Source organism: Suncus etruscus, chromosome 15, assembly GCF_024139225.1.
Source record: "Suncus etruscus isolate mSunEtr1 chromosome 15, mSunEtr1.pri.cur, whole genome shotgun sequence".
Taxonomy (NCBI): Eukaryota; Metazoa; Chordata; class Mammalia; order Eulipotyphla; family Soricidae; genus Suncus; species Suncus etruscus.
In genome coordinates this window covers 74,720,550-74,777,757 of record NC_064862.1, presented here as the reverse complement: position 1 = coordinate 74,777,757, position 57,208 = coordinate 74,720,550, and the positions used below count along the sequence as shown (strand labels likewise).

The 57,208-nt window shown below is 45.9% G+C and overlaps 3 protein-coding genes and 2 pseudogenes across 3 annotated transcripts in view; all 5 read right to left on the bottom strand.

Annotated features, from left to right (window-relative positions):
• The window catches only part of NAT16 (N-acetyltransferase 16 (putative)), an 18,895-nt gene extending 15,897 nt beyond the window's left edge, over window positions 1–2,998 (bottom strand). Inside the window, 1 exon segment of the mRNA XM_049788171.1 lies at window positions 2,984–2,998. Coding sequence (XP_049644128.1) covers window positions 2,984–2,998 — 15 coding nt within the window.
• A 1,989-nt stretch (window positions 2,999–4,987) lies between these two features.
• LOC126029944 (2-acylglycerol O-acyltransferase 3-like) lies at window positions 4,988–8,482 on the bottom strand. The gene is made up of 7 exons (XM_049788170.1): window positions 8,377–8,482; window positions 8,143–8,250; window positions 7,840–7,910; window positions 7,160–7,364; window positions 6,913–7,087; window positions 5,216–5,418; window positions 4,988–5,142 (listed from the first exon to the last, which is right to left on the bottom strand). The coding sequence occupies exons 1-7, from the start codon at window positions 8,480–8,482 to the stop codon at window positions 4,988–4,990; spliced, it is 1,023 nt and encodes a 340-aa protein (XP_049644127.1).
• A 12,678-nt stretch (window positions 8,483–21,160) lies between these two features.
• LOC126029942 (2-acylglycerol O-acyltransferase 3-like) lies at window positions 21,161–24,709 on the bottom strand (annotated as a pseudogene).
• A 10,397-nt stretch (window positions 24,710–35,106) lies between these two features.
• LOC126029941 (2-acylglycerol O-acyltransferase 3-like) lies at window positions 35,107–38,449 on the bottom strand. The gene is made up of 7 exons (XM_049788169.1): window positions 38,344–38,449; window positions 37,931–38,038; window positions 37,638–37,708; window positions 37,040–37,244; window positions 36,792–36,966; window positions 35,339–35,541; window positions 35,107–35,261 (listed from the first exon to the last, which is right to left on the bottom strand). Exons 1-7 carry the CDS (start codon window positions 38,447–38,449, stop codon window positions 35,107–35,109), a joined length of 1,023 nt encoding a protein of 340 aa, XP_049644126.1.
• A 1,281-nt stretch (window positions 38,450–39,730) lies between these two features.
• On the bottom strand, window positions 39,731–56,657 carry LOC126029940 (2-acylglycerol O-acyltransferase 3-like; annotated as a pseudogene).
• Window positions 56,658–57,208: the final 551 nt, after the last annotated feature.

Genomic DNA, 57,208 nt, shown 5'->3' with positions numbered 1-57,208 from the left:
GGCTGGGATCGGGGACCCTTTTGTAAGCCAGCACAAACTTACGTTTGTGGCCTGTTAAAGATGGTCCAAAGACCCAACCCAACCCAACTCCTGTCTCAATTCTTTCTCCAGATTTGAGGACCAACTGATTGTTTTCTCTTCACTGTTATGCCAGTGCCTGGACAGGAGTATTTGCAGAGCCAGGCACTGAACCCTGATTCTTAGATATGTAAACCAAATAAATCCCAATTCTTAGATACGTAAACCATGTGCTCTTCCCCTCAACTATATCCTTGGTCCTAAATTGTTGTATTTTAATTTTTTCCTTTTTTCCTTTTATTTTTTATTTTGAATTACGAGAACAAAAGATGCAAAGAAAGAGAACAAGGTAAAGTTACAGTGGAAGGACAATCACCCATAACATAATTCTCAGCAGACGTCCCCTTGCTGATATCTTAACTTTGAACTTTCAGCCAAAGAACGTTAAGATAAATAAAACAGAATCCATGTACAATTACTTTGTCCCTCAAGTCCCCAGATTGTAACACATTATAATATTTCTTAACAGCACACAAGGCAATCTAAAGCCATAAAACTTATGTAACTCCTTAAACATTAGAGGCATAGTATTTTTTACATTTCTATGTACATGCATATTAGCTTAAGTTAACCTCAAATATTAAGTGTTTTTTTTTTTTTTAGGATTAGAGTCAAAGGAGCACAGGAAAAACGGTGTTAGAGTGGCAATTGTTGTTTGCATAGGCCCACCAAAATATGAGAGGCATGGAAAGGAATAATCTTGGCCTAAATACAAAGAGATCCTACCCCTGAAGTTTCCTGGCATAAGACCAACTCTAGGCTTCAAGCAAGTTATCCTCCAATCCAAGACATTGTCCGTAGTGCCAAAACACTTTTCACACAGTCTCTGTTGTTGGTATCATGTTTCTGTATTAAAGATCCTGGAATCTGCATATCCTACATTGATGTCATGATGTGGAGTGTCTTCTCGTTTCACCTCACCATGAAAGGGCAATGCAGGAAGCCCTGTCCTGTAAGCAGGTCGTTGTTGTTAAGTCTTCTCAGAGTTAAGGGAAGTCTCTTTTGAGCAGGTCGATGTCTGAGCAGTGGTACGGTCTTCCGTGGTAGAGGATTGCTTCCAGGTGATGTTATAGACAAACCTCACAATTAAGGGGCAATACAGCAAGCCCTGTCCAGTAAGCAGGTCATTGTTCTTGTTAAGTCTTCTCAGTGTTAAGGGAAGTCTCTTTTGAGTAGATCGATGTCAGAGCAGCTGTAGGGTCTTCCCTGGTAGAGGAATGCCTCCAGGTGATGTTATATACAACCTTGGATGTTTTGTAGATGTCTTCTCTAGATCAGGGGTGAATGGAGAATGCCCATTCTTCTGAGGCCTGTGCCAGGTCTTTATGTCAATGTTCAGGGTGTAAGGTCCCATTGCACTACAAGATTTGTGTGTTCCCATCTCTATTAGATAAGAAATTATTGGTATGTATAGTATTTTCCCATTTTAGTGTGCCTAAGCAAACAAGAAATAAAGCCACGTGGCGCTATCAGAGTATATGGGGGCGTAAGAACATTTCCAACAATACCCATGACTTGGTTCAAACATAAGCATTAAACTGAGGGATTCTTTCACATCAAATTCCATATTGAGCAGTTCACAAAGAGAAGATAAAAAAATGGGGGAAGGGATCGTCACTGTATAAGAAAATATTCAGCAAAAGTTATAGCCGTCAAAGAAAACACCCACAAAATGTTGAAAAGATATGTGTCCTTTTTATGCCTTTTAAAATAGTTGGGTGGGTGTTAACTCCAAGGCACAACTTTGGTCTGTGACTTAGGACTCTACAGTACTTAAGTTAGAAAGGGTAAATGAGGAATAAAGATGATAGGAGTTAAGGAAGTTAAAGAGAAATATGATCTTTTGAAGGGGTATGCAAAAGGGCAGAGTACAAAATGGACATTCTGCATACATAAAAACATAATTCAATGATAGTGAGTACTATTAATGTTTCTTTTGAAAATATAGACTATAAAGAGATTACCAGTGACTTCAAGAATCTGGGAGGCCAGAAGTTCAGAGCCCCACCCAGACACTCCCTAAGGAGCTTAATGGATAATGGGGGAAAGCCTAGAGTACCTTCAAGCTCCACCAAGGGGCCCAACTCACCGGCTTGCCCAGGCATGTGGCCCGGGGAAGCCCTGGAGATCTGGAGCAAGGCTGTAGAGGGGTGCTGGGGTTACCCAAGTCTCACCCCCCCCCCCCCGGCCTGGTTAAGAAGGCCTCCTGCATGGCGGGGGCCTGCTGAACCCCATACTGCTCGTATTTTAATTTTTTAATGAATTACTTAAAAAAATATGCTTGAGGCACATCCTGTGGTGCTCAGGGCTTACTCCTGGTTCTGTGTCAGGGATCTTTCCTGGGGCTCAGGAGATATATGGGGTACAGGTATCTAACTTGGGACAGTTGCATGTAAGGCAAGCATCATGCCCACTGTGCTATCTCTGCAGCTGGAGATAAATTTAAAGTAACACAGGAGTGTTAGAAACATGGGAAAACATTGGAGAGTGCTGAGGGATGTTCAGGTGGCCACTCATGTGTGTGACATATAGTCCTGTGGTTTGAGCCTGCACTGGGCATTAGAAGCTTCCCCCATGCCATGCCTGTGTGTGTGAAGCCTGGATGAGTTGGTTTTCCCTGAGGATAAAGAGGGATCAAGTTCCTCCAGAGAGAAGGGAACACTCAGAGCTGGAAACACTCAGAAAACTGGTATGAACCAGCACCCACCTCCAGCCCCTGGGTCCAGAACCCCCCCCCCCCCCCCCGACACAAAAGTTTATGCGGACCATGAATGGAGCCTGCCCACTGGTGGCAACATGGGGGATGGCTGGGAGGGAAGTCGCCTAGCTAGGCTAAGTTATTGACATGGGTTCCTACAGCACATGGGGTTCAGGGAGAGTTCTCAAAGGTTCTTTACTATGGCACCATCATGAGGGCCATGGTTGTCTCTGCTGGCTCTAGGCTGCCACACAGCCTCAGAGGTTACAAAGCAATGCTTTCTTTTTTTTTTTTTGGGGGGGGGGGTGACACATGTGGTGATGATCAGGGGTTACTCCTGGCTCTGCACTCAGAAATCGCTCCTGGCTTGGGGGACCATATGGGATCAAACTGCGTTCCTTCCTAGGCTAGCGCACTCAAGGCAGATAGATGCCTTATGGCTTGCGCCACAGCTCTGGCCCTGTTACAAAGCAATGTGATAGTGACTCTGTGTGTGTGTTTGAGTGTATGTGACTGTGAGTGTATGTAAATGTGTGATTGATGAGAGTTTGAGTTTGTAGTGTGAGTATATGAGTGTGTGTCACTGTGAGTGTGTGACCTGTGTGTTTATGAGGATGACGATTAGTGTGCATGTAGGTGAATATGAGCGCGTGACAGTAGAAAAGTGTGCTTGTGTTATGGCTGTATGCCTGTGTGTATATGACTATGTGTGTATGTGGATATAAATGATGGTGTGAGGGTATGAATGCGTGTATATGTGTGATAACTTGTGATTGTTGATGTGTGTCAGACTGTATGTGTGGTTGGTTGTATATTGTGTCTGTGAGTTCATATGTGTATTGTGTGAGTGCATGATGAGTGTGAGCGTGAACATGTGTACATGAATCTGTGTGATTGTGTATGTGTGTGTATGTGAATTTTCAATCTCAGACAGAGGGCTGAGAGCACTGAGGGCTAAGGGCTCCTGTAGCCTTCTGAAAGGCTCTTCTGGGCTCAGTCTGCTTCATGCCCATTCCTCATGTCTCCCAACAAGGCAGGGGCAGTAGTGATGGGAGTGGTGCCTACAGCCCCAAGCATTGCTGGGATGATCTCTAAAAAATTCACCTTTGTGACGGAGGTGGCCCAACAGGACATAGACCAGGCCACACTAGAAACAGCCCTCCCCCCAAAAGAGAACCTGACCTGGGATCTAGTTCTGGCATCAGAAGTGTCTCCAGGCCTGAATGCCCAAATAGGGGGCATTGCCTGGGCTAGAGCCTGTGTATTTCTCTCTCTCTTTCTTTTTTTTTTTGTGGTTTTTGGGTCACACCCGGCAGTGCTCAGGGGTTACTCCTGGCTCCATGCTCAGAAATTGCTCCTGGCAGGCACAGGGGACCATATGGGACGCTGGGATTCGAACCGATGACCTCTTGCATGAAAGGCAAATGCTTTACCTCCATGCTATCTCTCCAGCCCACTCTTTTTCTTTCTTTCTTTCTTTCTTTCTTTCTTTCTTTCTTTTCTCTTCTCTTTTCTTTCTTCTTTTTCTTTCTTTCTTTTCTTTCTTTTCTTTCTTTTCTTTTCTTTCTTCTTTCTTTCTTTTCTTTCTTTCTTTTCTTTCTTTCTTTTTTCTTTCTTTCTCTTTCTTCTTCTTTCTTTCTTTCTTTCTTTCTTTCTTTCTTTCTTTCGTCTTTCTTTCTTCTTTCTTTCTTTCTTTCTTTCTTTCTTTTCTTTCTTTCTTTCTTTCTTTCTTTCTTTCTTTCTTTCTTTCTTTCTTTCTTTCTTTCCTTTTTTCTTTCTTTTTGTTTGTTTTTGGTTTTTGGGCCACACCCGGCGTTGCTCAGGGGTTACTCCTGGCTGTCTGCTCAGAAATAGCTCCTGGCAGGCACGGGGGACCATATGGGACACCAGGGTTTGAACCAACCATCTTTGGTTCTGGATCGGCTGCTTGCTTTTCTTTCTCCACTTGGTGGTTTATTTCTGGCTTCTGTGCTCAGGGATCACTCTGGCAGTCTTAGAGGACTCTATGGGAAGATGGTTATTGACCCCAATCTGACATGTGCAAGGCCATGTGCAAGGCATCCCTTCTGCACCATCACTTCAGTCCTTAGAGCAAGAATTCTTGGCCCTTCTTGTTCTCCCAGCTTTATTAGGAGAAAATAGAAGATGGGGGTTTCCAAGCATGGGGAGGCCAGGAAGCTAGGGGAGTGGGAGGGTGTGTGAAGAGGGTTCCTAGACTAAGGTGAGCTGCACAGAGGCAGGCACCCCATAGTTGATCTTGTGCTCCTCGAACAGCTGCTGCAGCTCGCGCATGTAGAGCTGGTGGTAGTGGTTTACCTGGTCCTCGGAGGGCTGGTGCACCTGGGGCACCGGGATGGGGCGGCCCACTGCGGGAGACAGAGCTGTGGGCATGCACAGTGAGGTAACACACCCTGTCCCTAGGGAGCCAATGGGACTTACCCACAGTGGTGATGGGCTTGGGCAGGGGCAGCAACCCCCAGAAATTTGGGGAAAAGGGGCTGTGCCCCCAGTAGATGTTTGGGGGGAATCCTACAATCTTCTTGAAGGTGACCTGCACTGCATACTGCCAGGTCCCCACCTTGAAGCTCTTGACCTTGAAGATGTCGTTCTCCCCAAATGAGTACACTGGCACCAGGGAGGCCCTGTGGGGAGATACAGGGTACCCCCATGATGGGCGTCCAGAGGCTGCAATCCCAAGGCTGGCAAATTCCAGCTGCAAAGAAGGTTCTGGAAGAAAGTGCCTGATGCTGGGTTTCCCGGAAGCCCCAAGTGGCCTCTTCCTAGTTCTGCAGTGACTGCTTGACATCAGCTGATGTCACTGGTCAGTGTGTGATCTGCGTTGACTGGTCAATGCGTTGACATCACTGGTCACTGAGTGACATCACTGCAGTGCCGGACAGGCTCCACTGAATTTGTGTAAAGGATACCCAGGCTTTCACTTTCCTCTGAACCCTCAGCCCAGAGAAGCTCATGAGTCACCAGCCCAGGCATAATTGATGGGTGGAAGCCCCCAATACGGAGTGTTCTGGAATGGCCAGGAGGGCTCAGCCAACAGGGATCCACCACCTTACATGGGTGGGGTTCTAGAAGAGTAGGAAGGAGCCCCGAAACCTGGTGCTGTGTCTGTGACCCTGCAGCCCTCTCTGAAGGCCTAAGTTCCATTGAGCAGGTAAAGAAACACGCCACAGACTTTTAAGGGTGTTTAAGGGGGGAAGGGTTCCCAATGTTTTTTTCTTTTAGGTTGCACCAGGAAGTTCTCAGGGGTTCCTGCTGGCTCTGCACTCAGAAATTACTCCTGGCGGGGCCGGGCGGTGGCGCTAAAGGTAAGGTGCCTGCCTTGCCTGCGCTAGCCTTGGACGGACCTCGGTTCGATCCCCCGGTGTCCCATATGGTCCCCCAAGCCAGGAGCAACTTCTGAGCGCATAGCCAGGAGTAACTCCTGAGCGTTACTGGGTGTGGCCCAAAAACCAAAAAAAAAAAAAAAAAAAAAAAAAAAAGAAATTACTCCTGGCAGACTCATAGGATCCTATTTGATGCTGGGAATCAAATTCAGGTCAGCAGTATCAAGGCAAACTCCCTAACCAATGTGCTATTGCTCCAGCCACGATATTACCTAAGTTTATTTTATTTTATTTTTTTTGCTTTTGTTTTTAGGTCACACCTGGCAGTGCTCAAGGGTTACTCCTGGCTCTGCCCTCAGAAATCACTCCTGGCAGGCTCAGGGGACCATATAGGATGCAGGATTCACACCGGGGTCCATCCTGGGTCGTTTGTGTTCAAGGCAAACGCCCTAACTCCATGCCATCTCTCGGGCCCCATATTGCCCACTTTTTAACTGGGGTGTAACTAGCTGGGATTCTTCACCCAAGATGCTACCCAAGAACTCAAAGATTCAGTGCTGGGCACACCTGGGTACCCCCGCAGAGCCAGGTACCCAACAGGGAGGACTCAGGCGCTTGTGCCTGTGGTGCACCCCGACCTCTGTGCTACCTCCTGCTGGCTCCTCCCAGTTCCCCGCGGTCATCACCAGGCTTCAGGGCTTCAGCTCTCTGGGCACAAAGCATACCAATTGCTGGGCTTGGAGGTTAGAGGTCTAGGTAGGTGCTTGCCCCACATTCGGGGCGCCCCTCACTCACCCGTGCCTAAGCGCCAGGCGCACGAATCCTTTGCGGTTGCGTAGTGTCAGACGGTGCACCCCAGGGATGGCATTCATCGCCTCCTGGGCGCCCCCCACCATGATGACCACGGCCTGCCCTGAGGGGCGACTTGACAGCAGGAAATCCAGGCTCTGGCGGCTCACTGGGCACAGGCCTGTGGGGGAGAGGACGACTGTGACCCTCAGCCTGGGGGCGAAGGGGCAACACTAGGCACCATGGCACTCACCTAGGGCCATGAGGTAATCCCGAAAGAGCGGCAGGAAGAAAAAGAAGACCAGAGTGGCTAAATTCAAGTGCAGCCCAGGGAATAGCTCGAAGAAGCCGGTGCTCCCGGTGAGGAAGTTGCAGGTGGGTCCCGTGCATATGATGCCATGAGGGTGCGCGCCCAGCACGTAGTTTCTGTCGGGGGGCAGCTCGGCTGTCTTGACCAGCTTGTGGGGGGTAAGAGGGAGAGACATCGGGACGAAGAGTACCTTTTTTTTTGGGGGGGTGTCATACCCGGCGGCGTTCAAGGGTTACTCCTGGCTCTGCGCTCAGCAACCTTGAGAACCCCATATTCACAAGGGGGCCAAGATGTGGGGGCCAGAACCACAGAAGCACATTGGGGAGGGCATTTGCATGTGGGCAAAACTGGGTTTGCTCCCCAGCACTCTCTATATAGGGTCCCCTGACCCATGTATAAATATGTATACCACACACACATATATGTATATATGTGTATACACACACACACAGTATTGCTAGGGGTAATCTCTGGGCAAAGTCAGGAGTGAGTAAGTACTGAGCGTCACCCACTGGGTATGGCCCCAATTGCCAACCCCAAAAGGAACATGATGAAACAGTGAATGCTTCCAGGGACATCCCATCCCTCAGCTAAATTTTTGCAACAGGAAGGCAACCTGTCACCTTGATGGGGTAATAATCCCTCATGTAGTTCCAAATAACACATTTCCTTATCCATTTGAAGCTCCGGCAACCTATAAGAAGTGCAGTGGAAAAAAAAAAAAAAAAAGAATGGCAGTGGAGGAAAAAGGCAACACCGTTTCTGAACACATACATGGTGGGGCCCCAAGCCATACTAGGCACCACACTCCCAACCCCTGCAAGGGAGCAACCTCCAGCATTGTTGGTGTGTAACCCTCAAACAACCAAATAAAACCTTAGAGAGATGGAGGAGACTGGGGGCCTCCCTGTCCCATTTGGGATCACCTTTCTGGGGTGTGTCCCAGTCGATGATCAGCCAGACCCCATAGAGCACAGACAGCCACCAGAGCGGCGTGAAGAGAAGGTAGATGGTGAGGAAGGAGAAGAAGGGTCCTGCACAGCAGAGAGGCAATTGGGGCAAACTCAGCTCATTGGTGGCATATTATCAGACCTCTGACCCTGCGTTCTACTGGGAGGCCCCAGCCTCGTCCCCCAGGAGGGATCCTGAGCCACACTCACCTATGATTAGAAAGTTCATTATGTGCTGGTAGGCACCCAGGATGTTCAGACACTGCTTCCAAGAGGTTTTGGGGGAGGGTCGGAGGGGGTCCTTGGAGTCTTCCATACCAGTAGGCAAGCCTCACTTGGGTGCTCAGCTGTGTGGGGTGTGGATGGGTGCTCTGCAAGCTACCTTTCTCTTCAGTCTGATGTTTGCAATTGCTCTTATTAGCTGGTGCAGGGTGTGGCTGCAGGGGGTGGAGGAACCCAAAGATTGACACGGGGAGGGGACTCCAGTGGCTGTTGGGGCAGTCCAGCCGTGGGCAGGGGAGTTCACTGCCTGTGTGACCTGGGGTAGCTCCCAGAAGGCACCCTGGACCTGTGGCCTCCTAAAGAGGCATCACAAGTTTCCTGGCAGCACTGAGGGCCCTACACTCCCATTCTGCAACTAACCAGCTCCTCTCATCACATCACTGAGCTCTGGGACTGGAAAGATAGCGTGGAGGTAAGGCGTTTGCCTTTCATGCAGAAGGTCATTGGTTCGAATCCCAGCATCCCATATGGTCCCCCGAGCCTGCCAGGAGAGACTTTTGAGCGTGGAGCCAGGAGTAAGCCCAGACCGCTGCCAGGTGTGACCCAAAAACCAAAAAAAAAAATATCACTGAGCTCATACACTCCAGCAAGCATAGGTGGGCATCGAGGGCCAGCGATGTGGACACCACAGTGCCCCAGAGTGTGCCCACCTGTGATTCAGGGCTGGGTCCCAGAAGAGCTGAGGTATTATTGAGGCCACAGCATTTTTTGGGTCACAGAATTATTGTGGGTAATGCCAAGCTAGGACCCCAGCATTTTGGGGTCCTAGCAGTATTTGGGGATCCAGTATTACTGTAGTACCAGCCGGACTGAGATCACAACATATTTGAGTCCCAAAATTGTAGTGAAGCTCAGCAGGGATTACAACATTATTGCAATCCCAGCATTAATGGGGTTTCAGTAGAATTTAGGTTCCAGCGACACAGGGGCAGGAACCCTGGAATTGGTGATGGATGATCCAAAGGCAACCAAATCCCAGGTTCACCCCCTCTCCAGTGTCTCCACTTTCTATCTCTAGCAGCATTACCTGCTGAGTCAGTGCTGTCTCCTGGCACCAGGGAGGGTCCAGACATCAAATACACATGGGAAGTCCTTGTGAGACCCTGCCTAAGTGCTCTAGAAAAATCGACCCAGGGGAAGGTGGCAGCAGGGACTGGGGATCCCATCGCCAGACTATGCCCTAGTCACCATCAGGCGGAGGACACAGGAGAGGGAGGCATAGGCAGATGCGGGGACACCAAGGCTCCTCCACAGGGTCCCTGGTGGTGGAGATCTCAGAGGCTGGGGCTGGAGGGTCTAGCTTGGGAATCAGAACCAGTGAAGGCTCTGCAGAAAATGAAAATGAACTTTGGGGACAGAGTAATATCAAAGTGCCTGTGGGCTGTGGCCAGGGGTCTCACCATGTTTCCAAGGTTCAACTTTGTCTGGCACCCACAGAAGGAGCTTGGCCTTGCATCTGGGCTGGGTGCCCAGTCAAGCCTTCCTCCAGTCTCTTCTTCCTGTCCTTGAGCTCAACTTGGGGGGCGTGTCTCAGGGGTTCACAAAGCCCATGACTGGCCAACAAACTTTTGGGGTGTGAATGAGGCTTTGCTCTGTATGAGGTTGCAGAGAACGAATGGGGCTTCAGGAAATCCCTTGGGCCTTACTTTGACCCCTTCCTGGCCTGCACACAAAGAACCTCTGAGCTTACTGGTGGAGGCTTCTGGGGATCAGGCTGCAGGACAGGACTGGGGAGGAAGTATGGGACAAGGTTGACAGGCCAGGGTAGAGGGAGAGCTGGGGGAGGAATGAGTCTGGGTATACAGGGCACCCTTAACCCCTGAAGCTTGACCTGTAGGCTTTGTTTCCTATGGAGCAGTTGCATCCCCTGTGGAAGGGAGAGGGGAGCCCCTGGGTTTCAGGAACTAGTATAAGTGTGTTTGGGGATGTGGATTCTAGAGGGATGACCAGGAGGGAGGCTGAAACCCACCAGACACCAGCCCTGAAGATGCTCTACCTGTGCATTATAGCTGTGGGGGCACCTGAGAGGAGCCCACAGTGGGAGCCCAGGATGAAATTGCTTTCTGGACACCAAACTCATTATGATTACTATATTTTTTGTTTTGTTTTATTGTTTTGTTTTGGGTTCACACCCAGAAGTGTTCAGGAGTTACTTCTGGCTTTGTGCTTATAAATCACTCTTGACAGGCTCAGGGGATTCTTGGGGGTGCCTGGGATGGAACTCAAATCGGATTGGCAGCTTGCGAGGCAAATGCCCTCCTTGCTGTGCTATTACTTTGGCTCCCTCTTTTGTTTTTTGTAATTTTCTCTGCTTTGGGGCCACAAACAGTGGTGCTCAGGGCTACTTCAGGCTCTGTGATCTGGGCCTCTGGGTGGTCCCCCGTGGGCCATGCCTTTCTGGAGATTAATTTGGGTTTCCTGGATCAGAGCCTGTGCTTAGTACCTGAGCTTCTGCGCCTCTTTCCTTTCTCTTTTTTTTTTCCCTCACTTTTTCTAGAAAAGTGTCAACAATCTGTAAATCACAGTCATTTTTAAGCAGTTTATTTATTTGTCTATTTATTGGTATTGAGGCTATACCCAGCAATGCTCAGGGGTTACTCCTGGCTCTGTGCTCAGAAATTATTCCTGGCAAGCTTGGGGAACGATATGGGATTCCAGAAATCGAACCGGGTCCATCCTTGGTTGGCTGCATGCAAGGCAAATGCCCTACCGCTGTGCATCAAGCAGAGCCCAGACATCAAATAGGCATGGGGAGCCCTTGGGAGACCTTACCTAAGTGCTCTAGGGAAATGTGACCCAGGGGAAGGTGCCAGCAGGGACTGGGGATCCCAAGGCCAGACTGTGCCCTTATCACCACCAGGTGGAGGCCACAGGAGAGGGAGGCATGGGCAGAGGCAAAGACACCTAGGCCCCTCAGCAGGGTCCCTGGAGGTGGAGATCCCAGAGGCTGGGATAGGAGAGTCTAGCTTGAATCAGGACTAGTGAAGGCTCTGCAGATGCTGAAAATGAACTTTGGGGACAGATTGATATCAGGGTGTCTGTGGGCTGCGGCCAGTGTTCTCACCATGTTTCCAAGGTCCAGCTTTGTCTGACCCACAGAAGGAGCTTGGTCCTGTACCTGGGCTGGGTGCCCAGTCATACCTTCCTCTTGTCCCTTCTTTCTAGCCTCCAGTTCAACCTGGGGGCGGAGTCACAGGGGTTCACAAAGCCAGTGGCTGGCCAGCAAACTCCTGGGGTGTGGATAAAGTCTTTGCTCCGTATGAGGTTGCAGAAAACCAATAGGGCTTCAGGAAATCCCTTGGGCCTTACCCTGGCCCCTTCCTGGCCCGCACACAAAGAACCCCTGAGCTTACTGCTGGTGGAGGTCGCTGAGGATCAGGGTGCAGGGCAGGACTGAGGAGGAAGTATGGAACAAGGTGGCCAGGCCAGGGTAGAGGGAGAGCTGGGGGAGGGATGAGTTTGGGTATACAGGGCACCCCTAACCTCGAAGGCTTGACCTGTAGGCTTTGTTCCCTATGGAGCAGCTGCATCCCTTGTGGAATGGAGAGGGGAGCCTCTGGGTTTCAGGGCTTGTAAAAGTGGGTTTGGAGATGTAGATTCTAGAGGAATGACCAGAAAGGAGGCTGAAACCCACCAGAGACCAGCCCTGAAGTTGCTCAACCTGTGTATTATATCTGTGGGGGCACCTGAGAGGCATCTCTGAGATGGAACATGGGTCCCAGGAGCCCACAGTGGGAGCTCAGGATGAAATTGCTTTCTGGACACCAAACTCATTATTATTACTATTCTTTTTGTTTTGTTTTATTGTTTTGTTTTGGGGTCACATCCAGAAGTGTTCAGAAGCTACTTCTGGCTCTGTGTTCAGAAATTGCTCCTGCAGGCTCAGGGGATGCCCTGGATTGAACTCAGATCGGGAGCTTGCAAGGCAAATGCCCAGCTTGAGGTGCAATTGCTTCTTCCGCCTTTTGCTTTTTGTAATTTTCTCTGCTTTGGGGCTGCGGCTTTCTGGGGACCCCGGCCAACAGGGTGAAGGGGATGAATGCCGCAACTTATTCGTGAATTCACTGAGGCCAACCCGATCCGAAATATCTGTGCAAAAATCTGTAGAGGTTAGAAAGAAGGCCTAAGTCTTGTAGCTGATCAAAGGCAATTTTATTAAGGTGGGTAAGCGCTTATATATTTTTACACAAAGGGAGGCATGTCTCAAAAACTATTGGTCATTTTGAACCAGCTCTTATCCAATTATATTCCAAGCATAGGCACATAACCAAAAATGAATAAAGGCACTAAACATTAAGCCTATGGGGCATACAAGCATTGGTCAATTCAAACAAGCTTTTCACCAATTATATGCTTACTACAGGTATTTGGCCAAAAAGGGAAAAAGGATAGAGTGTGCCTTGTTAAGCACAGCCCATAGGAGGTGGGGAAGGGTAAAGGGGAAGGCATAACTCAATGGCTGATCCTAGCAATCTTTAACTTGACCGGAATCAGAGACATATAAGGAAATACTATCTACATCTTGTCCCTGGCTTCATGGCCCTGTGGTTAGCACAAGGGCTATCTCAAGATTTCCTATTTGCTCATGGGCTAAGAACCTGCCGATGGTCACGTATACAGTTCAGTGGAACTTTCCACAGAGACAGAGGCTAAGGTTGATGGCATCCATTGTTTGCAGGCTAGAGCAGTCTCCCACATGGGGCCACACAGAATGGTGCTCAGAGCTTCTTCAGGCTCTGGGTGGTCTTCTTCAGGGTCTCTGGCCAGGCCTTTCTGGAGCTTAACTCTGGGTCTCCTAGAGCAGAACCTGTGCTCATTCCCTGATCTTCTTTTTTTTTTTATAATAAAATCTTTATTTAAGCACCACGATTCCATGATTACAAGCATGATTGTAGTTGGGTTTTAGTCATAAACAGAACACACAGGCATTGTGTTTAGAGAGATATACATCTAATGCAACATAAAGAAATAAAGCAACATCTAGAATGGCATGGCATACACAATTGATTGAGTAAAATATCAGCAATATAGATCATGTTAAAATACTAGATAATCTGATAAACTATTGAAAGAGAAATAACTGCATACTGATATATAATTTAAAAACAAACTAATATTTAAAAATTATCTTTATTTAAACACCGTGATTACAAAGATAATTGTAGTTGTATGATTACAGTCATGTAGAGAACACCCCCCTTCACCAGTGCAAGATTCCCACCACCAATTTCCCAGATCTTCCTCCTCCCCACCCCACCCACACCTGTACGTGAGACAGGCTTTCTATTTCCCTCATTCATTAACATTGTTATGATAATTTTCAGTGTAGTTATTTCTCTAACTGCACTCATCACTCTATGTGGTGAGCTTCATGTTATGAGCTGCACCTACAAAGGTAGATGGGGGGAAATAAGGGTTGGGACTGAGGCAGTAAAAGATCAGAAATGAGCTTTGTAGGGCAGTATCAAGGTCACAATACAAGATGGATATTATGCATATATAAACTATATGCATACAATACTATCAATAGGAGACCAAGGAGAAAAAATTTCCAGTGACTGTCCCAACATAAACCAGTGCTAGAACGGCCTGCCCTCCTCCCAAAGTGCATTCTCATTAGTGTAGGGAAAGGTAGGGGGAAAGCCTGATGACCCCTATAGAGTCCACCTGGACCGGCGCCCAGGGAAGACCTGGAGTCCAGAGGAGAAAGAGGGGGACGGCTGGGGGACTGCCAAACATCCCAGCACTCCCCGGGCTAGGGAGAAGGACTCCGGCATGGGGCCTCCCCAAACCCCATACCTGGCAAGAGCTGGTCTCCAGAATCAAAGAGGAAACTGGAAGCCAGGTATCTGCCAGCCCTCCTCCCCATGCACCTCCCCCCTGAAGTACAGAGGGAGGGGAAAGCCTGAGGACCCCTAAGAGTCCACCTGAACCCACTTCTGGCCATCTGAGCTGGCACCCAGGGAAGGCCTGGAGTTCATTCCCTGAGCTTCTGGGCCACCTGCTTTCTCTCTCAAAGTGGTTATTCCCAGAAAAGTGTCAACAATCTGTAAATCACAGTCACTATTTTTTTTAAAAATCATTTTGTTTATTTGTTTATTGGTTTTTGGGCCAGGTTCTCAGGAGTTACTCCTGGCTCTGTGCTTAGAAATCACTCCTCTGCAGTCTCAGGAACCATATGGGATGCAAGGAATAGATATGGGTCCATCCTGGGTTGGCCGCATGCAAGGGAAATGACTGCTGTGCTATCTCTCCGGCCCCCACAGTCACTTTCTTGTGAAGAGTCAGGTTTCATTCTTCAGGAAAGCTATATATTTTGTTTGTTATTTTTGTCTTGTGGCTATACCCTATGACTCTCAGGGCCTCTTTCTGGCTCCGCATTTAGAAGTCACCCCTTTAGTGCCAAGAATTCAAATCAGGCAGAGCAGAGGGCAAGGCAAGTCTTGAATCCTTGTCCTATCTCTCTGGGCAAGAGGCTATTTTGTAGGTGCTATTCCATCCTAATTCACATCCAATCAACTATTCTTTTTTTTTTGGGGGGGGGTCACATCCGGTGATGCTCAGTGATAACTCCTGGCTCTGCACTAAGAAATCATCCCTGGCAGGCACGGGGGACCATACGGGATGCTGGGATTGATCACTGTCTGTCCTGGGTTGGTTGCACGCAAGGCAAACGCCCTACCACTGTGCTATCTCCTCTGTCCAGATCAACGTTTTTTTGTTTGTTTGTTTGTTTGGGTCCTCACCCAGTGGTGCTCAGGGGTTACTCTCAGCTCTGTGCTCAGAAATAACATCTGATGGGCTTGGGAGACTCTATGAGATGCCAGAGATTGAACCCAAGTTGGCTATGTGAAAGGTAAACACCCTCCCCACTATGTTATCTTTCTGGCCCTACATCTGTTCATCTTATTCGAATTTTATCAGACCTTGATGTTTAAGACTAATTTGTGGCTAGTTATGAGGAGACACAAGTTGGCTAAAATGGTGATATTCTTTTTATTCCTTCCTTCCTTCCTTCCTTCCTTCCTTCCTTCCTTCCTTCCTTCCTTCCTTCCTTCCTTCCTTCCTTTCTTCCTTCCTTCCTTCCTTCCTTCCTTCCTTCCTTCCTTCCTTCCTTCCTTCCTTCCTTCCTTCCTTCCTTTCTTCCTTCCTTCCTTCCTTCCTTCCTTCCTTCCTTCCTTCCTTCCTTCCTCTTTCTCTTTCTTTCTTTCTTTCTTTCTTTCTTTCTTTCTTTCTTTCTTTCTTTCTTTCTTTCTTTCTTTCTTTCTTTCTTTCTTTCTTTCTTTCTTTCTTTCTTTCTTTTTCTTTCTTTCTTTCTTTCTTTCTTTCTTTCTTTCTTTCTTTCTTTCTTTCTTTCTTTCTTTCCCTACTTAGTGGTTTATTTCTGGCTTCTGTGCTCAGGGATCACTCCTGGCAGTCTGGGGGGACTCTATAAAATGCTGGTTATTGAATTCAAATCCAACATGTGCAAGACCAGTGCCCTTCCCAATGCAGCATCACTTTAGGCCCCAGAGCAAGAATCCTTTTTTTTTCTTCAAGTTCAATACTTTAATCTGTCTGCCAACAAGAACTCCCCAGTCTGGCCAGCCAGGGACATTCCCCAAAAAAGATAAGCCTTGCATAAGTTCAAGATGAAGATTATATAGGGAACGAATATAGGGAGGTCCAGCTTTCTGATGATCCTTTTCCCCCTTCATTTTTATTGTGGTCAAAGTTAATTACAGTTATTTCACAGAAATATTTAAGATATATAGTGACAATGAATGAGAGGCATTCCCACTATTGTTCTCCCTCCACACCTGTTCCCAGTATGCACCCCATATCTCCCTTCTTTACCCCCCATAATTCTAGTGTAACTGTTCCCCACTTGTACAGCTTGTTGTAAATTGGGTATTGATTCTGTTGTCGTTGACTATGGATTTGGTGTTCAAGTTTGATCATTTTTTATTTCCACTAAATGTTCATTTGACTGTCTGGTCTTGGTACCATCCATTTCCCCCCTCAAATTGTGAGGCTGAACAAGATGATTCCAGTAATGTGGTGTTGTTAGAGATATAAGAAAAGATAAAGAAGGAAAGAAAAACAAAAACAAAAGCAAATGGAGAAAAAGAAAATAAAGGAAACTAGGGGGAGTTTGTCTTGGTGTTATAATTTTCCCTTTAGAAAGAGAAAGGGAGAAAAAAAAGGTTAACAAAACAAAGCAAACCAAACAAAAAACAAAATAAGAGACAAACACAAAAACAAAAAACAATAGGGCAGTAATAACAAAAGTACAAAAAGAACAAGAAAAAGAACAACCAAAAATAAAAAGAAAACAAAACAGAACCAAACCAAACCAAACAAACAAAAAGTAAAAAATAAAAGCAGTTGAATAAACAAAACAAACAAAACCCCAACCAGCTACTACTTAAATAGGTTTGTGTTTTCTTCTTCTTCTTCTTCTTCTTCTTCTTCTTCTTCTTCTTCTTCTTCTTCTTCTTCTTCTTCTTCTTCTTCTTCTTCTTCTTCTTCTTCTTCTTCTTCCTTCTCTTCTTTCTTCTTTTTTCTTTCTTCGTCGTCTTCTTCTCTTCTTCCTTCTTTCTTCTTCTTCTTCTTCTTCTTCTTCTTCTTCTTCTTCTTCTTCTTCTTCTTCTTCTTCTTCTTCTTCTTCTTCTTCTTCTTCTTCTTCTTCTTCTTCTTCGCAAAGGCACAGTAAAAATTTGAATAGGAATTAGAACGGGAAATTAGAATGGGAATTTCCTTAGCCTTAGTGATACAGAGTTTCTCCACCCTTAAAGCATAATGTCATGGGAACACTACAGACTCCATATCTGCTCAATTTCACACCCCAAGTTCTTTTTATGGCCCCAGAGGACTTTCCAGTTAGTTGTGGATGATGGCATCATGCCTCTGTAGCTAGAGATCTTATTATTTGTGTAGGTCATAGGAAGAAGGCTACGAGAGACCTTTTTATTTTTTAACAGTTCTAGAAGTTCTATTCTATCTGGGTTGTTGTAATTAGTCTTCTGTAATTAGTGGTCTTGGTTTTTGCTCAGTCCAAGAACAGAGCCTAGGATAAAATCTTTCAGTATGGTCCCAGAAGTTCTGCTCAGTTGCAGTTGCAGATCTCTGGAGTTAGAGATCTTGGTTTTTGTACAAATCCTAGGCCTAAGCCTCAGCTAGGATCTTTCTCTTGGTCCCTCAATAGGTTCTGCCAGTCCATGTTTGTCAAGGTCAGTCTTCTGTACTTGGAAATTTTTTTTTTTTGCATAGAGTAAAGGCTTTCATATTTCCTGATTGCACCAGACTGGTAGGTGATGAGATAGGGCAACCCTCTCTTAGTTTAAGTTGCCATTTCCCCATGTCAGGGTGTCATATCAAAACTGCTACAAGTTGGTGCCAGAGAGGTATTAGGAATTTTCTAGGGAGGAATTTGGTTTCTGGTGCTGTTGCTGGGACCTGTGTCAGTTCCATGTCTTGAATTTGGGGTTCTGGGTTGGACTGTTGCCATCCAATCGCATGGAGAATAAGTTGGGTCCATATGGCATATACTTAAGGTGGGAGGCCTCCCTGTATTATGAAATGTATGGGTTCTTATCCCTAGTAGATAAGAGTTTGTTTCTGTGTATAAGATTTCCCCTTATTCTTTGTGTACTGCCAAGAAATATTATAATGTACTACAATCTGGGGACTTGAGGGACAAAACAGTTGTATATGAGTTCTGTCTTATTTTTCTTAATATTCTTTGGCTGAAAATTCAAGGTATCAGCAAGGGGACTTCTTCTGAGAATTCTGTTTATGGGTGGTTGTCCTTCCACTGTAACTTTACCTTGTCCTCTTTCTTTGCATCTTTGTTCTCATAAAATAAAAAAAAATAAAAGATTTCCCCTTATTTATAGTGCCTATAAAAAAGGGGATGGAGCCAAATTATATTGCTGGTGGAATTGGGGGTAAGAGTGATACTCTGTGCCCTGTGTTTTTTTTTTTAATTTTTATTTTGACCAAAGTGGATTACAAATCTTTCACAGTAATTTTTTAGGTACATAGTGACAGTGACAACCACCAGTGCTGTCCTCCCTCCACCCCTGTTTCCAGCATGCACCCCATAACCTCCGCCCCTGGTTGCTAGTATAAGTGGTCTCCCCTGTGTCTAGCATGTTGTAGATTGTGTCCTGGTTTTGACCTGAGCTTTTATCCTAGGCAAGACTTTTTCTTGTAGGTTTTCATACCTAGCAGAACCAAATCTGGTGAAGTTGAAGAGAAGAAAAAGCAAAAACAAATATATATATGCATATAATAGAATAAATAAATAAAATTAAATTAAAAAATAATGAAAGAAAAATGTTGTTTAAGAGGTTAACTTATATTTGGAGTTAAACAGACTAGGGGGTATTGTTATAGAGGTATTAAACACATAAAGGAAATATAGGTTTCCCCATTAAGTCTTTTGAGATTTTCTTGTGGGGGGGTCCTTCTGGGGCTGAATTAGTAGCATGCAACAGTCCTTGATTAGGAGGGTGGGAAAAAGAGTCATAAAGCAGGAGTGTTGGTTGTAGTTTCTTGCCCAGGTAGGAGATGTGGGACTGAGGGGGTGTCCTTTTGGTTTGGGAGTTGGGTGGTGGTTTATTGGGTCCAAAAGTTGTTCTCTGTACCTAATAGGTTGAGGACTGAGGGTGGAGAGGGTTAAATAAGGAAGGATAATGAATCAGGGTTGGGAAATGAGAGGATAGAGGATTTCTGAAGGGTGGGGGTGGTGTGTGGAAGAGGGATAATATGTAGGAGAGCTATATACACTTTAGACATGGCTTGTTTACATTTTAGGTTTGGCAATCAGAGAGGAGTCCACTGTCAAGAAACTCATGCCCACATAAAGACAGACATTAGAGTTCTATTCTTAGGTTGTTGTTGGAGGCCTTGCCCTCATAGGCTGGATCTGAGATCTTAAGAAATGATTGAGTTAAGAAGAGATAAATAATAGGCTAAGATATGGATTAGGAGAGAATAAAAGAGGAAAACAAAAGATAAGAGAGAGAAGAAAAGAATAATAAGTAAATACAGTGAAATTAGTTTGAAAAAATTTGGGCCTGTGCGTCGTTGTTGGAGGGTTTTCCACATTCAAGGATCTTCATCGCTTATGAGGGGGGGTCTTTGCTAGATAAAGATTTCAGGGTTATATAGTGGCCAGAGCTTTTTGGTATAGGCACAATTTTTGAGTCTAGAGCACTATGTAATGTGGTAGTGAGGGCAAAAAGGTGGGCTACCCTAATAGTCTTGTTCTCTGCATCTTATGTATGGAGGTACCTTTCCTAAGGAGCAACTGACAGCGAGGGCTTAATTTAACATAGATTGAATTAAATTAAATTTATTTAGCATAGAAAAATAAAGGAGAGGGCCCGGAGAGATAGCACAGTGGCGTTTGCCTTGCAAGCAGCCGATCCAGGACCAAAGGTGGTTGGCTCGAATCTCTGTGTCCCATATGGTCCCCCGTGCCTGCCAGGAGCTATTTCTGAGCAGATAGCCAGGAGTAACCCCTGAGTACTGCGGGTGTGGCCCAAAAACAAAACAAAAAAAAAACACAACAAAAAAACAAGAAAAATAAAGGAGAGAGGGAGAGAAGTAGAGGGAAAAAGAGAGAAGAGAGAGAAAAATGAAAAAAAAAAAAAGAAAAGAAAAGAGTGGAGGGGCCGGGCGGTGGCGAGGTAAGGTGCCTGCCTTACCTGCGCTAGCCTAGGACGGACCGAGGTTCGATCCCCCGGCATCCCAATGGTCCCCCAAGCCAGGAACTTCTGAGCATAGCCAGGAGTAACCCCTGAGCGTCACCGGGTGTGGCCCAAAAACCAAAAAAAAAAAAAAAAAAGAAAAGTAGTGGTTTGCCAAAACGTGTTTGATGAGTGGGACATGTAACATAAGTCTGTGATGCACCATTGAATGTTCCAGTAGTCTGGATGATCATATGCTTTGGGACCTAGTAAAAGTACATGCTGCTTCTGCCTGGGTCCCTGAGGGCGTGAAGACTGTGGCAACCCGGTGGCCCGGTCTCAACCCTACCCCATCACCTGGAAAAGGTGCGTGCTGCTTCCACCTGGGTCCCCTAGTGTGCAGACTATGGTGACCTGGTGGTCTTGTCTCAGCCATTCTCCTTACCTGATGATCCTTAAAATGATTGGCTCCTGTCTAAGAGTACCTTTCTTCTGCTCTCTTGTCCTTCCCTAATAAGCTACCTGGTATGGCCAGGTAGCTTGGGGCAGGGTCTATGGAAACAGGCTTGTGAAGAACTAACATGTGGCTCACATTATGTGGGTTTATACAAAATGGCGTCTCTCCAGCTCAGAACTTAAGAAGAATTCTGCCATGTGGCCTTTACAAAATGGCGTCCCTCCTTGTTCAGAATTCAGGTCCCAACATTCCCTCTTCTTCTATGGACCTGAGTCAAATCTTTGACTCTCCTTGAGGTTCCTCATTCTTGTCCCTACTTGTGGGCACATACTGGGCCCTTAGCACAGCATCTTAATCAGGGAGACTTTCCAGGGTGATATTGGACCACTGTTTATACCAGGTGGCAGAAACTTTGTTGCCTTTTCGAACTCCTGCATACTAGCCTTTGCCTCAGAGCAAGAATTTTTGGCCCTTTTCGTTCTACCAGCTTTATTAGGAGAAGACAAAATGGGAGTTTCCCAACATGGGGGGCCAGGAATCTGGGGGATTGGGAGGGTGTGGTAAAGGGGTTCCTAGACTAGGTGAGCTGCACAGAGGCAGGCACCCCACAGCTGGCCTTGTGCTCTTCGAACAGCTGCTGCAGCTCGCACATGTAGAGCTGGTGGTAGTGGTTCACCTGGTCCTCGGAGGGCTGGAGCACCTGGGGCATGGAGATTGGGTGGCCCACTGTGGGAGACAAGGCCGGTGGGCATGTGCATTATGGTACCCCACCCAGCACCTTCCCTGGGAAGCGAATGGGACTTACTCACAGTGGTGATGGGCTTGGGCAGGGGCAGCAGCCCTTAGGAATTTGGGGAGAAGAGGCTGCGCCCCTAGAAGATGCAAGGGGAGAAGTCTGCAATCTTCTTGAAGGTGACCTGCACAGCATATTGCCAGGTGCCCTCCTGGAAGATTTTTTTTTTTTTTTTTTTAGGTTTTTGGGCCACACCCGGCAGTGCTCAGGGGTTACTCCTGGCTGTCTGCTCAGAAATAGCTCCTGGCAGGCACGGGGGACCATATGGGACACCGGGATTCGAACCAACCACCTTTGGTCCTGGAGCGGCTGTTTGCAGGGCAAACACCGCTGTGCTATCTCTCCGGGCCCTCCTGGAAGATCTTGATCCTAAAGATATCGTTCTCCTCAAATGAGTACACAGGTACCAGGGAGGCCCTGCAGGGCAAGAGTTGGGGCACACCATGAAAGGATGCCAGAAGGTTTAAGTCCCTGGAACGGCAAATTCCAGCTGCATAGATGGTTCTGGAAGAAAGTGCCTTATGCTGGGTTTCCAGGAAGCCCCAAGCAGCCTCTTCCTAACTCTGCAGGAAGGCTTGGCCTCAGTGATGTCACTGTATTGAGGTCACTGGTCACTGTGTAAAGTCACTGTGGTGCAGGACTGGTTCCATGGAAGCCATGTAGGGGGAGTTTCCAGGCTTTCATTTCCCTCTGCTCTCAACCCGAAGAAGCTCATGAATCACCAAGCAGGGCATGATTGATGGGGTGAGAAGCACTCCTGATATGGGGTATCCTGTAGCAGCCAGGTGGGGCTCTGCCTACAGGGATCTGAGCCTTGTTAAAACTTAAAGAGGTGGGGGTTACGGGGGAGCAGGAAGCAGCCTGACACTTGGAGCTGCGTGTGTCTCTGCCCCTGCCCCACTCTCTGGAGGTCTAAGCTCCACAGGCTTTGCCTTTAAGAGGGAAAGGGTCACTAATGGTGTTACTCATTTTTTGGGGGTCACAAGAGATTTTCTCAGGAGTTCCTGCTGGCTCTATGCTTAGAAATCAATTCTGGGGGGGCCAGAGAGATAGCACGAAGGTATGCCTTGCATGCAGAAGGAGGGTGGTTCAAATCCCAGAGTCCCATATGGTCCCCTGAGCCTGCCAGCAGCATCATTTTCTGAGTGCACCATAGGCACCTGTGCAGGAATCCCTGAGCGCACTGCTAGGTGTGACCTAAAAACCAAAAAAAAAAAAAAAAAGAAGAAGAAATCAATCCTGGCATCCTATGTGATGCCAGAGATTGAACCCACATTAGCAGTGTGCAAGACAAACGCCCTTCCCAAACGCTGTGCTATCACTGCAAACCTAGTGTTGGCCATTTTTAAGTGGTGTGTTCCAAGCGGTGATCCTCAGCCTGAGATACAACCCAAGAGCACCAGGGTGTAGTGCTGGGCACATCTGGGCTCCCCCAGTGGTTCCAGAAACCCAACAGGGAGAACTCAGGCACAGGTGCCTATGGAGCATACCGACCTCTGTGCTTCCTCCTGCCAACTCCTCCTAGTCCCCATGGTCATCACCAGGCTCCCTGCCCATTGGGCTTCAGCATGCAGGGCACACACCATACCAACTATAGGAATCAGAAGCCTAGGAGGGGGCTAGTCCTACATTCAGCGATGCCCCCTCACTCACACTCACCCATGCCTCAGTGCCAGGTGCACAAAGCCTTTGCAGTTGTGCAGGGTCAGATGGTGCACCCCAAGGATGGCATCCAGCGCCTCCTGGGCACCCCCCACCATGATGACTACTGCCTGCCCTGAGGGGCTTTGGCGACTCATGAGGCACACACCTATAGGGGAGGTTGACTGTGACCCTCTGCCTGGGGGCACAAGGGGCGGCACTGTGGGGCCCTGGCACTCACCTAGGGCCATGAGGTAATCTCGATAGACTGGCAGGTTGAAGAGGTTGACCAGTGTTACTAAGGTCAAGTGCAGCCCCAGGAAGATCTCTAAAAAGCCAGTGCTTGCAGTGAAGAAGTTGTTGGCGGGTCCCGTGCACATGATTCCATGAGGGTGTGCGCCCAGCACATAGTTCCGGTCAGGGGGCAGCTCAGCTGTCTTGACCAGCTTGTTGGGGGCAGATGGGACAGACAGCAGAAGGAAGAACACAGGGACTGAGAACCCATTCTTATAAGAAGATCAATATGTGTGGGCCAGAGCAATATCACAATATGGGAGGGCATTTGCTTTGTATGCAGGCTAACCTGGATGTGATTCTCCATCATCCAATATATAGGGTCCCCTGCCTATGTATATATGTATATATATATGTGTGTGTATATATACACTATATGTATATATACTATATATACACTATATACAGTATATTCTCTCTCTATCTATATCATCTACATCTATATCTATCTATATACTGCTAGCATTAATCTCTGAGCAGAGTCAGGATTGAGTAAGTACTGAGCTTCACCCACTGGTTATGGCCCCAACCTTCCTCCCCCCAAAAAAGAGCATGGTGGGAGAGTGAATTTGGCAAGGGACACCTGTCTACACCCCTTTCCCCAGCTAATTCTTTGCAGCAGGAAGGCAACCTGTCACCTTGATGGGGTAATAATCCCTCATGTAGTTCCAAAAGACATATTTCCTAATCCATTTGGATCTCCGGCCACCTGGAAATGGAGTGCAGTGGAGGGAAAGAACAACTCAGTTTCTGAATGCTGAGATGGGGTGGAAGGCATGCAGGTGATTCACTGCAAGGGAGCAGACTCCAGCATTGTTTGGGTGTGACCCCTGAACAACCAAACAAAACCTCAGAGATAGGGGCAGATTAGGTGACTCCCTTCCCATATCAGCTCACCTTGCTGGGGTGTGTCCCAGTCAATGATCGCCAGACCCCATAGAGCACAGACAGCAACCAGAGTGGTGTGAAGAGAAGGAAGATGGCGAGGAAGGTGAAGAATGGTCCTGCAGAGCAGTGTAGGGAATTGCTACAAAGTCAGCATGTTGGTGGCGGTATCTGACTTCTTTCTTTTTGGTTTTTGGGTCACACCCAGTAGCACTCAGGGGTTACTCCTGGCTCTATGTTCAGAAATTGCAGCTGCTCAGAAATCGCTGCTGGCAGGCTTGGGGGACCATATGAATTGCCTGGATTCGAACCACCATTCTTCTGCATGCATAGCAAAAACTCTCCCTCCATGCCCCTGTATCTGACTTCTGACCCAGCATTCTGCTGGGGAACTCAAATCCAGTCCCCCAGAAAGTACCCTAAGCCACTCTTACCCATGAAGAGGAAGGTCCTCACATATTGGTAGAAACCCAAGATGTTCAGACACTGCTTCCAGGAGGTTTTAGGGGAGGAGGGAAATCACCCATGTGTGTTGGAAAAGAATGTGTATCCAGGTTTCTGAGGATGGAGTGTCCTATAGATATCTACTAGGTCTCTTTCTTTTTTCTTTTCTTTTTTTTTTTTTTTTTTTTTTGGTTTTTGGGTCACACCCGGCATCGCTCAGGGGTTACTCCTGGCTCCATACTCAGAAATCGCTCCTGGCAGGCTCGGGGGACCATATGGGATGCCGGGTTTCGAACCAATGACCTTCTGCATGAAAGGTAAACGCTTTACCTCCATGCTATTTCTCCGGCCCCTACTAGGTCTCTTTCTTCCATTTCTCTTTTCAGGTCTAGTATATTTTTGTTGGGTTTCAATCTGGTTGAGCTATCAAGTGTTGACAGGCCCGTGTTGAGGTATCCCACAATTATTGTGTTATTATTGATATCCTTTTTCAGATTTGTCAACAATTGTATTAAATACTTTGCTGGTCCCTCATTGGGTGCATATATGTTTAGAAAAGTGATTTCTTCTTGCTGTACATATCCCTTAATTAGTAAAAATATGTCTATCTTTGTCCCTTACAACTTTTCTGAGTATAAAGTTTGTATCATCTGTTATTAGTATGGCTACTCCAGCTTGTTAACGGTGTTGTTTGCTTGGATGATTTTCTTCCAGCCTTTGATTTTGAGTCTATTTTTGTTCTTACTATTCAGGTGTATTTCTTGTAGGCAGCAGAAGGTTGGGTTCAGTTTTTTGATCCATTTTGCCACTCTGTGCCTCTTAACGGGTGCATTTAGTCCATTGACATTGAGAGAGATAATTGTCATGGGATTTAGTGCCATCTTTGTGTAGAAGTTTGGTGTGTTTGTTGGTTTGTCTTGTCTTAAATTAGACCTTTCAGTTTTTCTTTTAAGGCTGGTTTTGAGTCTGTAAAGTTTCTTAGCTGTTGTTTATTTGTGAAGCTATGTATACTTCCTTCAAACCTAAAAGTGAGTTTTGCTGGGTGCAGTATTCTAGGCGAAGCATTTATTTAATTATTTCATTTTGTCACTCTATCTCACCACTGCCTATGGCCTTGAGTGTTTCCTGTGACAGGTTTGCTGTAAATTTCAAGGATGATTCCTTGAATGAATTTCGCTTTTTGATCTTGCTGCTTTCAGTATTCTGTCTCTATCTGTGGGATTTATCATTGTGACTAGGATGTGTCTTGGGATGTTTTTCTTGGGGTCTCTTTTAGCTGGTACTCTTCAGGCATGCAGGATTTGGTCACATGTATTCTTTAGCTCTGATAGTTTCTCTGTAATGATGTTCTTTTGTTTTGTTTTGTTTTGTTTTTGGGCCACACTTGGTGACACTCAGGGATTACTCCTGGCTATGCGCTCGGAGTCGCTCCTGGCTTGGGGGACCATATGGGACACCGGGGGATCGAACCGAGGTCCATCCTAGGCTAGAGCTGGCAAGGCAGACACCTTACCTCTAGCGCCACACGCACCTGTAATGATGTTCTGACTGTAGGTTCTTCCTGGAGATTTTCTAACTGGGTATCTAGAACTCCAATGATTCTTAAGTTGTTTCTGTTGAGATTATCAAAGACTTCTATTTTCATCTGTTTATATTCTTTGAGTAATTTTTCTATTGTCTCATCATTTGCTTCAAGGCTTTTTTCCAATCTCTTCTGCTGTATGGAGTTGTTATGCATCTCATCTTCTAGCTCACTATTTCTATCCTCAGCTGCTGTTACCCTGTTGGAGAGCTTATCCATTGAGTTTTTCAATTTGCCAACTGAGTTTTTCAGACCTTTTATTTGACCTGATATTTCAGTTTGGAGTTTTCTGATGTCTATCTTCATATTCTCTTGAGTCTTATTAGTGTCTGTTCTAAACTTTCTTTGAGTTCTGTGAACATCGTCCATATTTCTTCTCTAAACTCTATATCTGAAAGACTAACTAGGTGGTTGGCCATTGTCGGGTCATCAGAGTTGCCATCTTTATTCTCTATGCCTGATGTTGGTCTGCATAATTTCCCCATTGTCACACTTGTATTGTGGGTTTTTCGACGTGTTGTGGTGGTATTCATTGGCTAGGTGGAATGCGGGGCCATGAAGTGAAGCGAAGCAGCCGCACTCCTCTGTTTCCACCCCTTGTGGAGGGAGGACTCACCTCAGAAGAAGCGAGCCCTCAGGGGATGAATGCCAGAGAGAATCAAAATTCCCATTCTGAAGCAAGCAGAGGGAAGCCTCAAAATGTCTGCCGTGCTTAAGAAGCCCAGCAGATTTAGCTGTATCCACAGTTTCCTGGCAGGAAACACCTCAGGAGAACTGAACCCTCAGGGGATGGATGCCAGAGAGAAGCAAATTTCCCAGTCTAAAGCAAACACCTAGAGCACCGGGATGGGGCAGCCCACTGTAGGAGACAGGGCTGGTGGGCATGCACTATAGGGTACCCACCCTGTGTCTTCCCTAGGGAGTGAATGGGACATATGCACAGTGGTGATTGGCTTTGGCAGGGACAGCAGACCCCAGGAGTTGGGGGAGAAGAGTCTGTACCCCCAAAATATGCATGGGGAGAAGCCTGCAATCTTCTTGAAGGTGACCTGTGCCACATACTGCCAAGTGCCCACCTTGAAGTTCTTGAGCCTGAAGCTATCATTCTCTCTGAATGAGTACATAGGTACCAGGGGGGCCCTGCTGGGAGTGACAGGGTACCCCATAATAGGTCACACAGAAGGTGGTAGTCCCTGGGCCAGCAAATTCCAGCTGCAAAAAATGTTCTGGAAGAAAGTATCTGATGCTGGGTTTCCTGGAAGCCCCAGGCTGCCTCATGCTGACATAACTGTGTTGACATCACTGATAACTGTGGTGCAGTACGGGCTCCACTTAATCAGTGTAATGGGTTCCAAGGCTTTTACTTCCCTCTGCATCCCCAATGAACAGAAGCTTATGAGTCACCAGCCCAGGCATAATTGATGAGGTAGGAAGAATCCCCTGATACGGGGTGTCCTGTATCAGGACAGGGAGGCCAGGTGGAGCTCTGCCCACTGGGATTGGCTGTCTTTTTTGCATTTACAAGCATGGGGTTTCTGGGAGAGCAGAAAGTAGCCCCAAAACCTGGCTCAGTGTCTCTGCCCCTACAGCCCTGTCTGGTTGCCTAAGCTCTATATTTCTTTACCTCCGTACCTACTGGGCTTCAGTGTGCAGGGCACACACAATAGCACTTATAGGGCTCAGGAGGTCAGAGGGTTAGGAGGGTGCTCACCCTAAACCCAGTGGTGTTCCTTCATTCACACTCACCCATGCCTCAGTGCCAGGCCTTTCTCTTTTTTTTTTCTCACTTTTTCCAGAAAAGTGTCAACGATCTGTAAATCACAGTCACTTTTTTTTTTTTCGGACCACACCGTTTGATGCTCAGGGACTACTCCTGGCTAAGCGCTCAGAAATTGCCCCTGGCTTGGGGGGACCATATGGGACACCGAGGGAACCGAACCTCGGTCCTTCCTTGGCTAGCGCTTGCAAGGCAGACACCTAACCTCTAGCACCACCTCGCCGGCCCCCTACTTTCTTTTTTTTTTTTTTAAAAGCAGTTTATTTATTGGTTTTTGGGCCACACCCGGCAATGCTCAGGGGTTTCTCCTGGATCTGTCTCAGAAATCATTCCTGGCAAGCTTGGGGGACCATATGAAATTCCAGGAATTGAACTGGGTCCATCCTGGGTTGGCCGCATGCAAGTCAAATGTCCTATCACTGTGCTATCTCTCTGGCCCCCACAGTCATTTTCTTGTGAAGAGTCAGGTTTCCTTCTTCAGGAAAGCTGTCTATATTTTGTTTGTTATTTTTTGTCTTGTAGCTATATCCAATGACTCATGGGGCCTCTTCCTGGCTCCACATTCAGAAGTCACCCCTGGAAGTGCTTGGGTGCCCAACTTCAGTGCCAGGAATTCAAACCAGGCAGAGTAGAGAGTAGAGTGTAAGGCAAGTCTTGACTGTTGTCCTATAGGTCCTGTTCTATTCTTCCATACCAGTTCACATCCGATCAACTGTTTTTTTTGTTTGTTTGTTTGTTTTTGGGTCATACTTGGCAGTGTTCAGTGGTAACTCCTGGCTCTGCACTCAGAAATCATCACTGGCAGGCATGGGGGACCAAATGGGATGCTGGGATTTGATCACAGTCAAGTCCCTGGTTGGTCTGCATGCAAGGCAAACGTCCTCCCGCTGTGCTATCTCTATGGTCCAGATCAATGCTTTTTTGTTTGTTTGGAGCACCCAGTGGTGCTCAGGGGTTACTCCCAGCTCTGTGCTCAAAATTAACTCTTGATGGCCTGGGAGACCCTATTCGATGCAGAGATTGAACCCAGGTTGGCCATGTTAAAATCTAACACCCTCCCCTACTGTGCTATCTCTCTGGCCCCACATCTGATCATCTTATTTCAATTTTATCAGATCTTGATGTTTGAGACTAATTTGTGGCTAGTATTGAGGAGGCACAAGTTGACTAAAATGGTGATATTCTCTCTTTTTCTCTCATTGTTTATTCTTCCTTCCTGCCTTTCTTTTTCCTTCCCTCTTTCTCCCTCCTTCTTTCTTTCTTCTTCCCTCCTTCTTTCTTTCTTCTTCCTTCCTTCCTTCCTTCCTTTCTTTCTTTCTTCTTCCTTCCTTCCTTCCTTCCTTCCTTCCTTCCTTCCTTCCTTCCTTCCTTCCTTCCTTCCTTCCTTCCTTCCTTCCTTTCCTTTCTTTCTTTCTTTCCTTTCTTTCTTTCTTTCTTTCTTTCTTTCTCTCTCTCTCTCTTCTCTCTCTTTCTTTCTTTCTTTCTTTCATTCTTTCTTCTTTCTTTCTTTCTTTCTTTCTTTCTTTCTTTCTTTCTTTCTTTCTTTCTTTCTTTCTTTCTTTCTTTCTTTCTTTCTTTCTTTCTTTCTTTCTTTCTTTCTTTCTTTCTTTCTTTCTTTCTTTCTTTCTTTCTTTCCTCTTTCTCTCTTTCCTTTCGTTTCCTTTCGTTTCGTTTTGTTTTGTTTCCTTTCCTTTTCTTTCCTTTATTTTCCTTTCCTTTTCTTTCCTCCACCACTTGATGGTTTATTTCTGGCTCCTGTGCTCAGGGATCACTCCTGGCAGTCTGGGGGGACTCTATGAAATGCTGGTTATTGAATCCAAATCCAACATGTGCAAGGCCAGCACCCTTCCCAATGCAGCATCACTTTAGGCCCCATGCAAGAATTCTTTTTTTTTTTTTTTTTTAAGTTTAACACTTTAATCTGTCTGCCAACAAAACCCCCCAGCCTGGCCATCCAGGGACATTTTCCAAAGGAGATGAACCCTTCCTGAGGTCATGATGAAGGTTATATAGGGAATGAATATAGGGAGGTCCATCTTTCTGATGATTCTTTTTTTCTCTTATTTTTATTGTGGTCAAAGTGAATTACAATTATTTTACAGAAATATTTAAAGCACATAGTGACAATGAATGAGGGGCATTCCCACCACCAGTGTTGCCCTCCCTCCACCCCTGTTCCCAGCATGCATCCCATACCTCCCTGCTTTACCCCCCATAATGCTAGTCTAACTGTTCCTCCCTTGTACAGCTTGTTGTAAATTGGGTATTGTAGTATATGAAAAAGTTTCCATAAAATTATTCTTGGAATTGTTGTATATAAAAGTATTTCCTTAGGATTGTTTTGTGACTATTGCCCCACCTAGCCCTTCCAGGTGGGGGCGCTGTGGAGTTGGCAATAAATAGCTTGAGGAAGAGGAATCCTTTTGCGAAAGCTGCAGGCTGCAAGAGGATTCTCTCGCTCTCTTTGCCCAATCTTTTACACCCTATCCTTCTTGTCTGTGTGGATTATTATTTGCTGCGGATTAATATTACCAAGGTCTCCCCCCGAAAGGGGACAAGGGGATGGGAAGTAATTTCTCATTCTGGGGACTATTCTTGGATTCACACATACCCAACAAAGGATTTAACAGCCCAGATAATTTACAGGGTATCAATTCTATTGTCGTTGACTATGGGTTTGGTGTTCAAGTCTGATTATTTTTTATTTCCATTAAATGTTCATTTGACTGTCTGGTCTTGGTACCTTTCATTTTCCCCCCTCAAATTGTGAGGCTGAACAAGATGATTCCAGTAATGCGGTTCTGTTGGAGATATACAAAAAGATAAAGGAGAAGGAAAAAAGAAAAAAGAAAAACAAAAGCAAATGGAGAAAAAGAAAAAGAAAAAAAATAAGGAAGTAGTATAAATTTTCCTTTAGAAGGAGAAAGGGAGACAAAAAAGGGTAACAAAACATGGGAACAACAGACTCCATATCCACTCATTTTCACACCCAAGTTCTTTTTATGGCACCAGAGAACTTTCCAGTTAGTTGTAGATGATGAATGACATCACGCCTCTGTAGCTAGAAATCTTGTTATTTGAGTAGGTCATAGGAAAAAGGCTAGGAGAGAGATTTTTTTTTTTTTTGCTCAGATCCTAGAACAGAGCCTAGAAGGGGTCTCAAACTCAATTTACCTGGGGGGCCGCAGGAGGCAAAGTCGGGGTGATCCTTGAGTGCAAAGTCAGTAGTATGTCTTGAACATTGGGAGGTGTGACCCAAACAACTAAAACAAAACAAAACAAAATAGTTCCTCTAGGGCAGGGCCACAAAATGTTGTATGGAGGGCTGCAAATGGCCCAAGGGCTGCGAGTTTGAGACCCTGGTAGATAAAGTCTTTCAGTATGGTTCCAGAAGTTCTGCTCAGTTGCAGTTTTCAAAGTCAGACCTCTGGAATTAGATCTTGGTTATTGTACAAATCCTAGGCCGAAATCTCAGCTAGGATCTTTCTCATTGGTCCCTGGATAGGTTCTACCTAGTCCATATTTGTCAAGGTCAGTCTTCTGTACTTGGCAATTTTGGTTTTTGCATCGAGTAAAGGCTTTCAGGTTTCCTGATTGCATCAGACTGGTAGGTGATGAGATAGGGCAGTGGTCGGCAAGCCACGGCTCACGAGCCACAGGCGGCTCTTTACACTTTTTAATGCGGCTCTTCTGTGTGCTGGGCGGCCCAAAGCAGAGTTCTGACTCCTGGAGCGGCTGCTTGGCACACAGAAGAGCCGCATTAAAAAGTGTCAAGAGCCGCATGTGGCTCGCTTGCCAACCACTGATAGGGCAACCCTCTCTTAGTTCAAGTTGTTGCCGTTTCCTCAAGTCAGGGTGTCATATCAAAACTGTTGCAAGTTGGTGTGAGAGAGGTATTAGAAATTTCCTAGGGAGGAATTTGGTTCCTGGTGCTGTTGCTGGGACCCGTGTCGGTTCCATGTCTCGGATCTGGGGTTCTGGGTTGGACAGTCACTGTCCAATCGCATGGAGATTAAGTTGGGTCCACATGACACATGCTCAGGATGGGAGGCCTCCCTGTATTCTGAAATGTATGGGTTCTTATTCCTAGTAGATAAGTTTGTTTCTGTGTATAAGGTTTTCCCTTATTTAGAATGCCTATGCAAAAGGAAATGGAGCCAAATTATATTGCTGGTGGAATTGGGGGTAAGAATGATAGTCTAGGGGCCGGGAAGGTGGCGCTAGAGGTAAGGTGTCTGCCTTGCAAGCGCTAGCGTAGGACGGACCGAGGTTTGAGCCCCCGGCGTCCCATATGGTCCCCCCAAGCCAGGGGCGATTTCTGAGCGCATAGCCAGGAGTAACCCCTGAGTGTCAAACGGGTGTGGCCCAAAAACCAAAAAAAAAAAAAAAAAAAAAAGAATGATAGTCTATACTTCTCTGTGCCCTGGTTTTGATCTGAGCTTTTTATCCCAAGCAAGACTTTTTCTTGTACGTTTTCGTACCTAGCAGAACCAAATCTGGTGAAGGTGAAGAGAAGAAAAAGCAAAAAATTATATATATATATATATATATATATATATATATATATAAAGAAATAAAATTAAATTAAAAAAGAATTAAAGAAAAATCTGTTTGAGAGGTTAACTTATATTTGGAGTTAAACAGACTAGGAGGTATTTTAATAGAGGTATTATAAACCATAAAGGAAATATAGATTTTCCCATTAAGTCTTTTTTTGTTTGTTTGTTTGTTTGTTTGTTTTTGACCACACCCAGTGATGCTCAGGGGTTACTCATGGCTATGTGCTCAGAAATCACTCCTGGCTTGGGGGACCATATGAGACACCGGAGGCTAGCACATGCAAGGCAAGATGCTTTACTGCTTGAGCCACTGCTCTGGCCCCCCATTGTGTCTTTTGAGATTTTCTTGTGTGGGGTGTAATTCAGGGAACTTTTTCATCACATATCGTGCCTTGTTGAATTTGAGGAATGTTTTGCAGCCATAAGGGATCTGGTAGTGTCCTTGGGCTGGGGGTCCTTCTGGGGCTAAATCGGTAGCATGCAACAAACAGATCATGATTAGGTGGATGGGAAGAAGGGCCATAAAGCATGAATCAGCAGTAATGTTAGTTGTAGTTTCTTGCTGAGGTATGAGATGTGGGACTGAGAGGGTGTTCTTTTAGTTTGGGAGTTGGGTGGTGGTTTATTGGGTCAGAAAGTTGGTCTCTGTACCTAATGGGTTGAGGACTGAGGGTGGAGAGGGTTAAATAAGGAAGGATAATGGATCAGGGTTGAAGGATGAGAGTATAAAAGGATTTCTGATGGGGGATGGGAAGAGGGATAATATGTAGGAGGGGTTATATACACTTTAGACATGGCTTGTTTACATTTTAGGTTTGGCAATCAGAGAGGAGTCCACTGTCAAGAAACTCATGCCTACATAAAGATAGACATTAGAGTTCTATTCTTAGGTTGTTGTTGGAGGCCTTGGTCTCATAGGCTAGGTCTGAGATCTTAAGAAATGATTGAGTTAAGAAGAGATAAATAATAGGCTAAGATATGGATTAGGAGAGAAAAAAAGAGGAAAACAAAAGATAAGAGAGAGAAGAAAAGAATAATAAGTTGGGGTCGGAGAGATAGCACGGAGAGATTGCATGCAGAAGGACGGTGGTTTGAATCCAGCATTCCATATGATCCCCAGAGTCTGCCAGGAGCAATTTTTGAGCATAGAGCCAGGAGTAACCCCTGAGCACTGCTGGGTGTGACCAAAAACAAAAACAAAAACAAAAACATGGGCCAGAGAGATAGCATGGAGGTAAGGTGTTTGCCTTTCATGCAGAAGGACGGTGGTTCGAATCCCGCATCCCATATGGTCCCCCGAGCCTGCCAGGGGTGATTTCTGAGCTTAGAGCCAGGAGTAACCCCCTGAGTGCTGCCAGATGTGACCCAAAAACGAACAAACAAAAATAATAATAAGTAAATATGGTGAAATTAGGTTGAAAAAGTTTGGGCTAGTGCTTCGGTGTTGGAGGATTTTCCACATTCAAGGCTCTTCATCGCTGACAGGGGTGGTCTTTGCTAGATAAAGGTTTCAGGGTTATATAGTGGCCAGAGCTTTTTGGTATAGGCACAGTTTTCATGTCTAGAGTACTATGTAATGTGGTAGTGAGGGCAATAAGGTGTGGCTACCCTAATAGTCTCATCCCCTGCATCTTAAGTATGGAGGTACCTTTCCTAAGGAGCAACTGACAGCAGGGGCTTAATTTAACATAGATTAAATTAAATTGAATTTATTTAGCATAGAAGAATGAAGGAGAGAGTGAGAAAAGAAGTAGAGGGAAAAAGAGAGAAGAGAGAGAAAAATGAAAATAAAATATAAAGTAGTGGTTTGCCAAAACGTGTTTGATGAGTGGGACCTGTAACGTAAGTCTGTGCTGTACCATTGAGTGTTCCAGCAGTCTGGATGATCATATGCTTTAGGACCTGGGAAAGGTGCGTGCGACTCCTACCTGGATCCCCTATAGCACACATACTATGGCAACCCGGGGGCCCGGTCTCAGCCATCCCCAGTCCCAAATGATCCTTATAATAATTGGCTCCTGTCTAGGGGTATCTTACTACTGCTCCCTTGTCCTTCCTTAATAGACTACCTGGTATGGCCAGGTAACTTAGGGTCTATGGAACTAAGCTCGTGTAGACCTAACATGTGGCTTACACCATGTGGTTCATACAAAATGGCATCTCTCCCTGCTTAGAACCTAAGAAGAAGCCTGCCATGTGGCCTTTACAAAATGGTATCCCTCCTCTTCTTATGGACCTGAGTCAAATCTTTGACTCTCTTTGAAGTTCATCATCCTTGATTTTACTTGTGGGCATTTACTAGGCCCTTAGCACAGCATCTTAATCAGGGAGGCTTTCCAGGGTGATATTGGACCACTGTTTGTACCAGGTGGCTGAATTTTTCTTTTGCCTTTTCCGCTCATGCAAACTAGCCATCACCGCAGAGCAAGAATTCTTGGCACTTCTTGTTCTACCAGATTTATTGGGATAAAACAGAAGATGGGGGTTTCCCAGCATGGGGGTGGGGCCAGGATGCTGGGGAAGTGGGAGGGTGTGGTAAAGGGGGTTTCTAGACAAAGGTAAGCTGCTCAGAAGCAGGCACCCCACAGCTGGCCTTGTGCTCCTCGAACAGCTGCTGCAGCTCACGCATGTAGAGCTGGTGGTAGTGGTTCACCTGGTCCTCGGAGGGCTGGAGCACCTGGGGCACTGGGATGGGGCGGCCCACTGAGGGAGACAGGACCAATGGGCATGCACCATGGGGTACCTGCCCTTGCCTTCCCTAGGGAGCCAGCGGGACTTACCCACAGTGGTGATGGGCTTGGGCAGGGGTAGCAGCCCCCAGGAATTTGGGGAGAAGAGGCTGCGGCCCCAGAAGATGCATGGAGAGATGCCTGTAATCTTCTTGAAGGTGACCTGTGCTGCATACTGCCAGGTGCCCTCCTCGAACCTCTTGACCCTGAAGACATCGTTCTCCCCAAAAGAGTACACAGGTACCAAGGAGGCCCTGCAGAGCAAGAGATGAGGCACCCCACAAAAGGGTGCCCAGAGGGTTCCAGTCCCTGGGCCGGCAAATTCCAGCTGCTAAGAAGTTTCTGGAAGAAAGTGCCTGATACTGGGTTTCCAGAAAGCTCCCGGCTGCCTCGTCCTAGCTCTGCAGGAAGGCTTGGATTCAGTGATGTCACTATATAGAGGTCACTGGTCACTGTGGAAAGTCACTGTGGTATAGGACTAGTTCCACTAAATCCATGTAGAGTTCTCAGGCTTTCACTTCCCTCTGCATCCTCAACCCAGAGAAGCTCCTGAGTCACCAACCAAGGCGTGATTGGTGGGGTGAGAAGAACCCCTGATATGGGATATCCTATAGAGGCCAGGTGGGGCTCTGCCTACAGGGATCCCAGCCTAATTGAAACTTAAAGGGGTGGGAGTTATAGGAGAGTAGAAAGCAGCCTGACACTTGGAGCTGTGTGTGTCTCTGTTCCTGCAACATTCTCTGAAGGCCTTAGCTCCACAGGCTTTACCTTGAAGAGGAAAAGGGTCACTAATGGTGTTACTCAATTTGGGGGGGCCACAAGAGCTTTTCTCAGGGGTTTCTGCTGGCTCTACTCTCAGAAATCAATCCTGGAAGACTCAGGGAATCCTATGTGATGCCAGAGATTGAACCCACATCAGCAGTGTGCAAGACAAATGCCTTGGCCCAGAGAGATAGCACAGCGGCGTTTGCCTTGCAAGCAGCCGATCCAGGACCAAAGGTGGTTGGTTCGAATCCCGGTGTCCCATATGGTCCCCTGTGCCTGCCAGGAGCTATTTCTGAGCAGACAGCCAGGAGTAACCCCTGAGCACCGCTGGGTGTGGCCCAAAAATCAAAAATAAAATAAAATAAAATAAATGCCTTATCAGCTGTGCTATCACTCTGACCCTGGTGTTGGCAATTTTTTAAGCAGTGTGTCCCAAGCGGTGATCCTCAGCCTGAGATACAACCCAAGAACCCCAGGGTGCAGTGCTGGGCACACCTGGGCTCCCCCAGCGGTGCCAGAAACCCAACAAGGAGAACTCAGGTGCAGTTGCCTATGGTGCAAACCGACCTCTGTACTGCCTCCTGCCGGCTTCTCCCAGTCCCCGAGGTCATCACCAGGCTCCCTGCCCACTGGGCTTCAGCGTGCAGGGCACACACCGTACCAACTCTAGGAATCAGAGGTGAGAGGGCTAGGACGGTGCTAGCCCTACATTCGGCGATGTCCTCTCAGAAACACTCACCCATGCCTCAGTGCCAGGCGCACAAAGCCTTTGCGGTTGCGCAGGGTCAGACGGTGCACCCCAGGGATGGCGTCCAAAGACTCATGGGCACCCCCTATCAAGATGATCACGGCCTGCCCCGAGGGGCGACTAGACAGCAGGAAATCCAGACTTTGGCGGCTCACTGGGCACAGGCCTGGAGGGGAGGTAGACTGTGACCCTCAGCCTGAAGGCACAAGGGGCGGCACTGGGCGGCACATGGCACTCACCTAGGGCCATGAGGTAATCTCGGAAGACTGGCACTTTGAAGAGGTTGACCAGGGTGCCTATATTAATACGCAGCCCCGGGAAATTCTTAAAGACTCCTGGGCCCCCCAAGGAGAAGTTGCAGCCGATTCCCATGCACATGATGCCATGAGGATGAGCGCTCAGCACATAGTTCCGGTCAGGGGGCAGCTCGGCTGTCTTGACCAGCTTGTTAGGGGTGGAGGGGAGAGACAGCAGAAGGAAGAACACAGTGACCTGAGAACCCATTCTTACAAGGGGGTCAATATGCGAGGGCCATAGCACTATAGGGAGGGCATTTGCTTTGTATCCAGGCTAATCTGGATGTGCTCTCCATCATCCTATACATAGGGTCCCCTGACCTTGTATATATATGTGTTTGTGTATATAAATATATACTACTAGCATTCATTTCTGAGCAGAGTTAGGGGTAAGTACTAAGTACCACCCATTGGGCATGGCCCAGACCTCCGCCCTCCCCCCCCCAAGAAAGAGCAAGCAGGGAGAGTGGATTTGGCCAGGGACACCTGTCTACACCCCTTCCCCCAACTAATTCTTTGCAGCAGGAAGGCAACCTGTCACCTTGACGGGGTAATAATCCCTCATGTAGTTCCAAATGACACATTTCCTAATCCATTTGGAGCTCCGGCCACCTGGAAATAGAGTGCAATGGAGGGAAAGAACAACTTAGTTTCTGAATGCCTGGAAGTGGGGGAGGGGGGTGGAGGAGTGCAGGCGATTCACCTGCACTACATCCCCACCCCCAGCAAGGAAGCAGCCTTCAGCATTGTTTGGGTGTGACCCCCGAACAACCAAACAAAACCTCAGAGAGATAGGGGCAGATTGGGGGACTTCCCTGCCCCATATCATCTCACCTTGCTGGGGTGTGTCCGAGTCGATGATCAGCCAGAACAAATAGAGCACTGACAGCAACCAGAGTGGTGTGAAGAGGAGGAAGATGGTGAGGAAAGTGAAGAATGGTCCTGAAGAGCAATGTCAGGTATTGCTACAAAGTCAGCATGTAGGTGACAGTATATGACTTTTTTTTTAAGTTTTTGGGTCACACCCAGCAGTGCTCAGGGCTTACTCCTGGCTCTACGCTCAGAAATTGCTCTGGCAGGCTCTGGGGACCATATGAAATGCCGGGATTTGAACCACCACCTTTCTGCATCATGGCAAATGCTCTTACTCCATGCTATCTCTCCAGCCCTGGTATCTGACTTCTAACCCAGCATTCTGCTGGGGAACTCAAGTCTGTCCCCCAGGAAGTACCCTGTGCCACTCTTACCCATGAAGAGGAAGGTCAGCACATACTGGTAGGCACCGAGGATTTTCAGGCACTGCTTCCAGGGGGTTTTTGGGGAGGAGGGGAAGGGGGCCTTGGAGACTTCCATCCTGGCAGTAGACACACTCTCGGGGTGCTCAGTCGTGTGAAGGTGTGGACAGGTGCCCTGTATGTCACCTTTCTCCTCAGTCTGATATTTGAATTTGCTCTATCAGCTGGTGCAGGGTGTGGCCGCAGGAGGTGGTGGCACCAAAGATTGACATGGGGAGGAGACTCCAGTGATTGTTGGGGACATCTAGCTGTGGGCAGGGGAGCTCCACTGACTGTGTGACCTGGGTAGGCCCCCAGAAGGCACACCAGATCCTGTGGTCTCTTGAAAAGGTGCCGCAAGCTCTCTGGCAGCAGTGGGGTCTCTACACTCCCATCCTGCAACTTATCAGCTTCTTTCTTCACATCACTGAGCTCCATACATTCCAGCAGGCCTATGTGGGGGTCAAGGACCAGCAATGTGGATATACTACAGTACTCCAGAGATTGCCTACTTGTGATTCCGGGGCTACATCCCAGAGGAGCTGAGCTAAGTATTATGGAGACCACAGTGTATTATGGTCACAGAATTATTGAAGGTTATAGGAAAGTTAGGAGTCCCAGCATTATTGGGGTCCTAGCAGATTTTGGGGATCCAGCATAATTGGATTCAGTGGGGCTGAGATCACAAAATTATTGGGGTCCCAGGATTATTGATGTTTCAGCAGGATTTGGGTCCCTGCAGCACAAGGACTAGGCCCTGGCATTATTAAAGCACTAGGCAAACTCCCCCAACCCCCAACCCCACAAATTGGCTCCAGGTTCTGCCTCCAGCAACAGGGCCTGCTGTGTCACGGCTATCTCTTGGCACCAAGCAGGGCCCTGACATCAAACAGGCACGGGGCATCCTTGGGGGGTCCTGCCTAGTTGCTCTAGGGACCTGTGGCTCCAGGGAAAGGTGGCAACAGGTACTGGGGATCCTGAAGCCAGATCCCTGTGCCCTTGTCACCACCATGTGGAGGACTCAGGTGAGGGAGGAATGGGCAGAGGTGGGAACACCAATAGGGTCCCTAGAGGTAGAGACCCTAGAGTCCAGGACCAGATGGTCTAGCTTGAGAATCAGGACCAGATGGTCTAGCTTGGGAATCAGGACCAGATGGTCTAGCTTGGGAAGGCTCTGCAGATGCTGAGAATGGACCTTGTGGGGAGCCTGATACCTGGGTGCCTGCAGGCTGGGGCCAGGGGTCTCAACATGTTTCCAAGGTCCAGCCTTGTCTGGCATTCAGCAGGAGCAGCCTGGCCCTCCACCTGGGCTGGGCACTCAGTCAGCCCTCCCTCTTACCCCTTCTTCCTGTCCTCCAGCTTAACCATTGGGGGGCCTGGGGAAGGGGCACATGTGTTCACAAAACCCATGACTGGCCTACAGACTCTTAGACATGGATGGAGGCTTTGCTTTGTATGAGGTTGCAGAGAGCAAACAGGGCTGGGGAAACCCCTAGGGCCCTACCCTGCCTCCTCTCTGGCCTGCACATAAAGCACCCCCAAGCTTACTGGTGGAAGCCTCTGGGGGTCAGGGTGCCAGGCAAGGGCTGGGAGAAATGTGGGACAAGGCAGCCAGACAAGGGGGCAGGGAGACATGGTGTTTGGATGAGTCCTGGGTACACAGGGCTCCCCTTACCCACTAAGGGCTTGACTTGCAGGCTCTGTTCCCCAAGGAGCAGCTGCAGCCCCTATGGAAAGAATTGGGGAGTCCCTGGGTTTCAGATGCTTGTGAAGATGAGTTTGGGAATTTGATTCCTGGAGGGATGACCAGAAGAAAGGCTGAAACCCCACCAGGGACCAGCACTGAAGAAACCTACCTCTGGCATTACAATGGGGGTCCTTGAGAGAAGTCTTTGAGAAGGAAATGGGTCCACAGTAGGAGCACAGGATGAACCTGTTTTCTGTACCTTAAATTTATTTTATTACTTTTTGTTTTGTTATATTGCTTTGTTTTGGGGGTCACACCCAGAAGTATTAATGGATTACTGAGATTGGTTAAGGTTTGATTCCCACCTAGCTCCCAGACAGGAAAGGCAGTTCCATTCCCCTCTCGGATTAGGACAGGGGGAACAGTTCCAGTTGTTTTTTGTTTTGTTTTGGTTTTTGGTTTTTGGTTTTTGGGCCACACCTGGCGGTGCTCAGGGGTTACTCCTGGCTATCTGCTCAGAAATAGCTCCTGGCAGGCACGGGGGACCATATGGGACACCGGGATTCGAACCAACCACCTTAGGTCCTGGATCAGCTACTTGCAAGGCAAACACTGCTGTGCTATCTCTCCGCGCCTGGGAACAGTTCCAGTTGTAAAGATCTGCAGAAAATACTTCACAGTGAAAAAGGTACAAGAATGGGTTCAGGAAATCTAGTGCTCAAGCAAGGAATTCAAATCACAAAAGTTTTTGCTCCTAAGATGGAGTGCAGTTCAATGGAAGAAGACCGAAGAATGAACCCCAGCCTTCCTCAGTCCCTTGCTTTTATTGACAAGAATCAGGTACCACCCTAGGGTGGGAGCAGAATACCAACTAAGGAATAATCCAATATACTATCAGCAGGTCACAATCCTAGGGTGGGGCACAATAATTGATTAGGATAGGATCAGTAACACAACAAGAAATCACTCCTGGCAGGGGACACTAGGGGATGCCAGGGATTGAAACCAGGTCATCATTGTCTAAGGCAAAAATGCCCTCCTGTGGTGCTATTACTTTGGTCCCATCTTTTGCTTTTTTTGTTTGTTTGTTCTTTTGGTTATACCTGGTAGCGCTCAGGTGTTACTCCTGGCTCTACACTTAGAAATCGCTCCTGGCAGGCTCTGAGGAACATATGGGATGCCGGGATTCAAACCACTGTTCTTCTGTATGCAAGGCTAACACCCTACCTCCACGCTATCTGTCTGGCCCCCCTCTTTTGTTTTTTGTAATTTGCTCTGCTTTGGGGCCACACACGTGGTGGTCAGGGCTTCTTCAGTCTCTGTGATCTGGGGTCTCTGGGTGTCCCCAGAAGGCCATGCCTAAGCCAGGGAGCTTAACCCTGGGTCTCCTGGAGCAGAAACTGTGCTCAGTCCCTGAGATTCTGAGACAGCCTTTCTCTCTCAAAGTGGTTAATCCAAGAAAAGTGTCAACAACCTGCGAATTACAGTCACTTTCTTATGAAGAGTTAGGTTTCCTTCTTCAGGAAAACTATATAGTTTTCTTTGTTGCTTTTGTCTTTTGCTATACACAACGACTCTTAGGGCCTCTTCCTGGTTAGGCATTTAGAAGTCACCCCTGGAAGTGCTTGGGGGCCCAATTTCACTGCCAGGGAATAAAATCAGAGCAGAGGGCAAGGCATGTCCTGAACCCTTGTGTTATCTCTCTGGGCTAGTAGGTACGGTTCTATTCTTCCATTCCAGTTCACATCGTTAACCTTTATTTTGCTTGTTTGTTTGGAGGCCACACTTAGTGGTGCTCAGGGGTTACTTTCATTTCTGTGCTCAGAAATTATTCCTGATGGGCTCTGGAGACACTATGGAGTGACAGAGGTCAAACCCAGGTTGGCCATGAAAATGGCAAATGCAGTCCCCACTGAGCTATCTCTCCTGCCCCACATCTGATCATCTTTTTTTTTTTTAATTCCTTTTTTTATATTTTATTTAAACACCTTGATTACATACATGATTGTGTTTGGGTTTCAGTCATGTAAAGAACACCACCCATCACCAGTGCAACATTTCCATCACCAATGTCCCAAATCTCCCTCCTGTACTCTAGACAGGCTTTCCATTTCCCTCATACATTCTCATTATTAGGACAGTTTAAAATGTAGTTATTTCTCTAACTAAACTCATCACTCTTTGTGGTGAGCTTCCTGAGGTGAGCTGGAACTTCCAGCTCTTTTCTCTTTTGTGTCTGAAAATTATTATTGCAAAAATGTCTTTCATTTTTCTTAAAACCTATAGATGAGTGAGACCATTCTGCGTTTTTCTCTCTCTGACTTATTTCACTCAGCATAATAGATTCCGTGTACATCCATGTATAGGAAAATTTCATGACTTCATCTCTCCTGACAGCTGCATAATATTCCTTTGTGTATATGTACCACAGTTTCTTTAGCCATTCGTCTGTTGAAGGGCATCTTGGTTGTTTCAAGAGTCCTGCTATGGTAAATAGTGCTGCAATGAATATAGGTGTAAGGAAGGGATTTTTGTATTGTATTTTTGTGTTCCTAGGGTATATTCCTAGGAGTGGTATAGCTGGGTTGTATGGGAGCTTGATTTCCAGTTTTTGGAGGACTCTCCATATTGCTTTCCAGAAAGGTTGAACTAGACGGCATTCCCACCAGCAGTGGATAAGAGTTCCTTTCTCTCCACATCCCCGCCAACACTATTTATTCTCATTCTTTGTGATGTGTGCCATTCTCTGTGGTGTGAGGTGGTACCTCATAGTTTTTTTGATTTGCATCTCCCTGATGATTAGTGATGTGGAACATTTTTTCATGTGTCTTTTGGCCATTTGTATTTCTTCTTTGTCAAAGTGTCTGTCCACTTCTTCTCCCCATTTTTGATGGGATTAGATGTTTTTTCTTGTAAATTTCTGTCAGTGCCTTGTATATTTTGGAGATTAGCCCCTTATCTGATGGGTATTGGGTGAATAGTTTCTCCCACTCAGTGGGGGGCTCTTCTATCCTGGGCACTATTTCCTTTGAGGTGCAGAAGCTTCTCAGCTTAATATATTCCCATCTGTTAATCTCTGCTTTCACTTGCTTGGAGAGTGCAGTTTCCTCCTTGAATGTGCCTGTAGTCTCAATGTCCTGGAATGTTTTGCCTATGTGTTGTTCTATATATCTTATGGTTTTGGGTCTGATATCGAGGTCTTTAATCCATTTGGATTTTACCTTCATACATGATGTTAGCTGGGGGTCTAAGTTCAATTTTTTGCAGGTGGTTAGCCAGTTGTGCCAACACCACTTGTTGAAGAGGCTTTCTTTGCTCCATTTAGGATTTCTTGCTCCTTTATCAAACATTAGGTGATTGTATGTCTGGGGAACATTTTCTGAGTATTCAAGCCTATTCCTCTGATCTGAGGGCCTGTCCTTATTCCAATACCATGCTGTTTTGATAACTATTGCTTTGTAGTAAAGTTTAAAGTTGGGGAAAGTAATTCCTCCCATATTCTTTTTCCCAATGATTGCTTTAGCTATTCTAGGGTGTTTATTGTTCCAAACGCATTTCAAAAGTGCCTGATCCACTTCTTTGAAGAATGTCATGGGTATCTTTAGAGGGATAACATTAAATCTGTATAATGCCTTGGGGGAGTTTTGCCATTTTGATGATGTTAATCCTGCCAATCCATGAGCAGGGTATGTGTTTCCATTTTCGTGTGTCCTCTCTTATTTCTTGGAGCAGAGTTTTATAGTTTTCTTTGTATAGGTCCTTCACATTTTTAGCCAAGTTGATTCCAAGATATTTGAGTTTGTGTGGCACTATTGTGAATAGGGTTGTTTTCTTGATGTCCATTTCTTCCTTATTACTATTGGTGTATAGAAAGGCCATTGATTTTTGTGTGTTAATTTTGTAGCCTGCCACCTTGCTATATGAGTCTATTGTTTCTAGAAGCTTTTTGGTAGAGTCTTTAGGGTTTTCTAGGTAGAGTATCATGTCATCTGCAAACAGTAAGAGCTTGACTTCTTCTTTTCCTATCTGGATTCCCTTGATATCTTTTTCTTGCCTAATTACTATAGCGAGTACTTCCAGTGCTCTGTTGAATAGGAGTGGTGAGAGAGTACAGCCTTGTCTTGTGCCAAAATTTAGAGGGAAGGCTTTTAGTTTTTCTCCATTGAGGATAATATTTGCCACTGGCTTGTTGTAGATGGCCTTAACTATATTGAGAATGGTTCCTTCCATTCCCATCTTGCTGAGAGTTTTGATCAAGAATGGGTGTTGGATCTTATCAAATGCTTTCTCTGCATCTATTGATATGATCATGTGGTTTTTATTTTTCTTGTTGTTGATGTTGTGTATTATGTTGATAGATTTATGAATGTTAAACCATCCTTGCATTCCTGGGATGAAACCTACTTGATCGTAGTGGATGATCTTCTTAATGAGGCATTGAATCCTATTTGCCAGGATTTTGTTGAGGATCTTTGCATCTGTATTCATCAGCGATATTGGTCTATAATTTTCTTTTTTCTTAGCATCTCTGTCTGGTTTAGGTATCAAGGTGATGTTGGCTTCATAAAAGCTATTTGGAAGTGTTTCTGTTTGTTCAATTTCATGAAAGAGTCTTGCCAGGATTGGTAGTAGTTCCTCTTGGAAAGTTAGAAAGAATTCATTAGTGAATCCATCTGGGACTGGGCTTTTGTTTTTGGGCAGACATTTGATTACCGTTTTAATTTCATCAATAGTGATGGGGGTGTTTAGATATGCTACCTCCTCTTCCTTCAACCATGGAAGATTATAAAAGTCCAAGAATTTATCCATTTCTTCCAGGTTCTCATTTTTAGTGGCGTAGAGTTTCTCAAAGTAGTTTCTGATTACCCTTTGAATCTCTGTCAAATCAGTAATGATCTCTCCTTTTTCATTCCTACTACGAGTTATCAAGTTTCTCTCTCTCTTTTTCTTCGTTAGTTTTGCCAGTGGTCTATCAATCTTGTTTATTTTTTCAAAGAACCAACTTCTGCTTTCGTTGAACTTTCGGATTGTTTTTTGGGTTTCCACTTCGTTGATTTCTGCTCTCAGTTTTGTTATTTACTTCTGTCTCCCTATTTTTGGGTCCTTTTGTTGAGCACTTTCTAGTTCTATTAGCTGTGTCATTAAGCTACTCAGGTAAGCTCCTTCTTTCTTCCTGATGTGTGCTTGCAAAGCTATAAATTTTCCTCTCAGTACTGCTTTTGCTGTGTCCCATAAGTTCTGATAGTTTGTGTTTTTATTGTCATTTGTTTCCAGGAACCTTTTGATTTCCTCCTTGATTTCATCTTGGGCCCACTGGTTATTGAGTATGAGGCTGCTTAACTTCCAGGTGTTAAAGTTTTTCTTCTGAGTCCCTTTGGAATTCACAAATAATTTCAGAGCCTGGTGGTCAGTGAAGGTAGTCTGCAAAATTTCTATCCTCTTGATATTATGGAGGTATGTTCTATGTGCCAGCATGTAGTCTATCCTGGAGAATGTCCCATGTACATTGGAGAAGAATGTGTATCCAGGTTTCTGGGGATGGAGTGTCCTATATATATCCACTAGGCCTCTTTCTTCCATTTCTCTCCTCAGGTCTAGTATATTCTTGTTGGGTTTCAGTCTGGTTGACCTATCCAGTGTTGACAAGCTGTGTTGAGGTCCCCCACAATTATTGTGTTGTTATTGATATTATTTTTCAGATTTGTCAACAATTGTATTAAATATTTTGCTGGCCCCTCATTCGGTGCATATATGTTTAGGAGAATTATTTCTTCCTGCTTTACATATCCCTTGATTAATATAAAATGTCCATCTTTGTCCCTTACAATCTTCCTGAGTATAAAGTTTGCATTATCTGATATTAGTATGGCCACTCCAGCTTTTTTATGGGTGTTGTTTGCTTGGATAATTTTTCTCCAGCCTTTTATTTTGAGTCTATGTTTGTTCTGACTATTCAGGTGCGTTTCTTGTAGGCAGCAGAAGGTTGGATTGAGTTTTTTGATCCATTTAGCCACTCTGTGTCTCTTAACTGGTGCATTTAGTCCATTGATGTTGAGAGAAAGAATAGTCCTGGGATTTAATGCCATCTTTATATCGAAATTTGGTGTGTCTTTTGGTTAGTCTTGTCTTAAATTAGGTCTTTCAGTTTTTCTCTTAAGACTGGTTTTGAGTCTGTAAAGTTTCTGAGCTGTTTTTTGTCTGTGAAACCATGTATTCTTCCATCAAACCGGAAAGTGAGTTTTGCTGGGTACAGTATTCTAGGTGAAGCATTCATTTCATTCAGTCTTGTCACAATATCCCACCACTGCTTTCTGGCCTTGAGTGTTTCTGGTGACAGGTCTGCTGTAAATCTCAAGGATGCTCCCTTGAATGTAATTTCCCTTTTTGATCTTGCTGTTTTCAGAATTCTGTCTCTATCTGTGGGATTCGTCATTGTGACTAGGATGTGTCTTGGGGGTATTTTTTCTGGGGTCTCTTTTGGTTGGTACTCTTCGAGCATGCAGGATTTGATCACATATATTCTTTAGCTCTGGAAGTTTCTCTTTAATGATGTTCTTGACCGTTGATTCTTCCTGGAAATTTTCTTCCTGGGTCTCTGAGACTCAATGATTCTTAAGTTGTTTCTGTGGAGCTTATCATAGACTTCTATTTTCATCTGTTCCCATTCTTTGACTAATTTTTCCACTGTCTGTTCATTTGCTTTAAGTTTTTTTTTTTCCAATCTCTCCCGCTGTATGGAATTGTTATTTATCTCATCTTCCACAGCACAAAGTCTATTCTCAGCTTCAGAGCTTATCCATTTTGTCATTCACTTCGTTTACTGAGTTTTTCAGGCCTGTTAGTTGACATGTTATTTCAGTTTGGAGTTTTGTGATTTCTGTCTTCATATTTTCTTGGTTCTTATTAGTGTTCTGTTCAACTTGATCCATGGTTTCTTTGAGTTTGTTGAGCATCTTCCATATTGCTAGTCTAAAGTCCTTATCTGAGAAGTTGATTAGTTGGTTGGTCATTATCTGGTCATCAGAATTGTCATCTTCATTCTCTATGTCTGATGCTGGTCTGTGTTGTTTCCCCATTGTCACACTTGTATTGTGGGTTTTTCTAAGTGTTGTGGTGGTATTCATTGGCTAAATGATGCAGGCAGCCACACTCCTCTGGCTCCGCCCTTTCTGGATGAGTGGACTTGCCTCCAAGGGCGGGGAGTCCTCCGTGGATGAAGCCTCACACAGGATCAAATCTTAGGCCCGAGCATGCAGCAGAGAAGACAGTCCAGAGAGAAATGCTAGGCTTCAGTGATCCAGTACAGTTCTTAGTGTGATTTTTTTTTCTTGTTGCGATGGTGTTCTTTTCTTAGAAAGAGCGCACGGCCGCTTAGCGAAGTGGAGTGGCCATGCTCTTCTGGAGCCTCTTTTCGGCCCACTCCCAAGAGGTTCACGCAGCAGGACAGTAGACACACACACACAGGTAGCACTCACAATTTTTCACAGTCGGGCCCCACTGGGCGGGCGTAGTTTCGTGGATTTTCCCAGTCTCACATCTGATCATCTTATTGAAACTTTTGTCAGACCTTGATATTCAAGACTTAATAGTGGCCAGTTATAAGGGGCTATAAGTTGGCTAAAATCTGATTTCTTTCTTTCTTCCTTTCTCTCTCTCTTCCTTCCTTCCTTCCTTCCTTCCTTCCTTCCTTCCTTCCTTCCTTCCTTCCTTCCTTCCTTCCTTCCTTCCTTCCTTCCTTCCTTCCTTCCTTCCTTCCTTTCTTCTCTTTTCTTTCTCTCTTTTATGGAACAAAGGTCAGTTAAATACTTGCCATTTCTCCTGGGCCATTGCTCAGAATAACCAGTTAGCTAGTACATTTTTAGGCTGGATTCTGGGACCCTTTTTTTGTGCCAGTATCAATTTATGGTGGTGGCCTGTACAATATGGTCCAAAGACCCAACCCAACCCAAACCTGTCTCCAGGCCCTCTCCAGAGTTTAGGATCAACTGATTATTTTCCCTTCACTATTATGCAGGTGCCAGGTCAGGTGCATGTGCAAAGTCTTGCACTGAACCCAGAGTCTTAATAGATATGCAAACCAAGTATGTGCTCTTCCCTTCAACTATATCCCTGGTCCTAAAGTATTGTCACTCTAATTTTTTTTAAATCTATTCCTTTAAAAAATATGCTTTGGGGGCCAGAGATAGCATGGAGACAGGGCATTTGCCTTGCATGCAGAAGGATGGTGGTTCGAATCCCGACATCCCATATGGCCCCCAGAGCCTGCCAGGGGCGATTTCTGAGCATAGAGCCAGGAGTTGCCCCTGAGCACTGCTGGGTGTGACCCCCAAAACCTATATATATATATATATATATATATATATATATATATATATATATATATGCTTGGGGCTATTCCTGTGGTTCTCAGGGCTTACTACTGCTCAGTGCTCAGGATCACTCCTGAGACTCAGGAGACATATGGGGAGCCAGGGATCATACTTGGGTCAGTTACCAGGCAAGACAGTGTGACTGTGTGAGTGTATGAATGTGAATATGTGTATGATAACTTGGGATCATTTACGTACGTGAAACTATGTGTGTGGTTGTATGTGTGTATGTGAGTGCACATGCATGTTTGAAGATTGTGAGAGTGAATGATGAGTATGAGTGTGTGTGATTGTGTGTACATGAGTGTGATTGTGTGACTGTATGAGTGTCTGTGTGTGAGAATTCTCAGTCTCAGAACCTAGGGCTATCTCATTCCCATCTGGAAGGCCCTTCTGAACTCAGTCTGCTGCATGCTCACTACTCATCTCCCCAACATGACAGGGGCAGTAGTGATGGGAGTGGAGCTTGAAGCCCAATCACTGTTTGGTAACCCCTAGGAATCCACCTCTGTGAGGGAGGTGGCCCAACAGGATATAGTCCTGACCACAATGGAAATAGCCCACCATAATAGAGAACCTGACCCAGGATCCAGCTCTGGCATCAGAAGTGTCTCCAGGCACAGATGCCCAAAGGGCTGCATTGCCTGGGCTAGCTCCCTCCAGAGAGCAGAGCCTGTACATTTTTCTTTCTTTCTCTTTCTTTGTCTCTTCTTTTGGTCTCCATTTGTTGTTGTTTTTTCTGTCATCTGTGCCCAGGGATCACTCCTGGCAGTCTTGGAGGACTCCAAATCTGATATGTGCAAGGTCAGAGTCCTCAGACTGCACCATCATCACTTTAGGCCCCAGAACAAGAATTATTGGCCCCTCTTGTTCCACCAGCTTTATTGGGTGAAGACAGAAGATGGGGATTTCCCAGCATGGGAGAGCCAGGAAGCTGGGGGAGTGGAAGAATGCAGTGAAGGGGTTTTCTAGACTAAGGTGAGCTGCACAGAGCAGGCACCTTATAGATGGCTTTGTTCTCCTAAGCAGCTGCTGCAGGTCGTGCATGTATAGCTGGTGGTAGTGGTTCTCTTGATCCTCGGAGGGTTGGAGCACCTGGGGCACCAGGATGGGGGTGGCTCACTGGGAGAGACAGGGCTGGTGGGCATGCACCATGGGATACCCACCCTGTGTCTTCCCTGGAGAGCGGTTGGGACATATGCACAGTGGTGATTGGCTTTGGCAGGGACAGCAGACCCCAGGAGTTGGGGGAGAAGAGTCTGTGCCCCCAAAATATGCATGGAGAGAAGCCTGAAATCTTCTTGAAGGTGACCTGTGCCACATACTGCCAAGTGCCCACCTTGAAGCTCTTGAGCCTGAAGCTATCATTCTCTCTGAATGAGTACACAGCTACCAGGGAGGCCTTGCGGGGAATGAAAGGGTACCCCATGATAAGGCACCCAAAAGGTTGTAGTCTTTGGGTCAACAAATTCCAACTGCAAAATATGTTCTGGAAGAAAGTGTCTGATGCTGGGTTTCCCGGAAGCACCAGGCTGCCTCTTCCTAGTTCTGTAGAGAAGGCTTTGCCTCAGCTGACATCATTGTGTTGACATCACTGATAACTGTGGTGCAGTATGGACTCCACTTAATCAGTTTAATGGATTCCAAGGCTTTTATTTCCCTCTGCATCCCTAAACGCACAGAAGTTGATGAATCACCAGCTCAAAAATAATTGATGGGGTGGGAAGCATCCCCTGATATGGGGTGTTCTGTATCAGGACAGGGAGGCCAGGTGGAGCTCTGCCCACTGGGATAGGCTGTCTTGTTTGCACTTACAAGCATGGGGTATCTGGAGAGCAGGAAGTGGCCTCAAACCCTGGTTCAGTGTCTCTGTCCCCACAACCCTCTCTGGAGGCCTAAGCTCTATTTTTCTTTACCTCCGTGCCTAGCGGGCTTCAGTGTGCAGTGCACACACCATACCACCTATAGGGCTCAGGGGGTCTAAGGACTAGGAGGGTGCTCACCCTACACCCGGTGTGCCCCCTCACTCACACTCACCCAAGCCTCAGCGCCAGGCGCATGAAACCTTTGCTGTTGTGAAGTGTCAGACGGTGCATTCCTGGGTGGTGTCCAACACTTCCTGGGCACCCTTACCATGATGACCATGACTGAACCAAGGAGCTACTAGACATCCATGTTCTGGCTGCTCACGGGGCACAGGTCTGTAGGGGAGGTAGACTGTGACTCTTTACCTGGGGGTGTTAGGGTTCCAGTGAAACTGGCTATGAGAGTCAAAGACCACCTCAGATAATGCAAGATGTAAAAGAGTTTAATTGGTTAACTGAGATTCGAGCCCTTGGCAAGGACTCCGAATAAAATCTTCAAGTAGTTTATATAGAAACTACAAGCAATAACAGCATAATCATTTCATTGTTTAAATGTCTTAATTAATCACTGATTTCTTTGCTTGTCTAGGGATATTCCTGGTTGTCTGGGAGATACTCAGAAACAGAATCTGGTTGTTGGGAGATACTCTGATTCAGACCCTGGCTGTCAAGGATTATTCTGATTCAAAATATTGTTTTTTTAAGGGAGCCTCTTTTCTGGCTCAGTCAACCCCTAGTTCCTCATTCCTGGAGGGCACCAACTTTGATTTTATTTCTGAGTTAACTCTCTCTCTCTGCCTTCAGCTAGGAATGGAAAAGTACACTTTACTAGGGTTTGGGCTTGTCTTAGTCTAGAGTTCCTTATCATAGAGTTAGAGGGGGAATCTTGGTTCTTGCATTCCCCCCTCTTTCTTTGCTACAGGGAGGAATCATCCTCTCTTGTACAAGGATTTAGGGCAGGGGTGGCGAACAGGATTTTGACCCTAACTCATAATGGCAAAATGCAATATGTGTTTAATAAATTATTGTTAAAATTAGATGCTTTTGTGTGAGTGTTCGTCCGTTTTGGCAGGTCACTGCGTGGTGTGTCTCTCTGTCTCTCACAGTAAATTTTGGCTCTTTGTGTCAAACTTGTTCGACACCCTGATTTAGGGGTTCTAGTTAAGATAGTCTTTTCCACCTCAAAACTGTGGAACTTCCTTAAGCAGCAGAGTACAGAAGCCAAAGCAATGTCAAGCCAAAGCACACTATATTCTAACATCAACATTCATGTTTGTTTCACCTCAGGTAAGACTCACACCTGAGTAGTGGAAAATCTTGTGGATGATCCCCAGGGTGACAGTTTGACCCACAAACTCTCCACCTATAGTCTGGGAAATAGTCCAAGTACAGTCCACAAATAAATCAGATGTTCATTCTTGTCAGCAGTCCCACAGCCACTGGTGTTGGCTGGTACATCAGGATGATCTTCATTCTGCCCTGGTTCAGCAAGTTGAGTCAGATGAATATTCAGGGGTCCTTATAATTCTGTTCTGTGAGAAGGGGAGATTCTTTTAGAATGAAGGTTTCTGTAGCTCAAATAGCTGTTAATTCAGGGCTTTTTCCTGCTCTGGATCCAAGAGAACTATCTCCTACACTCGTGTTTAATTATTTTACCCTTAATATTTCTAGGAGAAACCACAATCTTTGCTCCTTCTTTCCTTATACCACCCATCCTCTTCTATTTCTTTCTTTCTTTCTTTCTTTCTTTCTTTCTTTCTTTCTTTCTTTCTTTCTTTCTTTCTTTCTTTCTTTCTTTCTTTCTTTCTTTCTTTCTTTCTTTCTTTCTTTTTCTTTCTTCTTTCTTTCTTTCTTTCTCTTTCTTTCTTTCTTTCTTCTTTCTTTCTTTCTTTCTTTCTTTCTTTCTTTCTTTCTTCTTTCTTTCTTTCTTTCTTTCTTTCTTTCTTTCTTTCTTTCTTTCTTTCTTTCTTTCTTTCTTTCTTTCTTTCTTTCTTTCTTTCTTTCTTTCTTTCTTTCTTTCTTTCTTTCTTTCTTTCTTTCTTTCTTTTCTTTCTTTCTTTCTTTTTCTTTCTTTCTTTCTTTTTGGTTTTTTCTTTCTTTTTCTTTCTTTCTTTCTTTTTGGTTTTTGGGCCACACCCAGTGATGCTCAGGGGTTACTCCTGGCTATGCGCTCAGAAGTCACTCCTGGCTTGGGGGACCATATGGGACGCGGGGGGATCAAACCGCGGTTTGTCCTAGGCTAGAGCTGGCAAGGCAGACACCTTACCTCTAGCGCCACCGCACTGGCCCCTCACCCATCCTCTTTAAATGTCAGTGTCCAGTTAATTATTTCTCTTTGTCCCAACCTTTGGGAGAGATAGACATAATATAACTTCCAATGTATGTCAGTGGCCTTGCTCATTGAATTCAAGCAGACAAGAGATTATAGGCCCTATCTCATTCTCCTTAGTTGTTAAAGAGGCAATTGTCAGGTTGGGTTCTGCACTTTAACACCTAAAAAGAATTTTATCAATAAGGCAGGGGAGTGGTTCATTTTCCCAATGACTTTTGGCATCTGTGCAGTCACTTTACCAGCCTTCCTCAGGATATGCTCCTTAGTGTTACAGAGGTTGCCTAGATGAAATGAAAAAAAAAAAAACAAAAAACAAAAAACAAAACACAGCTCTGAGTTACTTCTATTCAGGTTGGATTCTCCTTAGTCGAACTGGTGATTGCATTTATAGCTTTCAGTTATTTATAAGCTGGTCTATTTCAACCAGTAAGCACACTTTCATATAGTCTACCCCAAGAGGAGTGGGCTTTAAGATAGGCCTGCTAGAATGCATGTAATTCAATTACAGAAAAAAGAATAATTTTTTTTTCTCTACCATCATCTTAAACCATGCCAGATAGCTGAATAATCTAATTTGGCTTGTTCCTTTGCATAAACACAGCAATACTAAAGAAATCTTCATTTTGGGGCACCCCATTACTTAAAGAGAGTTTCTGGGGATTGGTGAAAGACAGAGCAGGTGATTTACCCCTAACGGCATTAATACTTCCATGCCACAACCAGGTAAATATGAGGTCTAGGAGGCAGTGGTCAGATCAACACAGTAAGCCAGGAAAGGACCTTGGTCCTCTCATTTTCTGTTGGAGTGTCCTGAGCCTGTCCCACCCCTCTCAGGGTTTGGGAGAGATTCTGACCTCGGGTGTTCTGGAGGGATCCTATCCCCACTCCCTCCAGGGTTGGGAGGGGTTCTGTCTTCTGGAACTTTGTTGAGAGTAGGACCTGAGCTTGGCCAGCTGGCAGAGATCTAGCCGATCACTGATTTTCAAGGCCAGTCTACCTTTACATTCTTCCTGAGTAAGCAGAGTACTTGAAACAGTAGCACTTACTACTGGACCTGTTCCTATCATTCAACCTTAATTCCTTTCAACTTGGTTTCTCTAAAGAGGATTCTGGGATTCCAGATTTCCTATTACCTGCCTGTGTTTATGCAAAACAACACAGTGCCATAAAACATCCAAAATACTGAAGGTGCTAAGGAGAGAGAAAAAGCAAATGTTTTTTCAAATATACAGAATACACAGAAAATCTTGAAACTATTTGATTAATGTCTGGGGGGGGGCTTCTCACAATAAGATTTCTCATATTTTTATAGATCCAATTTTCTAAACTATGACCATATTCATAAAGCTCTTTGTGATACACTTATCAATATTTCTGGCAGAAATAATGGTAAATATGGTAAGCAATATTGCAGAAAATACAAAAAGCATTTAAACATGTCTAATCTTACATACCATACAGAAAGTAGAAGTTTATTATTCCCCTGACCTCAGTTTATGGTCTTACAGGCAGAAGGCATACTGGACACCAGCAATCTCACTAATAAGTTATACGTGGCATTTGAACAGAAATGATTTTTGATTACCAGAAAGAGCGCTCACTAATTTTATTGGACTTTTTCTACTGTGGCTTCTTCCTGTTCTTCAAAAGTTGACTATCACTAATTTTTCAAATACCTTTAAACTGACCTCCAATGAACTTTTTTAAACTCTTGATCATTCTTTTCGAAACCTTTATCTTTTTTTTTTTTTTTTTTTTTTTTTTTGGTTTTTGGGTCACACCCGGCAGTGCTCAGGGGTTATTCCTGGCTCCAGGCTCAGAAATTGCTCCTGGCAGGCACGGGGGACCATATGGGACGCCGGGATTCGAACCGATGACCTCCTGCATGAAAGGCAAACGCTTTACCTCCATGCTATCTCTCCGGCCCCGAAACCTTTATCTTTAGGAGATCATAACATCTTATCATTACCCCATTCCTACCCAATAAGCACAAGAACACATTGCTTGACTGTTGAATTAATTAAATTAATCAGAGTCCTGGAAGGTGGTAGATGATGGAGGATCCTTTCTCGGCTAGGTCAGACACCTGCAGCTTCTTTGGCCTGGCGGGTCTGATGGTTCTGGATAGCTGTGAGGATGTGATTCATAAGCAGTCAAATTTCAGGAGATATGAAGCTTTATTATTAGGCTCTAACCACCATGTGTGGCTTCTAAGCTAACTGTCTAAGCATTATCTCTGCAGCCGTCCTGCATCTAAACTTGTTTCTTATCTCTCCATGCTCCTTCCTCCAGAGGCTTCTTTCTGATTCTCTTTCTGAATCTCCTTGTCAAGCCCCGCTGCCTCTGAGTCAACCCCTTGATTACCTTCCATAGACCCCTTCCAGAAGTGGGCTGGTCTACCTCTCCAAGTGAGCTAGACATTAAGTTGGAGGAGAAATAAAATGTAACATTGCTTTGGCTTCTGAACTCTGCTTGCTTAAGAAAGTTCTGAAGTTTTGAGGTGGAAAAGACTATCTAAGCTAGAATCCCTAAACCCTGTACAAGGAAGGATGATTCCTTCCTGTGGCAAAGACAAAGGGGGAAATGGATGAACCATGATTCCTCCTCTAACTCTATGATAAGGAACTCTAGACTAAGACAAGTCCAAACTCTAGTAAAGTGTACTTTTCCACTCCTAGCTGAAGGCAGAGAGAGAGTTAACACAGAAATAAAGCCAAAGTTGGTGCCCACCAGGAATAAGGAACTAGGGTTGACTGAGTTTGGAAAAAGGCTCCTTTAATAACCAAAAGTTTGAATCAGAGTGACCCTTGATAAACAATGTCTGAATCAGAGTATCTTCCAACCACCAGGTTCTGTATCAGAGTGTCCTCCTTATAATCAGGAATATTCCTTGATGATCAAGGTTTCAATCAAAGATACCCCCTTGACAATCAGGCTTCGAATAAAAGTATCCCTAGATAACCAAGGTTGAGTCAGAAAAATCAGTGACTAGTTATGATATCTATACAATGGAAGAATTGTTCTGTTAATGCTTGTAATTGCTATATAAACTGCTTGAAGATTTGACTCGGGTCCTTGCCAAAACTTCCCTAGTGGGATGAGGCTTGGACCTTGGTTAACCAAATAAACTCTCTTGTACCTTGCATTATTAGAGGTAGTCTTTGACTCTCAGTACCGGGTGTCAACTCAAATTCCAACAGAGGCACATGTGTGGCACTGGGGGACCCTGTCACTCACCTAGGGCCATCAGGTAATTCCTATAGACTGGCAGGTTGAAGAAAATGTCCAGGGTGCCTAACTTCAAGCTCAGCCCCAGGGAGATTTTGAATGAGCCTGTGCCCTCAGTGACGAAGTTGCAGGTGGGTCCTTGCACATGATGCCATGTGGGTGAGCACCCAGCATATAGTTCTGGTCAGGGGACAGCTCAGCTGTCTTGACCAGCTTGTTGGGAGTAAAGGGGAGAGACAGTGAAAGGAAGAACACAGTGGCCTTGAGAGCCCCATTCTCACGAGGAGGGTCAAGATGTGGGGGCCACAGAGAGATAGCACAGTGGTGTTTGCCTTGCAAGCAGTCGATCTAGGACCTAAGGTGGTTGGTTCGAATCCCGGTGTCCCATATGGTCCCCCGTGCCTGCCAGGAGCTATTTCTGAGCAGACAGCCAGGAGTAACCCCTGAGCACCGCCGGGTGTGCCCCCCCCCAAAAAAAAAGATGTGGGGGCCAAAGACATAGCATAGTGGGAGGGCATTTGCACGTGAGCCAACCAGGTTTTGCTCCCCAGCACCCTATATATAGGTTTCTATGTATATATATTGCTATGGGACATCTCTAAGCAGGGTCTGGAGAGGGCAAGTACTGATTATCACCCACTGGGTATGGCCCCATCTGTCCCTCCCAAAAGAACATGATGAGAGAGTGGATTAAACCAGGGACACCTGTCTACACCCTCTCCCCCAGCTGGGTCTGCAATTGGAAGGCAACCTATCACCTTGATAGGGTAATAATCCCTGAAGTAGTTCCAAAAGATAAAACTCATAATCCATTTGGATCTCTGACAACTGGAAATCGAGTGCAGTGGAGGGAAGAAGCAGCTCAGTTTTAGAGGGTGGTGGTGGTGTCAGACAATATTAGAAACCACACTCCCCAACCCCTGCAAGAGAACAGCCTCCAGCATTGTTGGGATGTGACCCCCGAACACCAAATAAAACCTCAGACAAAAGGGGAACTTCGTGCCCCATCTGGGTTTACCTCGCTGGGGTGTGTCCCAGTCGATGATCAGCCAGACCCCATAGAGCACAGACAGCGACTAGAGCAGTGTGAAGAGGAGGAAGATGGTGAGGAAGGTAAAGAACGGTCCTGCACAACAGAGAGGGAATTGCCCCACACTCAACACTTTGGTGCCATTTTTCTGAACACTGACCCCCACATTATGCTGGGGGACTCCAGCCCTGTCACCAAGGAGGGACCCTGAGCCACTCTACCCCAGTCCAGACACTATTTCCAGGAGGTTTTGGGGGAGGTGAGGAATGGGGCCTAGGAGTCTTCAGTCAAAGCAGGGATGTTCACTTGGGATGTTCAGCTGTGTGG

Coding starts and splice junctions, on each gene's coding strand:
- LOC126029944 (XM_049788170.1), bottom strand. CDS start 8,482: ATGGAAGACTCCAAGGACCCCCTCCGACCCTCCCCCAAAACCTCTTGG. Junction 5,419..6,912: donor CGCCTGGCGCTTAGGCACGG/GTGAGTGAGGGG, acceptor ATCTCCCCACAG/GGCCTCCCTGGTGCCAGTGT. Junction 5,143..5,215: donor CAAGCCCATCACCACTGTGG/GTAAGTCCCATT, acceptor TGTCTCCCGCAG/TGGGCCGCCCCATCCCGGTG.
- LOC126029941 (XM_049788169.1), bottom strand. CDS start 38,449: ATGGAAGTCTCCAAGGCCCCCTTCCCCTCCTCCCCAAAAACCCCCTGG. Junction 37,245..37,637: donor GGGATTATTACCCCGTCAAG/GTGACAGGTTGC, acceptor ACCCCTAACAAG/CTGGTCAAGACAGCCGAGCT. Junction 35,262..35,338: donor CAAGCCCATCACCACTGTGG/GTAAGTCCCGCT, acceptor TGTCTCCCTCAG/TGGGCCGCCCCATCCCAGTG.